The following is a 64838-nucleotide window of genomic DNA, read 5'->3' on the forward strand; positions in this document are numbered from 1 at the left end:
GGCTTTTCGTTCGTTATTGTTGCGCACTATCATTTCAGTCTGATCGAGATGTGACGACTGCAGGGAGAGAGAGAGATGCGGTGCGCTGTGGCCACGGCACTCGCACTTTCGCCCGCCCAGGGGGTGTTTTTCCGTGGGAATTTTGGCCCACTTGAGGTGCAACAATAACTTTTTATGCCATTGTCCCACATTTGACATGTCTGCCTATAATGCCTGCTCCCACTGATAAATGCGTCTTGATAACAACAACACAACATAATGCTTGAGCAGATTTTTCTTGACTGTAAAAATCTAATAAAAGGATTTTTTTGTCACAAATGAACTTCTCGTTTTTTTCCATTGTTTTTTTTTTTTAAATTGCTGTGAAATTTGATGGCTTCGAAATATGCCAATTTAAGCTTTTGATGCAGAAAACCATCACAAATGCATATTTATTTTTATTTTTGAGATAAATCAATTCAATCATTTCCGGTAAATATAAATCTCTGAATGTTTGAAGAAAAAAAAAAATAAAAACAATTCGAAAAATGACATTAAAGCGAGAAGTCTCTTAGATAAAATTGAGTGATTTTTTTATTCTTATATAATAAAAATTTTATAATTCAATTTTTATACTCAGCAGACACTTATCTAATTTCTTAAAATAATGATTATTAATAAATTTTCTGCCCTAAAAAATTAAAAAAAAAAATTGAGGCCTGTAACATTTCCTTATTAACAAAAGTCATCTAACAATAAATCTATCCGAGTAGAATAAAAATCAATACATACAGTAACATCGTTTAAAATTTATCAAGAAAAAAGAAAATATTGAAAACATTTTATGCGCGCTACTGAATTTTGTTAAAATATAGTGTATGTATGCAGCACGCATTACAACTAAATTGAACAGGCTGCAGGATTTAATACAAAAATAAATGGATAAAAATTTTATTCCAAGAATAGTTTTGAATTTTAATAAAAATAAATTAAATTAGAAAACAAGTGAAAGTTAAATTAATTTAGAAATTCTTCTCAATGACAGTTGTGGTCCAATTTTTGTATCGCACTGATTTCGATTTTCTTCTCCCATTAAAGTAATAAAAATCATTTAACTGATATCTCGCTTGCGTGTGAGTGATAGACATGTGACTGACAGTTCATAGGCTTTAATGCGTTTTAATATGCCATAAAAAGTTAAATAACACCCGTTTTTAATGCAACGTGCTGATGTCACCAACTTAGTGGCGCGGCGCGTTACTTTGAAAGGGTTCATTACGAGCGCAGGCCCTTGAAAATCGTGCAACGAGATGGAAAGAGTCGGAAACGAAGAAAAGAGCCAGACTGGTCTACATTCTGAATTAAGCCATCGCTCTTTCAATTGGTGTTTCTCTCATTTCAACCCTCGCCTCGTTCTCCTAATCCATTTAACCAAATCACGCGTCGAATGGAAATTTTATTACACACATAATCAAATGCATACATATGTCTCTGTGTGGCCGCAAAGGATGGTGGCGCGTCCATGCATCTGTCTGCGAGAAATGTTATATCATCATTATTGTGACCACTTTTAAAAATTAGAAATCCCTTTGTGCGCCAAGATGAAACTGAATTATACACAGTTATGAGGGTCAGTTTTTCACGCGCTTATTGAATTAACCGACTCGCTCAGTTTATCCCCCTTTTTTGATAAAATGCATTTAAATACAAAGAATTTTCTCATTTTTCTTAATGTGTTGTTCGCTTCCTCACATCGCCCTTAAAAGAAGTTTTTATTTTAATGTAACAGAAATAAGCCTTTTTATTGCCAAATATTTTTATTTTCTCCCAGCCTACAAAATTAAGAATTTATTTATAATGAAGTCAAAATATTTCAAAATCTGTCTGTAGAGTACAGCCAATTTCACATTTTCTGTGAATTATATATAATTCATCCCCTGCTTTTTCTGCCAAGTTGGTTATCTTTCCTTTGGAAAAGCAAACACCGACCCGCATGATACCTCGCCGAGGTAGATAAACACATTCAGAGCTCTAGTTCGGAGCATCGAGAAGAGCTCTCTCGCAATCAAATAATGCGTAACCGCGTATTATCCGTGTATTGTCCTCGAAATTGTGAATTGAAACGTGCAATGGGAAAAAAACATATCGCTAATCATAATAATAATTTTTTTATTGTGACTATATATGTTTATAAATTTTCAAAGTATAAACAATTAATTCCCTCTGTTTGGCCAAATTTTAGCGAAATAATTTATTATAATTTATTTTGAAAAAGTGTAACAACCTGGTAGCAATTATAAAAAATAAAATAAGATAATAAAATTTTGAAGAAAAGGAAAAAGCAGCAAAAATTTGAATTTCATTCATTTAGTAAAAAGCTCTAAAACGTTCCTATTATGTAAGTTGTTTCTGTGATCATAAACTTGTCTTTAATTAAATCACACTAATACCACAGTCATATTAGTGAAATAATTACATTTTGCAAAAAGATGCTAATCAGATGCTAATTTTAACATGGATTCTAGGATCCCTTTGGTACACAAAAGCAATCTAAAAATTATAAAATCAGCAAAAGTTTCCTAAAATTTGCTGTCAAACACATTAAAAAGAATTAGGGCAAAATGCAAGAATGAAAAAAGAGTGTGGAAATGAGTAGGAAATTGCAAATTGCGAGGAATTAAATAAATAAAATTAATTTAATTTCATAAATTAATAAGCTATATACAAAATTTCAAAAGGAACTTATTATGATGTGTTGGAAAAGCAGTACAAATGCAAATAATAAAATGAATAAAATAAAATAAAATTTGGTGACGTTAATATGATTGCCTGTAGCTCGAACACAGCACGTTTTTCTATTTTATTGCCGCAAATTTCTGCCAACGCAGTCGCCATCTGTTGGCCCGCGTTGAAAGTAGCAAAAACAGTCGCCCGAAGTTTGTTTTGTTTTCTCTTCGGCAAACTCCTCAGACTGGCAGTGGCTTTCAAATTAATTCAAATTTGGAAGATTGGAAATCTGCAAGTAAATTTTAACGTTTCGTAGGTCGATCCAAAGCTCGACTTCAGCACCTAGTTTCATAAATAGTGACTGAATTAAATTAAAAATTCAAGATGTTGATCAAAGTGAAGGTGAGTCATGAACATGAATTAAAAATCAAACTGATTCTCTCTGGACTATTCTGACACCGGCTTTCGTTCTCTTTTTCAGACCCTGACCGGCAAAGAGGTTTGTTCAACGATCATTGTGTTGTGTCCTGATTACTTAAGTTTGTTTCTTTAAAATAGATCGAAATTGATATTGAACCGACAGACAAGGTTGAAAGAATCAAGGAGAGAGTGGAAGAAAAAGAGGGCATTCCTCCTCAGCAGCAACGACTCATCTTCTCTGGCAAACAAATGTAAAATTCTGATAATTTATTCTCTTCTTTGCAATATTATTGTGAGAATTTACATGAATATATTATCAAACTTCGCCAAAAATTAATTTTTTAACAATTTAAATTTTTCCTCCCACAAATTATGCAAATATTTTTAATTTTAAATTTGATGCTTTAAGTTTTTATTTAAAAATAGAAGATGGATTACATTATATTATTAAGAATTTTATTTGTTATCTCTTTTGAATTTTCAGCCATCAAAAATTGCAGTTAATTAAAAGAATTGAACAATTTCACTCTCTTTTTCCCCACAGGAATGACGAGAAGACTGCTCAGGATTACAAAGTGCAAGGCGGGTCAGTCCTTCACTTGGTCTTGGCTTTGCGCGGAGGACACTTTTGAAGCCATGCCTAATTCCAACTATAATCCACTGTGTCTGCTTTCTCGTTCTCAAATGTAAGCTGCTGATGAGTATTGATTGTAAGGAGATTGGTTGATTTAAATTATTAACTGGTTAATAATTGGTCGATTACAAAAAGATAAAACCAAGACTTAACAATCTTGGTCAAGTCGAAATGATTTTGCAAATAAAATTTGCTTAAAATAACAACAGAATTTTAATCATCCTTCCCAACGAAAAGCTTATCCACGTACATGGTTTCATTTATTTAAAAATTAGCAATGCAATAGTGCAGAAAATGAAACAGTTTAACGTTTGATATGCTTAAATTTTTTCTCAATAATTTATTCTTGTACAAACATTCACACACTGCACATATACATTATTTTTGAAGTTTCAACAACTATTTAAGAAAGTAAAACAACAACTCAAGACGTGATTGATTGATCTGGAAGGGCAACAAAGGTCAACAGCCACTGAATGCTATCCGACAACATTATGTTCTCAGATAAGCCAATGACGAAACACCAAAATGTCCAATTTGGCAGATTACTCAGTCCACCAAGAGATCAGTTCTCCAGTGTTTTGTCACTGATGTCCCGAGCTGGTTTGCTCACTAGTAGCCCCTCAGACCGTTGTACACGTTGTTGTTGGAACTTTGGTTTAATATTTTCTTTATTGCTGTGATAAATTAAAAAATTAGAAAAGGTTCACACAAAAAACTTTCAATTTTTACCTTCTTTGTCTTCTGTGCTCAGTTCTGTCTTGGGGAACTCGACATCAAAGGTGATGAAAAGAGTGCCGTGGAGGTTATTGTTTTCGTAGTTGGGCATCCCCTCGCCCTTCTTCCTGATTCTCGCACCAGGCCAAGTTACTTTGTCTCTGCTCACGGTGACTTTGTGCCCATCCAAGTGCTCAATGTCCAAACTAAACCCGACCAGCGCGTCCTAAATTTACAGAAAAAATTATTTCGTCAATTTAATGAAATAAAAAAATTACTTGTAAGGAGAGAGTAATGTTGGTGTACAGGTCGTCACCTCTCCGCTCAAACTTTGCATGAGGCGTGGTTTTTATTCTCAAAATCAAGTCTCCCGGTTCGCCATCGAGGTGTGGTTCACCCTCGGCTACGAACTTTTGTTCTTGGCCGTCAGTCATACCGGGCTCGACTTCAACTTCTAATATCCTCTCTTCATTTACTAATCTGCAGATAACAATAAAAATTACTTTCCAATTAAATATATTTCATAGACGAAACGCACTTGACATTCGGACATTCGTCGCAGACTTGCTGCTGCGTCATTTGGAATCGTCCTGGTCCTAAATGTCTGGTCACCATTTCTTGGCGACAGTTGCACTTTCGCGTGCCTTGAGCAGGCTTGATTACATGTTTATTCCTCGTAATCTGCAAGGCAAGATGTTTAATAAAATTTTATAATTGTGACGATGCAAAAAATTTACCTCAACAAAGTTTCCCGAGTACAATTCTTCAAGGGAGACCCACAGGTCCATGACTAAGTTGGCACCTCGCGGAATCTCATTGTGCTCACTGTGGCCTCCTCCGAAGTGGAAGCCGAAATCCCCGAAAAAGCTGGCAAACGGGTCCTGGTTTCCGCCCATCATCCCTGCAAAAATTGAAAATTCATTAAAGGGTTATAATTGTATCTTCGAGCACTAGTTTAATTTTCATCCACTTGATTAAAAAATGATTAGATCATCAGCAATGACGTGTCCATAACAGAAATAAGGATACTAACCATCCTTTTTGAGGCAATCTTCGCCACATCTGTCATAAAGTTCTCGCTTCTCTTTGTCTGAAAGAACCTCGTAAGCTGCTCCGAGATCCGCGAACTTTTGGTTCGCGTCAGGGTCGTCCTTGTTGTGATCAGGATGCAGTTCTTTGGCCTGCTTTCTGTACGCCTTCTTGATCTGATTTGTGTTGGCACTTCGGCTGACTCCCAGAATTGAATAAAAGTCGCGGCTGAAAATTTCAAAAAATTTATTACTTAATTTCACAAGCACAAGTTCGACTCTTGCAATGATAAGGCTACATTAAGGGCTGATAAAATCCAAAAACATCGAAAGGGAAATTAAATAAGGGTTCGGTGAACTTGCACTTTCGGATTGGATTTTGTAAATAAAACTCACCCCGCGAGGACGGTGACCAAGCTAAATATCACATTCAGACTAATTACGCTCCAAAGCCACATTTCTTCTGCTCGTTTTGTCGTTCACCTTGTCATCAGAAACCTCTTGAAAACTTGAAAACGGTGCTCTTCACTCGATCTGTGGAGCAGAATACACGGGACGTCAAGACAGCATAACAATTTGCCGAGTACCACGCCGATGTGGTGCCCTCCGATTGGCCCACGTTGCGATACGGGCGCCTGTCATTACGCTTTGAACACTTTAGGCGCGAAATCCACGAGATAATATCAATATACTGTTTTAATTGATTTAATTGTCCCAATTGTTGAAGGGATTAAAAATTCAACCGACACATTTTGCTCTATGTAAATCAAAATTTAAAAATTAAAGACTTATTTTTAAAAATCTTTTCTGGGAGAGATTAGAAACACAAATCTCTTTTTTTTAAGCGCATTTTATATGAAAATGTTTATGTATTATTAACCTTTCATTTTATTACTTTACTTGATAATTTAAATTAATATTGCTTAGTGATTTTATTTAAAATATACTAATAAGATAATTATTTAAAAGTTAGTGAAATTTTATAATTATAAATAAACCCCGATAATTAATTTTTAGTTTGTATCATATTATCTAAATTAAATTTAATTTTAAGAAATCCGTATCCAGTTTTGATATTATCCGATTTTACCTCTCAATCATTTGATCAAATTTGTGGTTTACTGTCTATACTTTGAGCTTTGAGTATATTTTAATAAAAAAATAATCAAATACAATTTGCTTAACTACAAAGAGAGAAATTTAAATACAAAAAATTGTAATGAAATATGATCAGAATTTAAAAAGAAATGACTCGAACCGACTGGAATTAATTAGAAGCGATCGAGCTCCGGCGTTGCCCTGCCAGATGGCGGCCGCATATCCTTTTCGCGCAGCCGGTGCCTCTGCTCTCCACTAAAGAGTTTGTTCACCAGCCGGCAACGAAATCCCACCTGACCCTGCGTTCCCCCTTCCCTGACGTCTGCTCTCAGGTATGACTCGCCTACTCGCGCCGGCCAGCGGCTGCAGCGTCAGTGTTGTCGACGCACAGCGGAATAGCAATGAAGCAGTGCTGTTTGTAGGGCTGCTCACCGGAGAGGAAAATTACATTCCTAGCTGTGCTGTGGTTCAACCCTTGGTAAAGGAAGAAACACCAACAGGTGAGTCGCACCTCGTTTAGGAAATATTCCGGAGGGCCGAGAACTGTGTGGCAATATTTTTAAATATTCCGAAACCGTCGAGACAATTCTCGATTGAGTAACGTCCCTTTGGTGCTGATGTCTCCTTTTATGGTCGCCTCTCTCAGGAGTCGCACAATCACACAATACACACGCAGCGTTCAGCAAACATTCATTATTCATAGTCAGACCGGCGTCATAGTCATCGGGTGATTGCACTAAATTGTTTTGAATTGGTCTCGACCATCGCACACTTACATGGAGGACAAAAGTATATTTATTTTCTCATTTCTAACAATTCTAACGTTAATTTGATGATGATATTGGGTTACAAAGCAAAAAAACGTTCTTTTCATCAAATGCCTTTCTGAGGTACAAATTACGGTAGTTTTAATCTAGCTCTTTTGTTTTGTAATTTGACCAGTGCTGCAGCCGCAGCAAAAGACCGTTGTTCTTTTCTTAGTTAATCGAGTTAAACGGTGCCATAGAAATAGCTAAACCACAAATTCTCTGTATAATTGAGTTTGTTAAAAAAAAAAGATAAAATTAACAATATTAAATTAAGAAATTTATCCTTTAAAATTTAAAAACTGAGATTAATCATTTTGCAAAATAAAATAAAAACAGTGCAATTTTTCGTGAAATTTCAATTTTAATTATTAATTGATATTAATTATGCAATGGAAGGCATTATTTAAAATAAAAAAATTCTCAAATTTCTTTTTAAATATTTATCAGAATAGTCACTTGAATAGTAAAAAAAATATGACTTATCACATTTGACTCCATAACTAATAAGCATGAAATTTATAAGATAATATTAAACATTAGCGTGGAGAGAATCATACCCCAAAAATTTAACGCGCTCCTTCTGATGACCCTGACACACCTCTTTCGAGATAAAACGTTGTGGTCGTCGACCTTTGCCGCCGCCGAGATTTATTTCTACCTCACCTTTAATCCCACTTCAACTTCATAGTCCTTTGGGTATTTAAATTTAGCTGTTAAAACCACGGCTAATAAAAAACGAAGGAGTGCAGGCCACTTCCTGCCCTGCGTCTATAAAGGGTTAATTCGATTTTCGTGTTTTTTCTTCCTTGGTGCACTCAGTGGTGCAGCAGACCGTAGCTTAAAACAAGACTGAAAAGTTTTATTTGGCGTAGGTAGCGTTACGTTCTGCCTCAAATTTTTAAGTAAATAATTGTTGTAGCAGAAGAATTCAGTTGAAAGAAAATATCAAATGAAAAAATAAATACAAGATCTATTCAAATAAGCAACTTTTTACAGTTTTCTTTTCTTCTTCTTGAAATTACCTCTTGCTTAATAAATGCAATAAATGCTTTTATTTCAATAATCAATTAATATCCAACTGTTCATATTAGAAATCAGAACGTAACTAAAAATTAAAACAAATCTTACTTTGAATCAATTTTCCTAATTAAAGATGTACAGCACCAATTGATGCATAATTAATCTGCCCAAAAATATAATGTTTTTTTATATTCTTCAAGATGTTTTCTCCTTAGAGAGAATTTTACCTTCTTTTATTGTTAAGTACAAATAATCACAACGAAAGTCTCAAAGATTCATTATCAGAATAACCTTTCTCATTATATTCTAATGAGACACCTCAACAATGAAGAGCTTTGTGCGTGGTAAAATATTCCTCTCTTTGATGGCCCCCCTGGTACAATTCATATCATATTAGAATGCACAGAATATCAGAGCAGCCGGGCGTGATTATCTGCTTTCTAAGTACGATATCTTCTCTAGCGTGAATTCTTAATTATATGTATATGGCAGTGGCGCCTTTGCGAAAAAAATTTCATGCCACCCGCGGTGTTTTCCACAAACTTTTTTCATTCGCGCCATATCGGTGATCGTTTTGATTTGCTTCGATTGGCATTTCTCATGCGCTTGGGAAATAGAAAATAATTTCTCAAGAGCCTCAAACTATTGAAAAGAGAAAAATATTACCTGAAGTAACGAATTAGCTGTTTTTAGTTATTTAATTTAAAATTAAATAAACACTGAAATTGCTTTACAAAGTTAAATTTAAATCGTCAATTATTTTTAACATCATATTGAACACAAAGCATGCTTTGTGCCCTAATTGCGCACGTAACAAGCGCAAAGTTTACTTGGTGGGGCACGTTCAGGATGTCCGTGTTTTCACTCTTTGAATATTATTATTGTAAACTCTGTCGAGTATTTCCGTGTAAGCTCACCGTGTGCACGTACAATGACAAAATTCTGTCGCAGGCAGTGACTCCAGCACAATTTCACTAAATTTCCGCCCCGTTTTTCCCATGCAACTCTCTATTTTGCAATCAACAGAACCAATTTTAAATAAACGCTGCATCCTGATCAGCTGATCAATTTAAAACTTTTGATTTAACGTAAAAATTAAGAGCTAATTTTTTTTACATTTTTCCACTCCATTTCATTAACGTTTAACACAAGCCACGTGATTTTTTTTGTATAATTACAGTTGTCGGCCGGAGCATAACACCCAATTTGCACATTTTCAAGGTGTTGATTTTGACAGCCGTTGATTTTGTTGTTCTCCTCTTTGTGCTCATCTCATTAAGTATCCACTACTTACAAACTGAACCGAATGTGAACCAGACTTGAAACAATTTAACAGTGCATTTCAGCCTGACGTTCGCACACATTTCATTCACTGGAAAGCTCCAAACGGCAGGCAAAGTACAAAGGAGAGAAATGCTGAGATTTTATCTCCGACTTTGTTGCGAAAATTTCAACGTCTCAAATTATCCAAATCTTGAAGAAAAATGTGTCAAAGAATGAAAGTGAACTAATTTAACTAATTGCTTAGACTTAAATTTGTATATAAATGAAATTTCTTAAATATTTAATTAAAAATTTGTTTCAAGAATTTCGGAATCTTTTTTCTAGAAAAAATTTAATCTAAATTTCAACATATTAATACAAAATTATGAAATTTGGCAAATAATAGTAATATTTTATCTATTATTTAATATTTTTTTAAAAAGTCAATAATTTTCTTGGTGCTAATTTGAAGGAAAAGCTCAGAGTAAACTAAAAAGGCGTCGTTTGAATTTAATGAAATTTGAACAGCTGCTATAAATTGACAGCGTCGTTAGGATGGCCCAAAAGTAGAATGTGCAGTGTATATGCACGCGGCGGAATTAATAGAGGAGAAAGTTCTCTATGAGGTTAAACGCGTGACACGCACACGAAAATATCTCTTCGGTGCGGCTTCTACCAGCTTCTACGACATCCTCAACGCAGAGGCACACCTGAATGCATTCGGGGCCACTAATGTGCTAGAACTTGAAATGATGCAATTCTCTGCATCAAAGGTCTGTCCTGCCAGACATTAAATAAAGTTTCTGGCCTTGCGTGCCGTGGGAATTCGTGGCTTGTGAGAATTCGCCTTTTGTCTGTTTATCGCACCTTTTCATTATGTAGAATAATTTGGTGATTGTATAAATAACTCATTATACAGTGAACAAGGTGTGCTTGAAGTAATTTACCGGCAGAAACAAATTTAGTTTCACGCAGAAGTTGCGTTGCAAACTGAATGGAAATATTAATAAAGCTTTGATAATATTATGCTATGGAAAAATAATTAAAGCAAGTAACAAAAGAATAAAAAATAATATCAATCACTGTTGGTCGAGCAATGTAAGAACAATTTTTTTTAAATTTTTCGCAATCAAGACATGATTTACGCTGAGATATGAATTAACACAGTGAATTTCCTTGTTAAATTGTTTGAGAATTTTTAGTGTTTTGCATTTCTTATTAATTCTGCAGTAAAGCTACGGTTTAAGATTTAAATAGGAGCAGAAATTACAGTAAACTTCTCATAAAATTAATCAAGGAAACGCCACAATTTAAATTAAATAGCCCTGGTCATGTTCTTTTTTTATCAGCTGAAGTGTGAGAATATTTTTTTCAGTTTTTTCAATTAATTTGTTTAAATTTAATTTCTAATATTTTAATTTCATGCATTGTTTATTACTTTGTTCTAGATCAAAATGCGGCAACAAGCGAGAGCAGCAATTTTTGTTAGTGTCGCAGTGACTGTTTTTTCATCTGCCTTGGCACAAGGGTAAGTTTTTTTTATCAATTCTCAAAGGTTATACTAAATTTCTAACCTTTTTGTTATTTAAAAAGGACAAGAAAGGTTTCGTAAATCCTCAAAAATGATTTTTTTTTAACCGCGCAAATTTCGCGTTCTGTTGATTCTGTATGTCTGGAAATTAAACGCGCATAAAACAAGATAAACAAATGTGATATAACTGCTTCCGGTGGAATCGTATCTATTAGCAAAAATCTCTTTTCATGCAAATAATGCACAAAGCGGAAACTCCCAAAGGTGTCATTACCCTGAATGGATCAGTGACGATTTAGTCAACACCTGTTCAAAGAATAGGAAGATGCTGACCGTTCGGCAAAAAAATCCGATGGAAAACTTAAACATCTCTTTCCGCAACCTGACGGAGCAAAAGAAGTTAGTCTTGTGTAATTGTACCGTAACGATATTTTTTCACTTGCGCGACTTTTATTTATTTCAAGTTGAAGAACAGCGGGGAACCAGTTTTCAGTCGCAGACAATACTCTCATTTTACTTATTTGAGCGTCATAAAATGCAAGGGATTCAAAAATTTATCTTAAATCTTATTGCAAGAAGAACAAGTAAGTCAGGTGGGTGCCGCGGCGGCTGATCGTTAATATTTCACTCGTGTGTGTGGGTTCGCTGCTTTTGAGATGAACGTGTTAAGCCGCCTTGATCTTGAGTGCCAATTTTTGCCTGGTAACGCTGCTACAAAAACTATTGCGTCGCAAAAGAAAACGGATAATTGTTACACAAATTTGAAAAAAAAAATAGTTTAAGATAATTTTATAACATTATTACCAGTAAAAAGTATGGATCTTTTAAAACCTTGAATTAATTCTTCTAAAAATGAATTTTTTTTTCTTTCAAACTCTTAGATTTCCGCGTCATGACGTTTATGCATATCAATTAAAAGCGAAATGTAGTTTGCTCATTCCAATCGTAGTGTTGCTCATTTGCTTGCCAAGGGTATGAGCAGGAGCCGACCTTGTTGCGCCCTACGCACCCAAGAGAGGCGCTCCGAGATGAGCGCCCACTTTACGCCTCTGAATCAGTTTTTGTACCTTCGCGAACAGTGACGTCAGAATTTCAGCCGCGATGACAAATTTGAATAAAGCTGTGCTCTCTCCGACGGTTGGAAAGCACGCGGAAAAGTTGAGTCATTGATTCAAGAAGCTGAAAGAGCAGAGCTGGCATAAGTAGCGTGTTCTCAATTTGAGTGAAAAATTAAATAATACATTTGGCACGTGCATGGACATGTAATATATATTATTAGAAAAAGTTAAAAGGGTAGAATAATTTTTAATATAAATTAAATTATGAAAATATATTTAAAAAAAAAATCAATTTCTTGAAAGTAAATTTTCCAGATTTTCCAATGAAAATTATTTACAAATAAGAAAATTTGTGATAATTGTAATACTTCTCCAGCAATAAGTTTTCAATTGAAGGAATTATTATTTAATGTGCTTGCAGGAATATTTAATGCGTAGTCAAAACTCGTAATTAATATTCAACAGAGCAAACGCTCTAACTATCGCTTGTAAAAAACATGAAGCGTCGTTAGTATGCTGAACGCATTTTTTTCACTTTTATCTCCGTTCCCTTCATTAAAACACGCACTGCGTGTAGTCGCCAACCGGCGACTGATAGTAATTTTTTTATACCATCACCGTGCATGTTTAAAATTGTCAAGTCCAGCAGTGAAAAATTTTGAATTTTGCAATTCTCATGACAGCACAGAGAAGATGAATGTAACCATTGTTGCGGCGAACAATGAGGATAATTAAAAACGCACCACCTCCCTGCAAATGCGATGAAATTTTCTCACGGGAGATGAAGCAGCCTTGGCCAGAGCCACGGTCATTTTTCTGTGTATTTTTTTCTTGCAAAAATTAAATAAATATTTCCTAATTTAAATTCCCTTTTCATATATTTTTTTCAAAAAGAAAGATTTATCTATGAAATAAATTAAATGGTTCGCAGATTCTACACAGTTATCGCACCAAAGGTTCTCAGGCCAAACAGTGAATATCACGTTTCCGTGTCCACTCACGGCGTAGATCGCACAACTCAAGTGTGGGTGGAAGTTGGAGGTCGACAAGACAGCGGAGGGAAGTTTTCGGCGTCGCAGAGCATTTCCGTTGAGCCCAGAACTACCAGAATTCTCAGAATAGACGTAATTTTTCCTAATTAATAAATAATCGAACACTTTGTTTAATTTTATTTTATGCCAAGGTTGGAGATGTTGGTCCTGGAAATTACAACGTCACTGTGCGGGGAAGTGGCGGTCTCGACTTCCAAAACAGCACCGAACTGGATTATGTGCACAAAAGCTACACCGTGCTAATCCAGACAGACAAGGCGATTTACAAACCAGGGGACACGATCCAGTTCCGGTGCCTGGCACTCAACAAACACCTCAAGCCCACCGTCACCGCCGCCCTGGACGTTTTCCTCACTGTGAGTCACTTTAATTTAAATTAAAACTCCAAACTTTAATTTCGTGTTTTTTTTCATCAGGATGGCAAAGGTAACCGCGTAAAGCAGTGGTCTCGCGTTTTGCCAACAAGGGGCGTCTTTTCTGCCGAGCTTCCGCTTTCCAAAAATCCAGTTTTGGGAGATTGGAATATTACGGTCAGCGTTTTGGACCAATCGTTCCACAAAAGCATCCAGGTTGCAGAATACGTCCTGCCTAAGTTCGAGGTCTCCATTTCGACGCCTTCTTACACAACCTTCAAAGATTCGCGCATTTCTGCCACAATCACTGCCAAGTACGTGAAATTAACTATTAAACATAAAATTTTAAATTAAAAATTTTTTAATTAAAATAGATACACCTATGGCACACCTGTCAAAGGTGAAGCCACGGTCACCATGTACCCGACGATTTTCTCAGGAATCATCCAACCGATTTTCCAAAACCCGGTACGGAAAGTTGTTGCCATTGACGGAAAGGCCAATGTTGAGTTTGACATTGTGAAAGAATTGGGGTAGAAAATATTAAAACAATTTTTATCCTTGAAAATTAATTAAAATTTATCTTTCAGTCTAAAGGATGACTTTGAAAGGCCTGTACAAATTGAAGTGACGGTGCAGGAAGCACTGACTGGTCGCCGACAAAACTCCTCGACCTCAATCCCACTGCACAAAAACAAGTACAAAATGGAGCTGGTCAAAACCTCTGAATATTATAAGCCTGGGCTTAAATTTACTGCTTTTGTAAGAATAAATAAATTAATTAATCCTCTAAACTTAATTTTTTTTAACAGATTAAATTGTCTACCCACGATGGGGCACCAATTACCGACTCAAAAAATCCAGTCAAGGTGCGTTGGGGATATGGATATGACCACGATACATACACCTCAGAAAATCACTACCTGACCAGTGATGGCCTAGTGGAGCTTACGTTCTACCCTCCTCTGGTGTCAAACGTCTCTACTCTGGGACTGGAGGTGATATTTGTTAAAATTATAATGAACAATTTTGATTTACATGTAAATTTGTTATTTGTAAAAAGGCTCAATATTTGGACCTCAGTGAGTGGTTCTCCTCCATAACTGCCGCTGTCTCTCCAAGCAACACCTTCCTGCAAGCTTCTGTCAGATCTGAAAATTCAGAGGTGAGTGGGAAAAAAGTAGTTCTTTAGTTCGCCCTGATCGAAAATCATACCAGTGCGTCTGTGTAGTTCGCGATCTATGCAACGGGTGGAGCTCGCATGCTGTGCGGCACTGCCTATATCTTTCAGAGCCAGGGGTTTAAGTAGGGCGCATCACATTGAACAAAACGTTTTTTACTCACCAAGAGTAAATAAGCCCATTTGTTTAAAGTTATATTAAACTTCATTTTATGTCATGGAATTTTATTAAATGTTACTCTACATGGTAGTTAATATATTAAAAATTTATTGAAATATTAAAATTAAAACTTGCAAAATGTTGGATCAAATTATATTAATAAAACTTGAAAATCCCTAATTAGTAATAATCAAAACTGAGTGAAATTAATAATATTCATTCTAGAACTACAAATTTGTGCTAATAAATTATAAGCTTAACTTTAAAACGCAGTTACAAAATGTTAATTATTTTTTATCTTATATCACTTCACAGATAAAGTTTTAATATAACATTCCACAGGTTGGCAATGACGTTGAAGTGTACATTAATTGCACAGAGGCAATTACTTCATTCAATTATGAAGTTTTGGGCCGAGGAGATGTGCTAACAGCAGGTACGGTGCAAGTGCCTGCCGGTCAGCACGACCAGCGATTCAGATTTGTGGCCACACAGGCCATGACGCCGAGAGCACATCTCGTCGTTTACTACGTGAGACCTGAAAACGGCGAAATCATTGCTGACGCCGTTGATTTTTCTGTCTCCGGGATGTTGCAAAATTTCGTGAGTGATTTAAATTCGCCATTTTTAAATTTGTAATGGGAAATAATTAATTTTAACAAATCAGATCGACTTGGAAGTAAACCCAATGGACACTCAGCCCGGAGGAAATGTCGACGTGACAATCAGAACAAAACCCAATTCCTACGTTGGTCTTCTTGGTGTTGATCAAAGCGTTCTTTTACTGAGAAAGGGAAATGACCTGACAATGGTATGAATTTATTTTAAATAAAAAACGTTTGGGAAAACATTTTAATTAAATTTAGCACGACGTGGAAAATGAACTTCTGTCCTACGACTCTGCTCCAAGAGAGCCCTCGAACCCTCTTTGGTCACCTTTCGTGAGAGATGTTAAGCGCAGGAGGAAAAGGTCTCTTTACTGGTGGCCTGGATCTGCGGACGCCGGCGAAGTTTTCGAAAAATCGGGAGCTGTGATTTTGACCAATGGTTACGTCCACGAGCATTTGCCCTTAGGTAAGAAATAACAAAAATTAATAAAAATCCAGCTTCACTAAAATTCATTAAAAAAATGCTTTGGTGTTGGTTTTGTGTGCGCTAATTTAATCTCAGTGACCGAGTTAATTGAAATTAATTAGGCACGATAACATACCGACTTGAGACTTTGATGGTTTTTTGTTTAGTTTATTATCGTAACCTGGACCAAGATATAATGTTCGACGAAGAGGACCACGAAAACAAGGAGGACTTGCAAGGTGTGGGAAACGACGTCGTCGACGGCGCAAAACAGAAGCCTCCGAGGGTCAGGAAACATTTCCCAGAAACTTGGCTGTGGGAGTTGGTAGATGCAGGGTAATTACCGACGCAGACTGGCTCAAAATTAAACCACTGTAATATCTGACTCGCTCTTTACCATCTCATGTTTGCGTTTTAACCTAATTCACTAGCATTATTTTTGTTTTTGTACATGTACAAAACGGCAGAATGTCCTGCAAATTCCCACTCATATTCGAATAACTTTCAACCTGGCTTACAAAATGTAGTAGAAATAGATTAATTCAAAAATAACTCAAACATTTGGCCAAATATATAAATAAAGCAGCCGTTTTTGGTACTCTTCAAATAGGAATTCCGCCTGGAGGCGTCGTGACGAGGCTGCCCAGTGGCAAAAATTACCCAGGAACCTTTCCAACGAGACCGCCCTTGGCAGGGCCTTACGCCTTTTCTCGCATTCCTAAGCCAGTGTTCACCAATCCGCGAATTCACCTTCCTCACGAGCCGCAACCCGTCTGGCTCTTTGAGGACATGTTCACAGGGTATTTTATTTGAAATGCTTAAATTCACGTTTGAGGCGCGTCAAATATTTCAAGTGGTTTAATTTTTATTGCCCTGGTTTTTTTCTTCTTTAATTTAGGCAAAACTTGATTGTAAAATTTTTATAGCCCTGACGGTCGCACGTCTTTGAAGAGAAAGGCGCCCGACACAATCACTTCGTGGGTGCTCTCCGCCTTTTCAGTGGATTCGCTTTACGGACTGGGACTTACCCACTCGCCGAGCAAGGTTAGAAATTATTGATAAATTCCCGCAACGAGATAATTATGTAAATTTGATTTTTTTTTCATATGTATGCAGATACGAATTTTCCGCCCGTTCTTTGTTTCTCTTGATCTTCCCTACAATGTGAAGCGCGGAGAAGTTTTTGCCATTCCTGTGGTCGTCTTCAATTACATGGAACGCGACGTGTCTGTGGAGGTCAGCCTGGAGAACTCTGATGGCCAGTTTGAGGTGCCTGACATGTCCAATGACATCGACGCACCAAAAAGTAAATAAATCAAACTTATAAATTTTGCCATACAAATTTTAGTTTCATCTTGGAAATACTAAAATAAAATTTCAAACTTTATTTTTTAGCTTTTGACGCATCTCAACTTACAAGGAAAATCGTGGTCAAGGCAAACAGTGCCGCAAACACCGCTTTCATGGTGACCACAAAAAAACTGGGTCTTGTCGACGTCACGGTTAAGGCCGAAAGTGCGCTGGCCGGTGACGCTGTGAAGAGACAACTTTTGGTTAAGGCGGAGGGTGAGACCCAGTATGTCAACGACGCCGTTTTTGTTGACCTCAGAGACAAAGACAACTTTGAGACAAATCTGACTCTGAGGTTCCCCAAAAATTTCGTCGAAGGTTCCGAGCGAGTCGAAGTCTCCACTGTTGGTAGGTTGAATTTAATAAAATTAAAGGTTCAAAATTTTAAATCGTTTATTCAAAAAATTTTAGGAGATTTACTGGGACCGAGTATCCCTAATCTTGCAAATTTGATAAGAATTCCATTTGGCTGTGGAGAGCAAAATATGTTGAATTTCGTTCCAAATATTGTTGTGCTTGACTACTTGAAGGTATTTTTTTTTTTTTAAGTTTTTGGACATATTTCCAGAGCAAATTTTATTATTTTTTTAGAATACAAATCAACTCACAACAGCCGTCGAAAACAAGGCGCGGAAATTCCTTGAAATGGGCTACCAACAAGAGTTAACTTACAGACATGATGACGGTTCGTTCAGTGCTTTTGGAAACGTCGACCCCAGCGGTAGCACATGGTAATAATTAACTTTTTGATCAACTTAAAACATATATTGTATTTAATTAATTGCCTAGGTTGACCGCTTTTGTTGCAAAATCGTTCCGCGCCGCCTCTCCGTACATTACGATTGACCCTGGCATGGTCCAACAAGCGCTCCAGTGGCTTCAGGGCGTCCAAGCCACCAACGGCAGTTTCCCTGAAGTGGGCAAAGTGCACCACCATGATATGCAGGGTGGCTCGGCCAGTGGCCTCGCCCTCACTGCTTACACCCTGATCACCTTCCTTCAGGACAAAGTATGACTTTTATAATAATTTTCTATTTTTAAAAGTGTTTGAATTCCAGTCAAAATTCAATCAGTAGGAAAAAAATCTTTTTAATTATATATTTTTTAGAATTGAACTTTAAATTAATTTTTTCGTCGTTTTTCCTGAACTTTAATATATTTTCAATTTGAATTTTTAAGGAGTCTGCTGGACTGTACAGAAATGTAATCAACAAGGCCACCGACTACATTGGACGCAACTTGGATGGCAGACTGGACGACCCGTACGCAATTGCACTTTCAGCCTACGCCCTTCAGCTGGCAGGTCATCCCTTGAAAGAAACTGCGTTCAATCTTTTGGAAAGCAAGGCGCAAAATAAGGACGAGACAAAGTGGTGGAGCAAGCCCGTCCCTGAAAACGACAAGAAAAATCCCTGGAGGCAGTACAGGACGGACCCTATTGCGGTGGAAATGACCTCGTACGCCCTGATGACCTATCTGGAAAGAGGCCTTGTCAAGGACAGTCTGCCCATCTTGAAATGGCTGATTTCGCAGAGAAATAGCCAAGGCGGTTTTGAATCGACTCAGGTATTTTATTTTTCAATTTAAATAATAATTATAGGGGATTAATTGTTAAACTTGTAAATTTTAGGATACCGTTGTTGCTTTGGCTGCGCTTGCTCAATTGGCGGAACAGATTTCCGTGAGCTCGTCAGGTCAGCGAGTGGAAGTGACTTTCGAATACGAAGGCAAAAATAGCCCCAAGTCGCTTGTTGTGAACTCTAACAGCGCCATGATTCTTCAAAAGGAAGAGGTATTTTTGCAGCCAAAAAAATATAAATTTTCTTTATATTTTAATTTTTTAGCTACCACAAACTGTTCGGGACCTGAAAATCAGAGCACAAGGCAAGGGTTTTGCTATTGTGCAAGTGTCATACAGTTACAATGTTGAAGTGACCGCGCCTTGGCCACTTTTCCATTTGGACCCACAACTTACCAGGGACTCGACTCCGGAGCATCTGCAGTTGTCTGTTTGCTCAGGGTAAAATTTATATAATTTTCATAATTATTGCAAATTTGTAAAATATAAAATTTCAGATTTACTGGGCTTGGAAATATTAGCAGTAACATGGCTGTTATGGAAGTTTCGTTGCCTTCAGGATACACCGCTGACCCCGATTCGTTGCCCAGTCTTCGGTCGGCGCCGTTTGTTCAGCGAGTGGAAACGCAAGATGGAGATACAAAAGTTGTCTTGTACTTTGACAAGGTATGCTTTTTAATAATTTTCATTCTTTCCAATTTATATTTTGAATTTAATTTGTTTTTCAAGATGGGAAGAGAGGAATTGTGCCCTACTGTGAAAGCCTTCCGGACGCACAGAGTGGCCAGACAAAGAGCAGTGCCAGTTACCATTTACGACTATTACGACTCTTGTAAGTAAATTTTAGCTAAATTGTTTATTTTTCATTTAATTATACATTAAATTATTTAATATAGATGCCCAAGGGCTTAGCCAAAGGCATTTTTTAAATTTTATAAGAAAATATAAGTGATTCTTTAGCTTAAATTTTTTTAATTTTTTCGATGCGAGTTTTTATTTTGCCACTTATAACAAGACGTTCCCCCATGAAGAAAAGCACGAATAACGAGCCATCCAACCAAAAATTGAAAATAAATTTTATTTAAGTCCATAAGTAAACTCCGGGGGCAGGTGATGCGCTGAGTGTGAATAATATTTTAATTATATATATTTTTTTATGCTATCTTTACAACTCTTATTTAATAACTTTATAATGAACCAATTAATGCAATTTGCAAAACTATACATTTAATTTTTTTTTTATAATATTTTAGCGCGAAGAGCTCGTCAGTTTTACATGCCGCGAGTGCAAACAATGTGTGACATATGCGAGGGTGACGTGGGCTGTGAGGCCTGTGGACGCGGCTCAGCAGGCAGTCGTCGCAACGGGGCCGATTTTTCAGCGGCCTCCGCTGCAGAGGTTTCCGTGGCCACTCTGACTATGGTTGCCACCGCCTTGTGGTTGGCGAGTTTTTAGAACAAATGAGGAGAGTGCCAAAGATTGTGATTGAGAGACCGACATGAAATTTGTTTGTGTGCATCGAATGAGATTTAAATGTGAAAATTATGTTCAATAGAATTTTTGGGCTGCGTCATTTAAGTATTTTTTGTGGCATCTCTCTTTTAATTAAAACTAATTGAAATATTAATTTCTTACTCCTCCTGCTATACGGGAATTGTGTAAAAATAATTTTTAATATCTTTAAAACTCAGCGAAAAAATGTTCCATAAAAACTTTTGTATAAAATAAACTCATAAAAAATTTCAAATAAATATTATAAAATGTTAACTTCAAAAAGGCGCATTTTTATTTTGATATTCTTGACATAGTGAATATTAATCAAAAGAAAGCCTATTTTTGGCCTCTCGTTATTTCCTGCTTTTTACTCGGCAGAGCAAATACTTTTTCTGTCTGACGCAAAATTTCCTGCCAAGCAAACTGAATGTCAGAAGATTCTGTGAATCTACTGCAAATCGCAAATCTTATCATCTCTTTTCCGTCAAGCTGCGCTCCAACCACGTAAATTTTCTTGCCGCTTTGCAAATTAGCCATCAGCTTTTTGGTGTTTTCGTTCGGACCCTAAAATTATTTAATTATTAAATCAAAATTATTTATAACTTCTCAATCCACCTTCAATCGGAAAGTAACGAGTCCCATGTGAGCAGGGGTGAAAATCTCAAATCGATCATCACTTTTTAAAAGCTGCTCAAAGTCGATCGCCAACTGGCATTGCTGTCGGATGAATTCTTGCAATTTTCTCACTCCATAAATGCGCAAGACAAACCACAACTTCAAAGCGCGGAATCTCCTTCCAAGAGGAATTTGCCAGTTCTGCATAATTTCCTCTTATAAAAACAAACTCATTTTAAAAGAAAAGAAAAAAAACACGCACCCTGTAATCGGGCATTCCTGAATCTTGTTTGGTGTGCGCCAAATAGGCCCTGTCAACGCTCATGGCCGAGACCAACTCGCGCGAGTCCTTGACCCTGAAAATAATTTACAGCTAATTTAATCAAGCTAGAGTGTTTTTTTTTCAAACCATAATGCTGAACAATCAAAGTTAACGAGCATCCACTTGTGTGGGTTGAAGTTGAACGAGTCTGTGTTTTCGATTCCTTTGCAAATGTATCTGTACTCTGGGCAAATCAAAGCGGCACCTGAGCAAACAAGAGAGTCAGTTTTAGGCGCGGACACCGCGCGCTTCACATAAGGAATGCTGTTTGCGTATTCACTTGTACAACGAGTTAGTTTAAAATCAACACTTTCAGCGGGTAAATATTATTGACCTGAGTAAGCTGCGTCTACGTGATGCCAGACACCAAACTCTTTGCAGACAGTGGAAATTTCCTCTAGAGGATCGTTGGCGCAGGTCGGCGTAGTGCCCAAAGTTGAAATGACCTTTCAATTGTTTTTTTTTTTTTATCAAAAGCGAGGTAATTTAATTTTTTTAAATTTAATTACGATGCAGGGGATGAGACCGTTTTTCACGTCAGTTTCAATGGCCTCTCTGAGAGCTTGACCTTTCATTTGGAACTTTTCGTCGCACGGAACCAGACGCATCGGGACAGCGCCCAAAATTCCAGCCTTTTCCACCGAACTGTTAGATTGGTCTATAAAAATAACAACAACAATTTTATAGCAATGGAAATTTTTTTGAAGGTGATGAATTTTGTTTTCATGTGTACGAGTCACGTAAAAATAAAAATGAATTAATTTTAATATGAATTTACTCGATGTGTACGCGATTAGCTTGGCCTTGGTCATTCTCAACGCTTCCTCGGAGAGATTTGGGTTTTTCTCTTGCAGGCGCTGCACATATCTCTCGCGCGCCACCAACAAACACAACAAAGTTGCTTCACTTGCCGAACCCTGGAGGCAAATTAAAGCACAAATATAGAAAAGGACAAAATTTTTGTACAAATTTATAATGTACTACTTGGAATAAGCCACGAAATTGTTTTTTATTAATTTTTGTTAAATCATTTTATTAATTAACCTGGATAACACCACCGCCGTGGCCAGGAGAGCACGAAAGAAACTCTGGAGGCAGTCCGACCATCTTGCCCAACCAGTCAAGGGTGATGACCTCAAGTTCGGTGCTCGCCGGCGAGGACATCTAGATAAGGATTGATAACCAAATTTTAAATTCATTGATATATCATCGTGCATGATGCAAAAAAATCAACCATCAAAGGGCAAAAAGGCTGATTTTTATTTGTTTATTCTGCAATAATTCTCTTATCTCCAGCATCAAGTGGATTCAAATCTTATGAAGATTTGCTTTACATTAAAAAAAAAATAGAAATCAATTATAATTTTAATTACTAATTACCCAGGTGAAGCCGATCGTACCTAGACCAGCACTCAGGAGCTCGCCAACGATACCAGGGTAGCTGTTGGCGGTTGGGTAAAAAGCGTGGAAGTGTGGCGAATGCCAATGTGTTAGCTGAAATTCAGTCAATTCTGTGAGTTTATTTTTATTTATTGAAAAACAACTATTTAAACAAAAATTGCTCATATTTAAAAGACACCACAATTTATTTATTATTACTTTTTTAATAAGAAAATTGTTTAAAAATCATTGATGTTACAAAAAACAAATACAAATTTTTAACTTTTATATCTGATATTTTCCTTGCGAGTGATAAGAACTGAATGTCAAGGTGTTTTAATAAAAAAAGCATCATATATCAGATGAAGCTTTGATTAATTAGCTGATAAAAAAGTTATATGTTTTTCAAGCTCCGCTATCTTTGCATGAGATGAGTTGCGAGAATATGTTTGCGGTGCACCGCATTTAGGCTTGTAAGATGGATAGGTGTTAACCAATCCATTAGCAGAAGCGATTGTTTACTCACCCCAGGCATGATTGCTCTGTCCATATCCTTTAGCACATCTTGCCAGCGCTCGGGCTCCTCGGGCGCCTCTTCAGGGAGCAATTTGCGCATATAACCCGGCTCCACATTTGGCAAAACTTGGCTAAATTACAGTGATTTAAAAAACTTTATTCCCAAAATTTAAAAAGATATTTATCTGGTCAAAGTTTATCTTACAAGATTAATATTTTCCATGTAAACATAAAATTTGAGAAATATAAAAAAGCGTGAAAATTATTTTATTACTTCAAAATGAAAATAAAATTAAATTACAAAATATATAAAAAATAACTTTTTAAAATTATTACAAAGTATTGTACGGATTAACTCTTCTTCATAAAATTTAATTCTGATTTTTTTTTTCAAAAGTACATATTAGAAATAATTTTAATAATGTTTTTTTTTTTTAATAAATTCCTAAAATAATTTAAAAACTCATAATCCACTTATTATTATTTTCCAAACCATTTGAAACGTTTAAAGCTTTTTTTCTCCACTCACCGATCTCTGATATTCTCCAGATAGTCCGCTAGATAATCAACGGCCGCTTTGCCGAATTCACGAAAACTCTCCACGTCCATTATTCCATAAGCTTTTGTTGACGAATTAATAAGAGAATCGATGACCGGTGTGCCACCCAGGCCAACTAACTGGTTGAGAAAGTGGTGTCGTCGCGTCAGACAAATCCATCAGTCCCCACCGCCGTCCCTCCCACAAAACATCAGTGTTTGCCCGACGCCGTTATCAATATTTTTAGCATTCGTATTCACCGCAATTTTCGTTATCTCTCTCGCAAAAATGTCATTTCTGATCAAAATTTTCTACTGAATGACGAAAGATCGCATTACATTGGATGCAGAGGTTGCACCCTGTGAAGTGCTCTTTATATTTATTTTGCAAAATATGAAATTCGAACCAGCGAGGGCGGAAAATGAAATTCTGCCGATGTCGTTCATACGCAGCGTTTACATTTTATAGCATTATTTTGGTTTTTAATTCTGGTGTACAGAGAGAGGAAGCCATCGAGGGCGGTTTCCATGGCGACGGCGCTGCTCCCCCCTCACCCCGAATTAATCTGAGGACCTGGGGCGCCATCAACATCTTTTCCCTGCAATATATTCGCGTGTGCCGTCTCCTTTTGCTTCATCTCTGCTCAACCCAATGAGAGAGAAGAAAAACTGATGAAGGCAAGGAAATAGCGACGAGAGAGAGAGAGCCTTGCATCCGAACGGAGCCTCTCTCTTGACTCGCAGGCAAATGTTTGCCCGTTTATTATTTCCTCCGGCTGTCTTCGTGGCAGTCCGCTTCTTCTTCTTCTTCTTCTTTCGAGAGGCTCGATGTGCTTCAAACTTTCTTAAATTAGATTACAGTGGTTCGAGCTTGCTGCAAAAGTTTTTCTTCTCCGAGAGGAAAAACGGGGGATTTGCATGCTATGGATCTTTCGAAAAGTTGGTTGTATCAGCGGAGAAAAGTTTTGAATTTCAATGCTTCTGGAAAGTAGCACAACAATTTCAGTTATTCTTTCCTTTAATTAAAAAAGTTTATTTTCAACATTACGTAAACACATCTGTGAAGCAGCGGTAAAAAATAAATATAAGTTAAGGTCAATATTTAAACAACTATGCAACTTGCACGACTCTCTTGGTTAGCTGGTTGCATAAAGAGCCATTGCTTGGCCACAACGTTGTATTGAATTATTAAGAATAAAGATAATTATGTGGATTAATTTTGTCTCAACTGAAACAAATAAAAGTTAAAATTTATATCTTTAAAATTCATTTAAGATGAATATGTAAACAAGATCAATAAACTTCAATTAAGATATTTAAATTTGCATACAATAATAAACAAAATAATAATGAAATTATAAAAAGATCCGCTCTTAAGCTAGTGAAAAAGTAACAGACAAATATAATTCAAAGGCAATGCGCCCTTCGAAAAATTGCTATTCACTTCTGGCTAGGAAAGTTTTATACAGTTTTTTTTTAAATCATTTTATTTTTCACAGTTAAAATGTTGATAGGTGCAGCATTATATTAACTTCAAATTTTGTAGACTAATGCAAGTATTCATCATACGCCTCCAAAACACAATTTATCTTTAAATAAGCGAAAATCTGATTTAAATTAACCGCAATGATTAATTAATTAGCAAACTGAATTTCTTGCAAAATCGAGCATTAATAAAAGACATCAGTTGAAATTTATTTAGGAGGAAAATCAAGTTCTTTGATAGTGAAATTTTCTCAACTTATCAAATTTCTCAAAGGCTCTTCTCTCCCTGCCGCCAAAATAAACATATAATATTTCCCAGGCATATCGCGCCTTCTCATTAAATATAACGCTCATTGAATGAATCATTAATTAATTACGCGTCTCTCAAATGTGAAACTCGGAGGAGCTGAAATTTAATTTCTCGCGCAACCAACGCGAAAAACGGGGGCGTAAAAATTTATCGTCGAGGGGGTGCGGGCGGGAGGTGCTAATTGAGTTATGCGCTGAGTTATATGGATAAGGCTCTCGCGGCGCGCGCGGCCGAGCCGAGTTGATTCAACACATTTACAAACTCGCGCAGCAAGAGTCAATTATTCCCCAGGAGGCGCGTTTATTGAATTATTTCCAGCGGTCGCTTTTTGTATAGCAGAGCTAGAGGGCTGCATATAATTTTATTTTGAGCACAATCTGGTCAGATGAAAAACAAATACTAGAATAAATAATAAAAACTGCACTTTATTGGCGCATTAAAAAAGCGAATGATTCCTCAATACATTCGTAAACTTTATTTAAAAAAAAATGTAAACTAAATTTACACAATTCTATCTCCTTAATTCAAATTAAATCCGTAACTTCTGTGTCTGTTACTTTAATTCTCTTTATTTATAAAATTTAAATTTATAATTTTGGAACTCCAGCATTTTGTACATTTAAAATGATTTAAAAGAGAAACACAATTAAAAAAACTGCAGAAATAAATAGCTCCAAGCGAAATCAAATTATATGTCATCGTCATTATTCTAAAATAAAAATAATAGCTACAAATAATTGGAATGATTTTGAGAAAAAAAATCTCATTTTTTTAATTTTTAATTATAAAAACATCCCTTATTTTTATTAAAAGTTTGATGATCTCGAAAGATTTAGCAGCAGGTCAGCTGTATTTTTTCTTTTAAAATTTCCCGCAGCCCACGTCCACGAAAAAAGATCTTTCGCTTCCTTGAAGCTCTGCGAGGGTGAAAAATCGGGCGGGGGTTGAAGCGCCGGCCGGCGCCTGCGCCCCTGTCCCTGCCTCCGCATCCCCTGGAGACTGGGAGGAGCGGGAGGCCGGGGGGGTTACGCGCGGCATGATGGATTAACTTCGGGGACGACAGCACCACCAACCACCCCGTGGATGAGCGCGGGGTGGTTCGGCGGACGGAATTGACACAACACACCCTCGCCAATGTGTTTGCTTCCTTTTTGCCTGCGCTTTTACTATGCACATAATAATACATCATCGGCGCACTAAACACACACAAAAAAGTGAACGATGGTTTTTTTATGCGCGTAGAGAAAAAAAGAGAAAAATAATATTATAATTTAATAAATTACAGTGTATCTTAGAAACACACCCTAAAAAAGTTTAGTCCAAACGATTAAAAAAGGCAAAAAAATTTATACTTGCAATTTTCACAAGTTATAAAAATTGAATGAAATTATTTAAGATTTAATAAGTTTTTATTGTCAAAACAAAAATTTATATGCAAATAAGTCACAAAATGCACATTTTTATAGTTTTCTTTTTTTTTTGTAAATAATGTTTAATATTGAATAAAATTTTAAAATTTGTACAATGACATTGAAACGGTGAGCAGCATCAATTTGCGTAAATTATTAGAGTTCACATTAATTGCGATTAGGTTGACATGGCGCTATATTTTTCTAGAACGGGGAACACACAAAAGCGTGAATTATTCGCGAGCGCGTTTCAGCAAAGAGGGAATAATAAATTCCGCTGCAGCTTTTATGGCTCTCTCTGTTTTATTCTCTTTTTGCCATGCCAGGCCAGCTCTCCGCCCTGTGTGTATGGTATACACAGCAACAAAGATAATATTTCATTTTTATCTGCGCGCACCACCGCCAACAGGCCGCCCGCTTCCCTTTCAGACCTAAATTTTAATAAAATTTACCGCACGCCCACCGCGCGCTCGCGGAAAAAGAAACGTGTACGCGAGTCAAATATTTACCAAACTTCTGCACAAGTTTTTTTTTATGCCTCAAAGTTTTTGGAATAAGAGAGAAAATATAATAATAATAATAATAATGCGGGGGCGAGAAACGCGCGCGAGACATTAATAATTCTGGCGATAATTCAGATTCATTGCAATGCATAAAGGGGTGGGTCTGGCGATATGTATTATGTGTGCGCCGCTGTGATGGGGATGAAAACCTAACAGCAGGTTTCAGAATTAGTGCCGCACATGTCGTCCTCTGCATTGTAGTCGGAGCCATTAATCACAGCCAGTGCCATTTGAATGGAAAGAGAGTTTGTGCGGAAAGCGCACTGAGCCGCCGTGTTTGTATTGAGGAATGAGGCAGGACTATTTTTATATTCAAAAGCAGGCGATTTTCAATGCGTTTCCAAATAGCGAAAAGGAAAAAAATTGGAAGCCTTTTCTAGCACTCAGTTGATCAACAAGTCAAACATTTACATTAATGATGCAGATTTTAACTTGCAAATTATTCATAAATCCTTTGGTTGCCTCTAAAACTTGAAATAAAGGTTGCATAAAAAGCAAATTATGATCTGGTATTTAGAAAATTTTTTATACGAGTAATTTTTTTTTTTAATTTTCAAAACTAATATTATCAAATTTCGTGCTCCACGTTTGAACACATTTATTTAGCGATCATTTTTGAATCAAGAATAAATACAATCACGTTAAATTAGAAGCAGATTGTAAAAATTAAAGATCCATTTAGCAGATAGATTCATATAATAATTTTTCTCATAATGTAAATTCAATTTCTTTATTTTTATTTAATTCAGTAACATTTTGATGCAGCAGATCTATTAAGTACTATATAATGATTTGAAAACATGTCATTAAAATATAATGTTGTGCATTTATTTTATTTTATTAAATTAATCTTTTATCCAAAGCTATATTTACTTAATTTTATTTTATAAATAAAATTTATAAATAAATTTAATTTTTAATTATTAAAATAAATAAAGCAAGTAAAGTGAATAGATAAATCAAGGCATTGAATGCTTATTTAATAAAATATTACTCCTGAACTGCTCCTGAAGTACATTTATAGAAGTGAAACTGTGTAAATAGAATAATTAATCATAGTGTTTGAGTTTATATTTAATATAGTTGCAAATTGTGTTCAATATAATCATATCAGTTACATCAAATTTGTAAAAAAATCTTTCCCAGATTTTTATATATACTATGAAATATTCCCCTCTCATTAATTAATTTTCTGCATATCAATAATCCCAGCTGAGCTGTCTACAGGATGTATTATCGTAGTTCACCGCACAAGAGTAGGTCAGGGGTCAGGCGTGGAAAATGAAATTCATCAATGGGCCGCCGGCAAAATAAATATAAATTCACCATGTCTTGCGGGCGGATGTTGAAATAATAATCAAGAGTGCCCGGAGCGCGTGTAGACAAAAACAAATCCTGGCAGGGGGTTGTTTGATATCAAAACTCATTCATATCCATTTAAAGCCGAGGGGGTGATTTAAAGAACACCTGCTGTACCAGCGAGCGCTGATGATGATGAGGGCCGTATAATCATAACCGCCCTTGACTCTGCGCCTTCCAATGCGTGCACTTTGCCGGGCAAAACGCACAACTGTCCGTCTGGCTCGGCCAAACAGAGAGAAAAAGAGACGAAGCCCCCAAGATGAGTAATTCTAATTTCGAAAACAGCGGGGGTGCCTTTTGCGTTAGTCAATTGAAATGCTGGCTTCTGCATAATATATTGAAGATAAACTGATAGAGAACCACAATTCACCAAGTCATCACTGTTTGAATGAATCTTTTGATTAGACCCGAGGTCTCGAATTTTTTAAGGTCTACGTGAAAGGACTAAAAAAATTCGAGACCTTGGGTCTAATCAAAAGACGAAATTTTTTTACAAAATATTCATCTATTGTTTCATTTAATCATTTAGACGAATTTTTTTTACAAAATATTCCTCTATTGATCAGACCCAAGGTCCCGAATTTTTTAAGGTCTATGTGAAAGGACTAAAAAAATTCGAGACCTTGGGTCTAATCAATAGACGCAATTTTTTTACAAAATATTCATCTATTAATTCATTTAATCATTTAGACGAAATTTTTTTACAAAATATTCCTCTAATGATCAGACCCAAGGTCTCGAATTTTTTAAGGTCTACGTGGAAGGACTAAAAAAATTCGAGACCTTGGGTCTAATCAATAGACGCAATTTTTTTACAAAATATTCATCTATTAATTCATTTAATCATTTAGACGAAATTTTTTTACAAAATATTCCTCTATTGATCAGACCCAAGGTCTCGAATTTTTTAAGGTCTACGTGGAAGGAATAAAAAAATTCAAAACCTTGGGTCTAATCAATAGACCAAATTTTTTTACAAAATATTGATCTATTGTTTCATTTAATCATTTAGACGAACTTTTTTTACAAAATATTCCTCTAATGATCAGACCCAAGGTCTCGAATTTTTTAAGGTCTACGTGGAAGGACTAAAAAAATTCGAGACCTTGGGTCTAATCAATAGACGCAATTTTTTTACAAAATATTCATCTATTAATTCATTTAATCATTTAGACGAAATTTTTTTACAAAATATTCCTCTATTGATCAGACCCAAGGTCTCGAATTTTTTAAGGTCTACGTGAAAGGATTAAAAAAATTTGAGACCTTGGGTCTAATCAATAGACCAAATTTTTTTACAAAATATTCATCTATTAATTCATTTAATCATTTAGACGAAATTTTTTTACAAAATATTCCTCTAATGATCAGACCCAAGGTCTCGAATTTTTTAAGGTCTACGTGAAAGGACTAAAAAAATTCGAGACCTTGGGTCTAATCAATAGACCAAATTTTTTTACAAAATATTCATCTATTAATTCATTTAATCATTTAGACGAAATTTTTTTACAAAATATTCCTCTAATGATCAGACCCAAGGTCTCGAATTTTTTAAGGTCTACGTGGAAGGATTAAAAAAATTCGAGACCTTGGGTCTAATCAATAGACCAAATTTTTTTACAAAATATTCATCTATTAATTCATTTAATCATTTAGACGCAATTTTTTTTACAAAATATTCCTCTATTGATCAGACCCAAGGTCTCGAATTTTTTAAGGTCTACGTGGAAGGACTAAAAAAATTCGAGACCTTGGGTCTAATCAATAGACCAAATTTTTTTACAAAATATTCATCTATTAATTCATTTAATCATTTAGACGCAATTTTTTTACAAAATATTCATCTATTAATTCATTTAATCATTTAGACGAATTTTTTTTACAAAATATTCCTCTATTGATCAGACCCAAGGTCTCGAATTTTTTAAGGTCTACGTGGAAGGACTTAAAAAATTCGAGACCTTGGGTCTAATCAATAGACCAAATTTTTTTACAAAATATTCATCTATTAATTCATTTAATCATTTAGACGAATTTTTTTTACAAAATATTCCTCTATTGATCAGACCCAAGGTCTCGAATTTTTTAAGGTCTACGTGGAAGGATTAAAAAAATTCGAGACCTTGGGTCTAATCAATAGACCAAATTTTTTTACAAAATATTCATCTATTAATTCATTTAATCATTTAGACGAATTTTTTTTACAAAATATTCCTTTATTGATCAGACCCAAGGTCTCGAATTTTTTAAGGTCTACGTGGAAGGATTAAAAAAATTCGAGACCTTGGGTCTAATCAATAGACCAGATTTTTTTACAAAATATTCATCTATTAATTTATTTAATCATTTAGACGAAATGTTTTTACAAAATATTCCTCTATTGATCAGACCCAAGGTCTCGAATTTTTTAAGGTCTACGTGGAAGGATTAAAAAAATTCGAGACCTTGGGTCTAATCAATAGACCAAATTTTTTTACAAAATATTCATCTATTAATTCATTTAATCATTTAGACGCAATTTTTTTACAAAATATTCATCTATTAATTCATTTAATCATTTAGACGAATTTTTTTTACAAAATATTCCTCTATTGATCAGACCCGAGGTCTCGAATTTTTTAAGGTCTACGTGAAAGGACTAAAAAAATTCGAGACCTTGGGTCTAATCAAAAGACGAAATTTTTTTACAAAATATTCATCTATTGTTTCATTTAATCATTTAGACGAATTTTTTTTACAAAATATTCCTCTATTGATCAGACCCAAGGTCCCGAATTTTTTAAGGTCTATGTGAAAGGACTAAAAAAATTCGAGACCTTGGGTCTAATCAATAGACGCAATTTTTTTACAAAATATTCATCTATTAATTCATTTAATCATTTAGACGAAATTTTTTTACAAAATATTCCTCTAATGATCAGACCCAAGGTCTCGAATTTTTTAAGGTCTACGTGGAAGGACTAAAAAAATTCGAGACCTTGGGTCTAATCAATAGACGCAATTTTTTTACAAAATATTCATCTATTAATTCATTTAATCATTTAGACGAAATTTTTTTACAAAATATTCCTCTATTGATCAGACCCAAGGTCTCGAATTTTTTAAGGTCTACGTGGAAGGAATAAAAAAATTCAAAACCTTGGGTCTAATCAATAGACCAAATTTTTTTACAAAATATTGATCTATTGTTTCATTTAATCATTTAGACGAACTTTTTTTACAAAATATTCCTCTAATGATCAGACCCAAGGTCTCGAATTTTTTAAGGTCTACGTGGAAGGACTAAAAAAATTCGAGACCTTGGGTCTAATCAATAGACGCAATTTTTTTACAAAATATTCATCTATTAATTCATTTAATCATTTAGACGAAATTTTTTTACAAAATATTCCTCTATTGATCAGACCCAAGGTCTCGAATTTTTTAAGGTCTACGTGAAAGGATTAAAAAAATTTGAGACCTTGGGTCTAATCAATAGACCAAATTTTTTTACAAAATATTCATCTATTAATTCATTTAATCATTTAGACGAAATTTTTTTACAAAATATTCCTCTAATGATCAGACCCAAGGTCTCGAATTTTTTAAGGTCTACGTGAAAGGACTAAAAAAATTCGAGACCTTGGGTCTAATCAATAGACCAAATTTTTTTACAAAATATTCATCTATTAATTCATTTAATCATTTAGACGAAATTTTTTTACAAAATATTCCTCTAATGATCAGACCCAAGGTCTCGAATTTTTTAAGGTCTACGTGGAAGGATTAAAAAAATTCGAGACCTTGGGTCTAATCAATAGACCAAATTTTTTTACAAAATATTCATCTATTAATTCATTTAATCATTTAGACGCAATTTTTTTTACAAAATATTCCTCTATTGATCAGACCCAAGGTCTCGAATTTTTTAAGGTCTACGTGGAAGGACTAAAAAAATTCGAGACCTTGGGTCTAATCAATAGACCAAATTTTTTTACAAAATATTCATCTATTAATTCATTTAATCATTTAGACGCAATTTTTTTACAAAATATTCATCTATTAATTCATTTAATCATTTAGACGAATTTTTTTTACAAAATATTCCTCTATTGATCAGACCCAAGGTCTCGAATTTTTTAAGGTCTACGTGGAAGGACTTAAAAAATTCGAGACCTTGGGTCTAATCAATAGACCAAATTTTTTTACAAAATATTCATCTATTAATTCATTTAATCATTTAGACGAATTTTTTTTACAAAATATTCCTCTATTGATCAGACCCAAGGTCTCGAATTTTTTAAGGTCTACGTGGAAGGATTAAAAAAATTCGAGACCTTGGGTCTAATCAATAGACCAAATTTTTTTACAAAATATTCATCTATTAATTCATTTAATCATTTAGACGAATTTTTTTTACAAAATATTCCTTTATTGATCAGACCCAAGGTCTCGAATTTTTTAAGGTCTACGTGGAAGGATTAAAAAAATTCGAGACCTTGGGTCTAATCAATAGACCAGATTTTTTTACAAAATATTCATCTATTAATTTATTTAATCATTTAGACGAAATGTTTTTACAAAATATTCCTCTATTGATCAGACCCAAGGTCTCGAATTTTTTAAGGTCTACGTGGAAGGATTAAAAAAATTCGAGACCTTGGGTCTAATCAATAGACCAAATTTTTTTACAAAATATTCATCTATTAATTCATTTAATCATTTAGACGCAATTTTTTTACAAAATATTCATCTATTAATTCATTTAATCATTTAGACGAATTTTTTTTACAAAATATTCCTCTATTGATCAGACCCAAGGTCTCGAATTTTTTAAGGTCTACGTGGAAGGATTAAAAAAATTCGAGACCTTGGGTCTAATCAATAGACCAAATTTTTTTACAAAATTTTCATCTATTAATTCATTTAATCATTTAGACGCAATTTTTTTACAAAATATTCATCTATTGATCAGACCCAAGGACTCGAATTTTTTAAGGTCAACGTGAAAGGATTAAAAAAATTCGAGACCTTGGGTCTAATCAATAGACCAATTTTTTTTACAAAATATTCATCTATTAATTCATTTAATCATTTAGACGAAATTTTTTTACAAAATATTCCTCTATTGATCAGACCCAAGGTTTCGAATTTTTTAAGGTCTACGTGAAAGGATTAAAAAAATTCAAGACCTTGGGTCTAATCAATAGACCAATTATTTTTACAAAATATTCATCTATTAATTCATTTAATCATTTAGACGATTTTTTTTACAAAATATTCCTCTATTGATCAGACCCAAGGTCTTGAATTTTTTAAGGTCTACGTGGAAGGATTAAAAAAATTCGAGACCTTGGGTCTAATCAATAGACCAAATTTTTTTACAAAATATTCATCTATTAATTCATTTAATCATTTAGACGAAATTTTTTTACAAAATATTCCTCTATTGATCAGACCCAACGTCTCGAATTTCTTAAGGTCTTCATGAATGGATTAGAAAATTTATTTAAAAAAATTTTAAATTAGTAAAATACTGTCAAATGAAAAGATGAGTTGGGGACGTACTAGAGAGATACAAATTTGTTGGGTAAAAATCTTATAGATTTCTGATATTATTTAATGTTTTATATTAAAATTTAAAAACAAGTTAAAAGTTCACCTTAAGTGAGTTTAAATACAAAACGTACTTTTTTTATTATATAGAAACAAAAAGCTATATTCAAAGAATCCAGTTTCTAGAAATATTCATGTAAAAATAATGTAATTTTTAGATCTGACCCTGATATTCTCCTCTGTTTAATATAATTTTTCTCTGAAAATTCTTATTTTGACCAATTTCTCCATTACAAATGGTGTAGTAAAAAAAGAATCAAAGCAAATAGAATCCAGATATTGAGGGTGCAAGTAATCATGAGAGGATTTATGAATAAAAAATAAGTAATTTCGAAGGTTTTCGGCAAAGCCTGCTCAGCCTCGGTTTGACTTTTTAATCAAGAGAGCAAATAGACGACTGCTGCTTGGAAATTATATTATTGCGTGTTTATCTTCGAGTCAAGCTGCTCTCAGCTCTCATAGCTCCTTAATGCAATTTTATGGCCTTGCTTCTCCTCCGTCTGCTGCCCTTATACATTCATTTAACCCGTGGTATGGGTGCGTGAAAAAATCCAAGGCAAATATTTGATGGGACGGCAGCGCAGCAAGGCAATCACCTTGATTAACATCCTTTGCTGAATTATTAATTTCCAATGTCTTGGGATATAAGAAAGTGTTTGATCTGCGTTTTCAAAAGGGTAAAGTATATTTTTGCTTTTAAATCCACCATAATTTTATTGCGAGTTGCGACTTTCTAAGCATTTAATTTTTTCTCTCAGTTTTCATTTTATATTTTGTCAATTTCGCGAGGTGTTGCTTCATCGCCTCGCCAGCAGAAAAGGACTATTTTCATAATTCATAACACATTGGCTGCTGCCATCGACAAGAGTGTGACACATGTCAAAAAAGACAAAGAGCGACCTGCCAAATAGCCGCATCTGATGACTGATGACAAAATGCACGACAGTACTTTGTATTTGTTTATTTTGTTTGCTTGTTTGTTTGCTCGTGAACATACATGAGCTCGCGTTGCGAAACAGAGGCACACAAAAAATGAGCTGGCGTTCGTTATTGATCTATTTTTCGGCAAGAGAATAAAATATATTTTTTGTATAATGTTGTGAGTAAAAAGAGAGTGCCCAAGGCAAGAGCAATTTGCAGTAGAAAAACGATGAAACTTGAAATTATAAAAATTTGATTTCAATATTTGAAATATTCACTAGACATAGAGCAATGTCTTCAAGAGCTTGTGGAAAAGAAAAAAATTAATTAAATTTATTTGCGGAGTGTATTATTTATTAATATTGATTTTCTTCGGTGATTCAAACAGAGAATATTCATAATTGTTTGTTAAATTATGCGAATATATTTGTGGTTTCTAATGATTTTAGCAGAAACGTTTACTGTAAAACGGCTACAGTTTTCAGTTTTCATTGTCGCAGTTTGTAACCGAAATTCATAAAAGCAAATATTAACGAAGTACGAAAAACCAGAATATAAATCAAAATTAGCATTTCTCATTGTCAGTGATTTGAATTATGAGATTTTTCCTTGATGGGTTTTGCGAGTTGTTTATTGTTCAAGAAAAACGAATCAACCCTCGATGGAGAAATTCTACTATGAAATTAGCAATCCTCAATAAAATATAATTATGAAGTAAACATTTCAAATTTTTTACATAAAAAAATTATTTCTTGTTCAAACCTCTTCAAGGAAATAACTTTTTTTCCTCTATAAGTTTGCTGCAAACAGAAATGTTTCCACTTTTATCACCATTATAATTTATTTATTTGCTTATTTCTATTAATGTTTATTATTCATAAATAAAAATCGTTCTTTATTCATGGAAATTCCGCAATATTTTCCACGCAAACAATAAGTTTGTGTCTCTGAGAGTCGAGCGCGCGCGAATATCAAAGGCAGCAGCATTAATGTCCTCCTGTGAAGAGCGTCGGCAATATATTCCCAGGGCAACACTCGACGATAAAAGCAAAACATATTATCGACGGAGGAGTTGCAACTTGACATAAACCAGCGGCAGAGCGAGGCCAACAGGGACGCTCTCGATGCATTTATATTTATTTTCTGAGCGTTTAGCCGCGCGATCATGCTGCGAGGGGGTGACTCTCCCTCGCCATCCAGAGGGTGGCAATTAAATTAATGCACCCATTCGGCTCTCTATAATAACTGCGGAGTCACTGCTAGTGCATGCGTATGCGTGTGTGTCCCTTTCAAGCCGCATCCGAGGTAATTTCATTACCACCCTCCCGAATCGCGCGCAGATTCTCGTCTCTATCTCGTTCCGACGCGACTCGCCGACCAACTTTTTTCCCGGCTCACCCAATTATCCACTTAACGGCTTGATTACTTGCCTCCTTATTCCATCCGTTACTTCCGCGCCACTGTCAAAACGTCGAATAGCAAATTAAAAACCTGTATTTTTTTTTAAATTACACAAATCAAATATTTGGCAGAGCAATTTGCTGTTTGACGTTGATTTTGAAACTTAGGTCTATGAAGACCGGTAATTTTTTTAGGTCTGCCTCGTCTCAGAAGTGTCAAAAATATGACGCTATTTAGGCGACGCAGACCTTAAAAAAATTAAGTAATAAAATTTAATTTTGAAAATTAACTTCAAACAGCAACTTCCCATAGTTTGTGTGTTTGTTGTTAAAAAAAAATGTTGATGTGTTCAAAAATTGTTTTCCTCTTTTGTTTAATCAATTTAATATAATCGAATCAGTACGAATCAGGCACGAATTATTTATTTAGAAAGTAATTGCCTGATGATTAAGAAATTGTGCAACTAAACAAAATTTCATCGATAAGAAAAGTCTATTTTCCTGTGAACCATTTTTTTTCTCTCATAAACTTTCTTGAGATGCTTCTTTTTTTTTGCTGATTTAGAACAATTTAGAATAAATCTTTTTCTTGGCATTCCCAAAAGTATTTAATCAAGTTTTTTTTTGCAATATTTCATGTCTTTCGAACAGTTTTAGTCGATGGCCGCATTGCACGCAGAAAAGTGACGCTCGCTTTTTTAGCGCAGCGCAATATTCGCGTCCGTGATACGATGATACAGTCGCACGATAAATTGTGCGCCCCAACATTGGTCTCGCTCGCTCGCTATGGCACTCCCCGGAGAGACGGCATTATTTTATAAACGCGAACACATACATACATATGGAGTACTACATAGACTGCATGTATTCTCCGGCAGAGAGCTCGATGATCCCCAAGGCCTCATTTGTTCCATGCTCGGCATTAGCGCTACATCGACTCTTCCTTGCATGCATCCATCCTCTATATTGTAGTTGCTCGGGCACATATGCGCGGAGTAGAGTAGAACTGTACATAAGCACATATACATAGGAAGAGAGGCACAATATTCAAGCCCAGACTATCCAGCACAACACAAAAGAAAGAGAACAAAATTGACAGATGCAAAAGGAAAAAGTTATCAGCAACTCCTGACTGACTAAATTATTTTAAAGAAGTAAAGCACAGAATAAAAACAGAGAATTGAAATAGGTTAAAATTTTATATTTATAATCGAAGTTTGGGATAATTTTAGTTGGAGGTTGAGGGTGATTAAAACTAACTTTTAAAATTTAAAATTTATTGAAGTAAATAATGGAAATTGAAATTTAAGCAAATTTGTGTTCTAAAATCATAAAAAGAAACCTTCAAATAAAATGATACCGTTTTAATTTCCCTTTGTTTAACATCTGCAGAAGGTGAATTTCGGTTTCTTTTCCAATTTGGCTCATTTAAGCCATGCAAGGTTGCCGAGAATGAAAAATTCAACCTCATTTCCTTCAAAGTTATATGCGAAGTGTCAGGTGGGGATTTCGGGAGAGCTCGAAAGGAAAGGAGCGGCAACAAATTACATTTTCCTTGTGGAGATCCGCTGGAAAAAGACGGCGCAATTTAAGATGAAAGAAGACCCAGTGTGTGTTTCTTTGAGGCTAGACAAGATATAGAAAAAAAAGGCCACGGAGGGAAACACACGCACTGCGGAATTTGCGAACAAACGCGGAGAGAGTGCAGAGGGAGCAGAGAGATTGTTTGTTGATTAAAAAACGCATTATGCTTTTCCGTGGCAGGGTCTTGCGAATTCCTTATTCTCTGTTTCGCTCTCATCACCGAGGATGTTGTGTGTGTGTCTCTTTTTCTTCCTTTTCTCATTCACAAAGGGAGCAGATAGATGAGGTCGACTCTCTCGTCTTTTTATTTGCATGTAAAGCAGCATGTACAGGCATTTGCTCGCTCGACGGTGGGTTTCTTTGAAAGGAGAAAAAAAAACACGGAGAGAAGAAAATTAAAATAGAGAGAGACTCGTCTTGGCAAACGCAGAGGCGCAGAAAAAGAAGGAGAAGATTGCATAAAAAGGCAAAGGAAGAGAGAGAGAGAGACGCGAACACTCAGCTTTCATCACTGCCTAAATTTATTTAATTTGCAGCCAGAGCCCCGGGCCAACAACAAGTTGAGGGCTCACGTTAAAAGGAAACATTCATTATAAGAAAAATTAAATTTGTGCAATTTTTCTTTAAATTTACATCTTTCTTTAAAACAAAAATTGACTTTATTAAATTTAAATAATAAAAAGTGCATATTAAAAATATTTATCGATGTTTTTAAATAATTTTTATCTATTTTTGCTTAATTTATCTTTAAATATTAATTTTCTTCACTTTAGACTTTTGCCATTCATTAGATATTTGTTTTTGACAGATTATTTATTTATTTATTTAACATTTTCAGGTAAGGTTGCCACGATTTAACCCTTTTCATTTTACGTAATTACAAATAGACAATGCATTGAATTAAATTGAAATAATTTAAAACTATTCATTTATTAATTAAAATATTTTATACATATTTTGGCACATTTTCATGCATTTAATCTGCCAGTGCTTTTTGGCGTGTTGTTCGGTGCTTGTGGTGTCATGTCATTATTATTATTATTATTTGGTGGCGCGCTTTGGCTTTGGAGGCACATGTGTGTCGTGAGAGAGCAGGTTGGCCGCTCGGCGTGGCGCACCCCTTGTGGTGCACTCACGTTGATTAAAAGTGTGCGCTAAGTGCTGCACTATGGCTCCGACCTTGAATCTCGAACCAATCCACACCTTCGTCTTTAATGCCACCATCATCGACCCCTTAATGGATGCGCGTTCTTTGTGCCTTTGAATGCTGCGAAGAAAAAGAGCGCAGAGCCCTGCGGCGTGAAAAATTGACCGAGCTTGCGCACACATGTGACCTGATAGCAATTCGAACGTTACTGTCGTCCTGAAAAAAATTATTTGTCCCGGAATTTGGAGAGGGGAGGCGAGAATTACTTCCACACAGAGAAGGCGATATCTTGTCATGACTACAATAAATTATCAGTAGAAAGCTATTTTTTTTTTTGACAACATTAATTTTAACAATAAAAAGATGCAGGTTTAAAAAGGGTTTTTGTATTTATTTAATTTTTACTAATTTTTTTTATTGAATATTTAAATAATTCAAAATTTTAGATTTTTTCCCCTCGAACCGAAATAAACTAAAAAGAAATATTATTTTAAAATTTAAAACAAACAGTATCAATATTGAAGCAAATGAATTTGCAGTTAATATAAAAGAATAATTTGGATACGACTATTGTTAGCTTAGTTCATGCTTATTGTTAATTCTAAATTATTTTTGTATAGCCATAATAATAAAGGAACAAAAACAAATTTTCTTTTTCAACAATCTAGTAATTGATTGGCGAGTTGTTTAAAAACAGTCACAAAAAATTAGTTATCAGCCTGGAAGACTTAACATTAAATAAAAATTTCGAGTTTTCGGCTTAATTTTTAACAAATTATCAAACAGTTATTTAGCCACAAAATCTCTCGATCATACTGAAGATTAGCGTGTTTCCGTCACAACCTAAATATAGGCGTGTGACTGCCATGAGCATGCATACCAAATATAAAATCATTAGTCAGTCAAAATAAATTCGAATTTCGCAGAATAATTGCGATAAAATTAGCAATATAGAAAATTAGAAATATACCAATGACAATTTTTATTATAAATAAAACTCTAATTTCTAAAAATATCAATGAAAATAATCATAGCAATAGTTACTAATTTGTTTTTTTTTTTTCTTATCTGGGATATAAATATTACACAATTTTCATACTTTTAAAGGAATCGGTTGTTTCAAAATCGAATAAAGACAAACAGAAAATTGTGGCGCATTTTTTTTTTTGCCTCCAACTTTAATTGTACATTTTAAGACATTAAATATAAAATCGCGACCCGCTCCACGGCTAGACTATCCGCCTTGCGGCCGGGTCGAGCGGGTGGCATAACTTTTGACGAGCCGCGCGCCGGTTTGGCCTGAAAGAGAGAGAGATATGCTCGGTGGGGCCATCTGTTTTAATCATCGCGTCGACTCGCCGTAAATTTCAATTATGCACTAAAGCGTTATTATTCGTGTAGGAACATGCGTCGTCGTCGTCTCGTGATGAAATTCGCCAGCGTACGGACGGAGGCAGCGCAAAAATGCATTCGCATTTCCGAGGCAGTCATTGTGTTTTACGAGCGGCGCACGAAGCGCAGTAAAATATAATGCCGTCATGAGTCGGGCCAGGGAATTTAATCAACACCTCGCGAGCGCCGTGTTTCTGATTTCCATCCCCACCAAACGGGGTGGTTCTTGGCGGCGCGGGGTTGCTGCCCAGGCGCACACCCCTCGCAGGCTCCCATATCACGCGCCGCTGCCGCTACCAAGCTTCAATCGTGCTCCGAACCGTTCCAGCTGCTCGTGCCGCTGTTCGCAAATCCTCCGCCAACGTGCGCGTCCCAAAACAAAACTCGCAAACTCATCTGAAACTTGATTTCGGCTCGGAATCGATTTTTCTCCAAAAAAATTTGCTGATTTTTGTTTCGTTTCCGAATCGTGGCCTGGCACCGAAATCAAAACGTCCGTTTCCCTGGGACTCGCGCGAGAGGACGGTCTGTCCGACCGCCACGCGAGAGGTCGCGATTTCTGGACGCCCGGACACCCAGACACTGCCACCATCACGCTTCCCCCGCAAGACGTGGTGTACGCCATGTCGGCGGCAGTGGGACAGTTCCTGCTGCACCACCCGCCTCCGCCGCCCATGCCGGGCCCGCTGCTGCCCCCGCTGGGGCCCGAGCCGCCCCCTGCGCACATGATGCACCTCAAGACGTTGCCCGAAGACTCCTTAAGGCCGCCCACGCCCGGACACAGCCAGGAAGTTCTACTCGCGCTCCTCGCTAGGAACAAAAATCTAGAAGGTAGGAATGGAAATTTATCTTCTGGATGGGAAAGAATATTGACTGAAAACTGGTGATAATTCATATTTTTTACTTTTGTTATTGAGTGAAAATTTGAAGTATTTTGCATTTTGCTGATTTAAAACCAAATTAAGGACTCCGTACTGACATTTTCAAATCAAGTGTTAAAACAGAGGTGGTTATAATTTCTAAATATTATTCTTAACAATTGCCAAAAATCGTTCCTGTTGTTGAAAAGACGTGTTTTGATTGCATTAATTTATTCTCCATTCAATAAGAAGTGCTGCTTAAGCATTTATAACTTTGTAGTTAGTCCTCAAATTTCAAATTTGCAAAATTTTCTACTACTTCCTACCTTATTCTTTTTAAATTTCATTCTGCAAGTTTCATCACGTGCATTTTCAAAATAAATTACTAACGAAACCTGAATATCCAAATTATTCCACAAAAATTGGATAAAAATTCAAGTAAATAAAAATTTGGCCTTCCTTTAATCCCAATCAGAAAAGAATTTAAAAATTTGAATAATTTCATCTTTTTCATAAAATGATAAAATAGAGTGTCGGAGAGAAATGGGAAATCGGTGTAATTAATTGTAAGCCGGCAAAGCTGTTGAGTAAGACAGGGTGTGGGTCAGTCATCTGTTGGCTGCGCTCATTAAAATGCTCGGCAGCCAGCAGGACGGGCAGAAACGAGTGAGTTAAGGGACAAAATGGCTGGCTATGCAACCACGCTGGCGCCATTTGTTGTGTTGCGGGTGGAATATCTCCTCCGCTCGATTCGAGCCCCTCGCCCGCCCGCTCGCCGGCTCAGTCAGTTGCTATGGTAGCAAATGGAACCAATATTTTATTTCCTTCATCTGAGCGGCACGACGACAAAAAGAGAGAGAAAAAAAATACTTTGCACTGCGCTGCTGCCGCGGAAATATATAAATGTCGGCTCGGTCGGGGAAAAAGAGCGGACGAGCAAAAACGGTTTATTATACAGCGAGCGGGTATAAATTGATAGATCTGCTCTCGGTGCTGCACAAAAAATAACGAGGGCGCACGCAGCACACGCGGAAAGGAGAAAAAGTGCTGGATTGAACAACATTTTTTGCAATTATTTATAATGTTGGCTGAGATAATAACAGAAAAGCTTTTGCAGAATTGAAAAAATCTTTTTAATAAACGAACCGTATTTTTCTAGCTTTTGTTAGATTAACAATTTGATAAGAAAAAAAAACTAATTAAAGGGAAAGCTTCCACGTGGTTTCATGAAGACGGAAAATTAAATCAAGTTAAAAAAATGTGGCAATCTTAAAAATTATAGCTACTAGATAAATGACTAATGATGAGTACGCTTTAATTTTTTTAAATTGTACATTCCAAAATTCCACTCTCATTTGAAATAGAAAATAAGTTATTTTGCTTTTTGCTTTAAATTAATTTGGTGCATTTTCAAAATTAATTCAACGATTACTAAAATGAAGATTTCACAGTTTTAAGCCGTTTTCATTTCAACGGCAAAAAGCTGAGCTTTGGTGTGTTCAATCAAGTTCTAAATAATAAACAATTAAGTAATAAAGTCTCTAGTAGACAAAATCCAGAAATGAAAAGAAATCATTTGCACTAAAATTTCATTAAATACATTGCAAATGTGAAAATGTCCTCAAAATAGTAAATTAACACTTTCTTGATTTTCAACCCTTCCGAGGGGACGAACGGGTTCAGGTGATGTGCGACTTGGTGGTGTCGAGAGCGTAATTTATTGCCATTGGAAGTGGCGCTGCTACAAATTGGAATGTTAATCTTTAATGAGGGTCCATAAATTAGGCGGTGTCGGTGACAACGCACGGCCAGCTGAATACAAATTCCAATTTGGCGACGAACATGTTTTCGCCCTGCGTGGAAGCGGAGCGCAGGGATGCACACCACCCCCTTTCGCACACAATTGTTATTTGCTGCAAACTCTGCGACATCGGCAATTTGGCTCACACCTCGCACCAAACACGAGGATCAACTGCACGCTAAAGCCTAAAGCTTAACTTATAAACCTTAAAGTGCTGCAGCTTTATTCCAATTGAAAAAAAGTTGCCCATTACGCCAAAAGATATTATTTTAATTTAGATAAAAAAAGTTCAAACATCAGTGCTGACTTTTTATGAAAAACTGAAGAAAATGGCATTTCCTATTAAAAAAGGCGATTCCATTTTTATATTTCCAAATAATTTTTCCAAAATAAATATTTATAAAAAAATAAAAATAAAATGTTTTAATCAGTTACCAAAATTTTGGATATAACCTCAACAATTTTATTATTCTAAAAATCTCTTATTCATTTAAGTCGAATTTACGCTTCAAATTTTTTACCTCTTTTAAAACCGTTTCAAAAATAAAAACAAATAAATATATTAATTATATGGCAATTTAATATTGTGTATCAATTTATACTGACCAATTTACATTAGAGTGGTGGTCTGGGCAGACAACTGGCGTGTGTGTGTATGTGTGCTTGTGATTAAATTTAATGAACCTTTGATGAAGTTTAAAATGAAACACAAATTTACATTGGCTCATCAAAGCGGAATGACGAGACGATCAACAAACAATATTGGGAGCGCGCGGCAGTGTGGAGAGGCGGATAATTGAAGGATTACTGAAAAAGAGTTTAGTCGCCGCCGGGGGTGGGTGGCCGACCGACCGCGTCCGTAGGGGAGGCGCATGCAAAGATATACACAAGCGCAACAATCGCGTACTGTGATTATTTTCCCACAGACACCCGACACCGGCGGCGCGTGCACAAAACAAGCGCGGCCTGCACTAAAAAAGCCAACCACTCATCTTTCCCACATCACTCTGGAGCTGCAACACGCGCGTAATAATCATTTTTTTTTTACGTCAAACATCAGATTACACGCAGGATTATTTTCAGCACGATAAGTGGACCCTTGTTATCTTTGGGGATTTTATGGAGTTTTGAAATCAAAGAGAACAATTTGCATTTTGTAAGTTAATAGCTTAAGCCTCAGCTAAACCTTTCCCACTTGATGTTGGTGCTAATTTTTTGAAGTTATACTTTATGGTACAGTTCATTTCTGTTAATAAATCTGCCTGAAAATTGTTAATTATGAAAGGAAAAACATTTTACTAGGCTTTTTTTTTTTAAAAAGGAATTTTTAAAACTGTTTTAGAGTTTCAAAAATAACATTAATAATGTGGAATTCTGAACCTGAGCGATGAAGGCCATTAGTTAGAAAAATAATTGAAATGCCTAAATTTCATTAATTTATAAGAAAAATCGGTTTTCTCTGGAAAAAATAAAATAAAATGTATGTTTAAAGAAATTAAAACAATTAAAAAAAATATAAAAACGATGAACGATTTTGTTCATTATAATTGTCAGCTGTAGCTTTTTCCGACGAGTAACTTAGCCACCTACCTCTTGTGGACTGAGAAGGAATAGAATATAGATTACTGTGATTTAGCCAGAAAAGTCTTTGGGTTCATTGCCCTGGAAATTTCTGCCAAAATCACAGTGTGAAGCTGTTGACTGACTCCTTTGCTTAATTAATTTCTGCAATTTTTGTTTATTAAATTAAATTCTCCCTATTTTATTTTTAATTTTTAAAATTCCTCCCACTTAGTTTTAGTCGGACACAAGAAACCCTAGATTTTAAAGTACCAGCCGACCGCAGGTCGCCTTTGGGGTCAGTTGTACTTTATTTTTTCATTTTTCTTTGCAACGAGGTTCGCCCGGTTTCAATTTTTCATGAGAAGGGGTAGGTTTGTGATTTGGGCCGAGCGAGGAGGTTTTTCATATCAACTCCAGTTGACTCTTTGGAAAAATTAACTATCTTACAGTGTCAATTAAATATTTGGAAAATATTTTGAATGACAAAATTTCACTATGTACTAATTGTTTTTAAAGGTTAATAAGAATTTAATTTTTGCATGACAAGTAGTGTGTTTTATTGTAAGAAACAAAATTTAACAAAACACATTTTTTCCTCCATTTAAATTTTTGTTGGATCACAATCCTGACTCATCTGAATAAAAAAATCTCTGATTATGAAATCATATGCATCATTTAAACTATTTTCCAATTAAATTTTTCTGCACATTAAATGATTAGTTAAACCAGAACAACCCTCTCTTTCTTTCTTTACAAATCTCTTAAATAAATGTTATTTATATTTGTCATGTAATAATAGAAACTATAAATTAATTTATAATTATTGTCTAAAATTATATATAATTACCTTTTTGTAATGCATTTTTCTTATCAAAGATTAAAAAGCATTAAAAGCATGGATTAAAAGCGTGCACAGATCTTAAAATCAGAGCCCCACCGGTTGCATAAATTATTCAGACGCGCAAAGTTTAACTGTGGCAATCTGATGGCGGAGTCATTATCACGGGGCGCTTTGCTGCCGGCTGCTTAAATCTCTCCAGCACACCTGCGTCCTCCGCAGGGCTGTGAAACAAAGGCGCAGGGGACGAAATGGATTTTCAGCCCTTATGCTAACAAGTAAGGGCGACCGAAAATTAATGCTCTTTTTACGTCACACGGCACTTTCAACAGGCTGCCCGTTTTTTTTTTACTTTTAATGAAGGGAGTGCGGTAGGATTTTGCATTTTTATAAATATTCGCTTGAAAGTTTCAATATTTGTGTAAAAAGCGAAGAAAATTCAAGCCTCTGAAAGTGGAGCAGGTGATTTTTTGACACGGAGAGATATTATCTGCGCAGACAAATTGAGATAAATTGACCATTTAAAGGGAGACTTATCAGCCATCCCATCTGAGTGAGGAAATTGCAAGTCAAACACAAACAGCTGGAAGTTGCTCTGGACTGTCGACGATCGGTCGATTATGCTGCTTACAAATTAGAATTCATCTGCCCCTAAATGCTTACAACATTGACTACTTTTAAACTATAGTTGATGAAAATACACATTATTGATGGCGATTGAAAGGAAAAAATTAAATTTAATAATTATCTTCAGTTAAAAATAGTAATTTTCCAAACATACTTCAATTTATCTACTTTCCAATCCTTTTTAATTTTCTTTTTAACTCTACAAAGAGTTGAAATAGGTTAATAATTCAGTGAATTTAGTAAAAAATGGTATCAATTTATTGTTATTTAATTTTTTTCCATTTTGACAGTTTTTCAAAAATCCTGCAAAGAAGAATCAAATTTAAAACCGCAAATTAAATTCAATTTGTAACGAACAATAATTATTACTACTATTAACAAGAAGAATTATGGCAAATCATGGCAAATACATCGATTTTTGAAAACAGAAATTACAAGTTTCAATGCCTCTGCTTTAAATAAATAATTTACTTCCCACGTGTCTATGTTTATAGTTTCCTCTCAACCCCTTTTGTGGAAGATTCGCATTATGTAATTGAAGCAAAATATAGCTTTCCGCCCCATTGAAGCGCGTGTTTTGTGTTTTGACTTTCCGTGGGCGGAACGAACGCGCGCATTCAAATAATCATAATTACATAGGGCAGTGTCTCGTCATTAAAAGCGTATTTCCTCGTCGGCACGAGCGCGATGGGCGGTTTATTTATCGCACAAAAGATGCTGCTTTTCAGCAAAACGCCACCCCCGGTCTGCATTTAGAGGCGCGCACGTGTTGACACGTTGTTGTGATTGTAGCGATGAAATCGAAAGTCGGGCGGAAATTTGCCCGTCATCGAAATTAAAATGTCCTGCTGCGAGAGTCTTTGTTGCTCGCAGGGTCACTTAGAGGGCGTGAGTCCCCATCACGCTCTGCTGGCTTTTCCAGGTGTGAAAATCAGACGTGCTTGAGAGCGTTTGACAAAAAATTTCGTTCGCTTGTAAAAATAAAGACAACATTTTAATATCTTTAGATTTAAAAATATCAAATTCAAATCAGAATTTATAATGCAAATTAAAAATTATTTCCATTTTCTATTAAGAATTCGTAATTGTGTACCATATCATCGTCCTTTCCTACATTCATCAAAGAAGTTTCTATGGAGCAATTATTTCAGTAAAAATAAATGAATAAAAATTATTTTAATTTTTAATTGGAGCAACTGAATAAACCACTTAATATTACGGCACAATTGCTCAGTTGTTTTGCTTCGCTCTTATAAATTGAAATTCACTTTATTTTATAAAAACTGAGAAAATTGGAGAATTGTTGCTCATACCACATTAAAATCTAGAGAAAAAGCTTTAAAATTAAATGAAACAAGAGCCTGAACACTTAATTTTACGGCACAATTGCTCAGTTTTTTGCTCCGCTCGTATTTAGCACCAAACATGGTATTATTGAAATCTTGAGATCTCAGTCAAAGTATAGCTCGTACCACATTAAAATCTAGAGAAAAAGCTTTAAAATTAAATGAAACAAGAGCCTGAACACTTAATTTTACGACACAATTGCTCAGTTTTTTGCTCCGCTCGTATTTAGCGCCAAACATGGTATTATTGAAATCTTGAGATCTCAGTCAAAGTATAGCTCGCACCACATTAAAATCTAGAGAAAAAGCTTTAAAATTAAATGAAACAAGAGCCTGAACACTTAATTTTAGGGCACAATTGCTCAGTCTTTTGCTCCGCTCGTATTTAGCGCCAAACATGGTATTATTGAAATCTTGAGATCTCAGTCAAAGTATAGCTCGTACCACATTAAAATCTAGAGAAAAAGCTTTAAAATTAAATGAAACAAGAGCCTGACACTTAATTTTACGGCACAATTGCTCAGTTTTTTGCTCCGCTCGTATTTAGCGCCAAACATGGTATTATTGAAATCTTGAGATCTCAGTCAAAGTATAGCTCGTACCACATTAAAATCTAGAGAAAAAGCTTTAAAATTAAATGAAACAAGAGCCTGAACACTTAATATTACGGCACAATTGCTCAGTTGTTTTGCTTCGCTCTTATAAATTGAAATTCACTTTATTTTATAAAAACTGAGAAAATTGGAGAATTGTTGCTCATACCACATTAAAATCTAGAGAAAAAGCTTTAAAATTAAATGAAACAAGAGCCTGAACACTTAATTTTACGGCACAATTGCTCAGTTTTTTGCTCCGCTCGTATTTAGCGCCAAACATGGTATTATTGAAATCTTGAGATCTCATTCAAAGTATAGCTCGTACCACATTAAAATCTAGAGAAAAAGCTTTAAAATTAAATGAAACAAGAGCCTGAACACTTAATTTTACGGCACAATTGCTCAGTTTTTTGCTCCGCTCGTATTTAGCGCCAAACATGGTATTATTGAAATCTTGAGATCTCATTCAAAGTATAGCTCGTACCACATTAAAATCTAGAGAAAAAGCTTTAAAATTAAATGAAACAAGAGCCTGAACACTTAATTTTACGGCACAATTGCTCAGTTTTTTGCTCCGCTCGTATTTAGCGCCAAACATGGTATTATTGAAATCTTGAGATCTCAGTCAAAGTATAGCTCGTACCACATTGAAATCTAGAGAAAATGCTTTAAAATTAAATGAAACAAGAGCCTGAACACTTAATTTTATGGCACAATTGCTCAGTTTTTTGCTCCGCTCGTATTTAGCGCCAAACATGGTATTATTGAAATCTTGAGATCTCAGTCAAAGTATAGCTCGTACCACATTAAAATCTAGAGAAAAAGCTTTAAAATTAAATGAAACAAGAGCCTGAACACTTAATTTTACGGCACAATTGCTCAGTTTTTTGCTCCGCTCGTATTTAGCGCCAAACATGGTATTTTTGAAATCTTGAGATCTCAGTCAAAGTATAGCTCGTACCACATTAAAATCTAGAGAAAAAGCTTTAAAATTAAATGAAACAAGAGCCTGAACACTTAATTTTACGGCACAATTGCTCAGTTTTTTGCTCCGCTCGAATTTGGCGCCAAACATGGTATTATTGAAATCTTGAGATCACATTCAAAGTATAGCTCGTACCACATTAAAATCTAGAGAAAAAGCTTTAAAATTAAATGAAACAAGAGCCTGAACACTTAATTTTACGGCACAATTGCTCAGTTTTTTGCTCCGCTCGTATTTAGCACCAAACATGGTATTATTGAAATCTTGAGATCTCAGTCAAAGTATAGCTCGTACCACATTAAAATCTAGAGAAAAAGCTTTAAAATTAAATGAAACAAGAGCCTGAACACTTAATTTTACGACACAATTGCTCAGTTTTTTGCTCCGCTCGTATTTAGCGCCAAACATGGTATTATTGAAATCTTGAGATCTCAGTCAAAGTATAGCTCGCACCACATTAAAATCTAGAGAAAAAGCTTTAAAATTAAATGAAACAAGAGCCTGAACACTTAATTTTAGGGCACAATTGCTCAGTCTTTTGCTCCGCTCGTATTTAGCGCCAAACATGGTATTATTGAAATCTTGAGATCTCAGTCAAAGTATAGCTCGTACCACATTAAAATCTAGAGAAAAAGCTTTAAAATTAAATGAAACAAGAGCCTGACACTTAATTTTACGGCACAATTGCTCAGTTTTTTGCTCCGCTCGTATTTAGCGCCAAACATGGTATTATTGAAATCTTGAGATCTCAGTCAAAGTATAGCTCGTACCACATTAAAATCTAGAGAAAAAGCTTTAAAATTAAATGAAACAAGAGCCTGAACACTTAATATTACGGCACAATTGCTCAGTTGTTTTGCTTCGCTCTTATAAATTGAAATTCACTTTATTTTATAAAAACTGAGAAAATTGGAGAATTGTTGCTCATACCACATTAAAATCTAGAGAAAAAGCTTTAAAATTAAATGAAACAAGAGCCTGAACACTTAATTTTACGGCACAATTGCTCAGTTTTTTGCTCCGCTCGTATTTAGCGCCAAACATGGTATTATTGAAATCTTGAGATCTCATTCAAAGTATAGCTCGTACCACATTAAAATCTAGAGAAAAAGCTTTAAAATTAAATGAAACAAGAGCCTGAACACTTAATTTTACGGCACAATTGCTCAGTTTTTTGCTCCGCTCGTATTTAGCGCCAAACATGGTATTATTGAAATCTTGAGATCTCATTCAAAGTATAGCTCGTACCACATTAAAATCTAGAGAAAAAGCTTTAAAATTAAATGAAACAAGAGCCTGAACACTTAATTTTACGGCACAATTGCTCAGTTTTTTGCTCCGCTCGTATTTAGCGCCAAACATGGTATTATTGAAATCTTGAGATCTCAGTCAAAGTATAGCTCGTACCACATTGAAATCTAGAGAAAATGCTTTAAAATTAAATGAAACAAGAGCCTGAACACTTAATTTTATGGCACAATTGCTCAGTTTTTTGCTCCGCTAGTATTTAGCGCCAAACATGGTATTATTGAAATCTTGAGATCTCAGTCAAAGTATAGCTCGTACCACATTAAAATCTAGAGAAAAAGCTTTAAAATTAAATGAAACAAGAGCCTGAACACTTAATTTTACGGCACAATTGCTCAGTTTTTTGCTCCGCTCGTATTTAGCGCCAAACATGGTATTATTGAAATCTTGAGATCTCAGTCAAAGTATAGCTCGTACCACATTGAAATCTAGAGAAAATGCTTTAAAATTAAATGAAACAAGAGCCTGAACACTTAATTTTACGGCACAATTGCTCAGTTTTTTGCTCCGCTCGTATTTAGCGCCAAACATGGAATTATTGAAATCTTGAGATCTCAGTCAAAGTATAGCTCGTACCACATTGAAATCTAGAGAAAAAGCTTTAAAATTAAATGAAACAAGAGCCTGAACACTTAATTTTACGGCACAATTGCTCAGTTTTTTGCTCCGCTCGTATTTAGCGCCAAACATGGTATTATTGAAATCTTGAGATCTCATTCAAAGTATAGCTCGTACCACATTAAAATCTAGAGAAAAAGCTTTAAAATTAAATGAAACAAGAGCCTGAACACTTAATTTTACGGCACAATTGCTCAGTTTTTTGCTCCGCTCGTATTTAGCGCCAAACATGGTATTATTGAAATCTTGAGATCTCAGTCAAAGTATAGCTCGTACCACATTGAAATCTAGAGAAAATGCTTTAAAATTAAATGAAACAAGAGCCTGAACACTTAATTTTATGGCACAATTGCTCAGTTTTTTGCTCCGCTAGTATTTAGCGCCAAACATGGTATTATTGAAATCTTGAGATCTCAGTCAAAGTATAGCTCGTACCACATTAAAATCTAGAGAAAAAGCTTTAAAATTAAATGAAACAAGAGCCTGAACACTTAATTTTACGGCACAATTGCTCAGTTTTTTGCTCCGCTCGTATTTAGCGCCAAACATGGTATTATTGAAATCTTGAGATCTCAGTCAAAGTATAGCTCGTACCACATTAAAATCTAGAGAAAAAGCTTTAAAATTAAATGAAACAAGAGCCTGAACACTTAATTTTACGGCACAATTGCTCAGTTTTTTGCTCCGCTCGAATTTGGCGCCAAACATGGTATTATTGAAATCTTGAGATCACATTCAAAGTATAGCTCGTACCACATTAAAATCTAGAGAAAAAGCTTTAAAATTAAATGAAACAAGAGCCTGAACACTTAATTTTACGGCACAATTGCTCAGTTTTTTGCTCCGCTCGTATTTAGCGCCAAACATGGTATTATTGAAATCTTGAGATCTCATTCAAAGTATAGCTCGTACCACATTAAAATCTAGAGAAAAAGCTTTAAAATTAAATGAAACAAGAGCCTGAACACTTAATTTTACGGCACAATTGCTCAGTTTTTTGCTCCGCTCGTATTTAGCGCCAAACATGGTATTATTGAAATCTTGAGATCTCAGTCAAAGTATAGCTCGTACCACATTGAAATCTAGAGAAAATGCTTTAAAATTAAATGAAACAAGAGCCTGAACACTTAATTTTATGGCACAATTGCTCAGTTTTTTGCTCCGCTAGTATTTAGCGCAAAACATGGTATTATTGAAATCTTGAGATCTCAGTCAAAGTATAGCTCGTACCACATTAAAATCTAGAGAAAAAGCTTTAAAATTAAATGAAACAAGAGCCTGAACACTTAATTTTACGGCACAATTGCTCAGTTTTTTGCTCCGCTCGTATTTAGCGCCAAACATGGTATTATTGAAATCTTGAGATCTCAGTCAAAGTATAGCTCGTACCACATTGAAATCTAGAGAAAATGCTTTAAAATTAAATGAAACAAGAGCCTGAACACTTAATTTTACGGCACAATTGCTCAGTTTTTTGCTCCGCTCGTATTTAGCGCCAAACATGGTATTATTGAAATCTTGAGATCTCAGTCAAAGTATAGCTCGTACCACATTAAAATCTAGAGAAAAAGCTTTAAAATTAAATGAAACAAGAGCCTGAACACTTAATTTTACGGCACAATTGCTCAGTTTTTTGCTCCGCTCGAATTTGGCGCCAAACATGGTATTATTGAAATCTTGAGATCACATTCAAAGTATAGCTCGTACCACATTAAAATCTAGAGAAAAAGCTTTAAAATTAAATGAAACAAGAGCCTGAACACTTAATTTTACGGCACAATTGCTCAGTTTTTTGCTCCGCTCGTATTTAGCACCAAACATGGTATTATTGAAATCTTGAGATCTCAGTCAAAGTATAGCTCGTACCACATTAAAATCTAGAGAAAAAGCTTTAAAATTAAATGAAACAAGAGCCTGAACACTTAATTTTACGACACAATTGCTCAGTTTTTTGCTCCGCTCGTATTTAGCGCCAAACATGGTATTATTGAAATCTTGAGATCTCAGTCAAAGTATAGCTCGCACCACATTAAAATCTAGAGAAAAAGCTTTAAAATTAAATGAAACAAGAGCCTGAACACTTAATTTTAGGGCACAATTGCTCAGTCTTTTGCTCCGCTCGTATTTAGCGCCAAACATGGTATTATTGAAATCTTGAGATCTCAGTCAAAGTATAGCTCGTACCACATTAAAATCTAGAGAAAAAGCTTTAAAATTAAATGAAACAAGAGCCTGACACTTAATTTTACGGCACAATTGCTCAGTTTTTTGCTCCGCTCGTATTTAGCGCCAAACATGGTATTATTGAAATCTTGAGATCTCAGTCAAAGTATAGCTCGTACCACATTAAAATCTAGAGAAAAAGCTTAAAAATTAAATGAAACAAGAGCCTGAACACTTAATATTACGGCACAATTGCTCAGTTGTTTTGCTTCGCTCTTATAAATTGAAATTCACTTTATTTTATAAAAACTGAGAAAATTGGAGAATTGTTGCTCATACCACATTAAAATCTAGAGAAAAAGCTTTAAAATTAAATGAAACAAGAGCCTGAACACTTAATTTTACGGCACAATTGCTCAGTTTTTTGCTCCGCTCGTATTTAGCGCCAAACATGGTATTATTGAAATCTTGAGATCTCATTCAAAGTATAGCTCGTACCACATTAAAATCTAGAGAAAAAGCTTTAAAATTAAATGAAACAAGAGCCTGAACACTTAATTTTACGGCACAATTGCTCAGTTTTTTGCTCCGCTCGTATTTAGCGCCAAACATGGTATTATTGTAATCTTGAGATCTCAGTCAAAGTATAGCTCGTACCACATTGAAATCTAGAGAAAATGCTTTAAAATTAAATGAAACAAGAGCCTGAACACTTAATTTTATGGCACAATTGCTCAGTTTTTTGCTCCGCTCGTATTTAGCGCCAAACATGGTATTATTGAAATCTTGAGATCTCAGTCAAAGTATAGCTCGTACCACATTAAAATCTAGAGAAAAAGCTTTAAAATTAAATGAAACAAGAGCCTGAACACTTAATTTTACGGCACAATTGCTCAGTTTTTTGCTCCGCTCGTATTTAGCGCCAAACATGGTATTTTTGAAATCTTGAGATCTCAGTCAAAGTATAGCTCGTACCACATTAAAATCTAGAGAAAAAGCTTTAAAATTAAATGAAACAAGAGCCTGAACACTTAATTTTACGGCACAATTGCTCAGTTTTTTGCTCCGCTCGAATTTGGCGCCAAACATGGTATTATTGAAATCTTGAGATCACATTCAAAGTATAGCTCGTACCACATTAAAATCTAGAGAAAAAGCTTTAAAATTAAATGAAACAAGAGCCTGAACACTTAATTTTACGGCACAATTGCTCAGTTTTTTGCTCCGCTCGTATTTAGCACCAAACATGGTATTATTGAAATCTTGAGATCTCAGTCAAAGTATAGCTCGTACCACATTAAAATCTAGAGAAAAAGCTTTAAAATTAAATGAAACAAGAGCCTGAACACTTAATTTTACGACACAATTGCTCAGTTTTTTGCTCCGCTCGTATTTAGCGCCAAACATGGTATTATTGAAATCTTGAGATCTCAGTCAAAGTATAGCTCGCACCACATTAAAATCTAGAGAAAAAGCTTTAAAATTAAATGAAACAAGAGCCTGAACACTTAATTTTAGGGCACAATTGCTCAGTCTTTTGCTCCGCTCGTATTTAGCGCCAAACATGGTATTATTGAAATCTTGAGATCTCAGTCAAAGTATAGCTCGTACCACATTAAAATCTAGAGAAAAAGCTTTAAAATTAAATGAAACAAGAGCCTGACACTTAATTTTACGGCACAATTGCTCAGTTTTTTGCTCCGCTCGTATTTAGCGCCAAACATGGTATTATTGAAATCTTGAGATCTCAGTCAAAGTATAGCTCGTACCACATTAAAATCTAGAGAAAAAGCTTTAAAATTAAATGAAACAAGAGCCTGAACACTTAATATTACGGCACAATTGCTCAGTTGTTTTGCTTCGCTCTTATGAATTGAAATTCACTTTATTTTATAAAAACTGAGAAAATTGGAGAATTGTTGCTCATACCACATTAAAATCTAGAGAAAAAGCTTTAAAATTAAATGAAACAAGAGCCTGAACACTTAATTTTACGGCACAATTGCTCAGTTTTTTGCTCCGCTCGTATTTAGCGCCAAACATGATATTATTGAAATCTTGAGATCTCATTCAAAGTATAGCTCGTACCACATTAAAATCTAGAGAAAAAGCTTTAAAATTAAATGAAACAAGAGCCTGAACACTTAATTTTACGGCACAATTGCCTCAGTTTTTTGCTCCGCTCGTATTTAGCGCCAAACATGGTATTATTGAAATCTTGAGATGTCAGTCAAAGTATAGCTCGTACCACATTGAAATCTAGAGAAAATGCTTTAAAATAAATGAAACAAGAGCCTGAACACTTAATTTTATGGCACAATTGCTCAGTTTTTTGCTCCGCTCGTATTTAGCGCCAAACATGGTATTATTGAAATCTTGAGATCTCAGTCAAAGTATAGCTCGTACCACATTAAAATCTAGAGAAAAAGCTTTAAAATTAAATGAAACAAGAGCCTGAACACTTAATTTTACGGCACAATTGCTCAGTTTTTTGCTCCGCTCGTATTTAGCGCCAAACATGGTATTATTGAAATCTTGAGATCTCAGTCAAAGTATAGCTCGTACCACATTGAAATCTAGAGAAAATGCTTTAAAATTAAATGAAACAAGAGCCTGAACACTTAATTTTACGGCACAATTGCTCAGTTTTTTGCTCCGCTCGTATTTAGCGCCAAACATGGTATTATTGAAATCTTGAGATCTCAGTCAAAGTATAGCTCGTACCACATTAAAATCTAGAGAAAAAGCTTTAAAATTAAATGTAACAAGAGCCTGAACACTTAATTTTACGGCACAATTGCTCAGTTTTTTGCTCCGCTCGTATTTAGCGCCAAACATGGTATTTTTGAAATCTTGAGATCTCAGTCAAAGTATAGCTCGTACCACATTAAAATCTAGAGAAAAAGCTTTAAAATTAAATGAAACAAGAGCCTGAACACTTAATTTTACGGCACAATTGCTCAGTTTTTTGCTCCGCTCGAATTTGGCGCCAAACATGGTATTATTGAAATCTTGAGATCACATTCAAAGTATAGCTCGTACCACATTAAAATCTAGAGAAAAAGCTTTAAAATTAAATGAAACAAGAGCCTGAACACTTAATTTTACGGCACAATTGCTCAGTTTTTTGCTCCGCTCGTATTTAGCGCCAAACATGGTATTATTGAAATCTTGAGATCTCAGTCAAAGTATAGCTCGTACCACATTAAAATCTAGAGAAAAAGCTTTAAAATTAAATGAAACAAGAGCCTGAACACTTAATTTTACGGCACAATTGCTCAGTTTTTTGCTCCGCTCGTATTTAGCGCCAAACATGGTATTATTGAAATCTTGAGATCTCAGTCAAAGTATAGCTCGTACCACATTAAAATCTAGAGAAAAAGCTTTAAAATTAAATGAAACAAGAGCCTGAACACTTAATTTTACGGCACAATTGCTCAGTTTTTTGTTCCGCTCGTATTTAGCGCCAAACATGGTATTATTGAAATCTTGAGATCTCAGTCAAAGTATAGCTCGTACCACACTAAAATCTAGAGAAAAAGCTTTAAAATTAAATGAAACAAGAGCCTGAACACTTAATTTTACGGCACAATTGCTCAGTTTTTTGCTCCGCTCGTATTTAGCGCCAAACATGGTATTTTTGAAATCTTGAGATCTCAGTCAAAGTATAGCTCGTACCACATTAAAATCTAGAGAAAAAGCTTTAAAATTAATGAAACAAGAGCCTGAACACTTAATTTTACGGCACAATTGCTCAGTTTTTTGCTCCGCTCGTATTAAGCGCCAAACATGGTAATATTGAAATCTTGAGATCTCAGTCAAAGTATAGCTCGTACCACATTAAAATCTAGAGAAAAAGCTTTAAAATTAATGAAACAAGAGCCTGAACACTTAGTTTTACGGCACAATTGCTCAGTTTTTTGCTCCGCTCGTATTTAGCGCCAACATGGTATTATTGAAATCTTGAGATCTCAGTCAAAGTATAGCTCGTACCACATTAAAATCTAGAGAAAAAGCTTTAAAATTAAATGAAACAAGAGCCTGAACACTTAATTTTACGGCACAATTGCTCAGTTTTTGCTCCGCCCGTATTTAGCGCCAAACATGGTATTTTTGAAATCTTGAGATCTCAGTCAAAGTATAGCTCGTACCACATTAAAATCTAGAGAAAAAGCTTTAAAATTAAATGAAACAAGAGCCTGAACACTTAATTTTACGGCACAATTGCTCAGTTTTTTGCTCCGCTCGTATTTAGCGCCAAACATGGTATTATTGAAATCTTGAGATCTCAGTCAAAGTATAGCTCGTACCACATTAAAATCTAGAGAAAAAGCTTTAAAATTAAATGAAACAAGAGCCTGAACACTATAATTTTACGGCACAATTGCTCAGTTTTTGCTCCGCTCGTATTTAGCGCCAAACATGGTATTATTGAAATCTTGAGATCTCAGTCAAAGTATAGCTCGTACCACATTAAAATCTAGAGAAAAAGCTTTAAAATTAAATGAAACAAGAGCCTGAACACTTAATTTTACGGCACAATTGCTCAGTTTTTTGCTCCGCTCGAATTTGGCGCCAAACATGGTATTATTGAAATCTTGAGATCACATTCAAAGTATAGCTCGTACCACATTAAAATCTAGAGAAAAAGCTTTAAAATTAAATGAAACAAGAGCCTGAACACTTAATTTTACGGCACAATTGCTCAGTTTTTTGCTCCGCTCGTATTTAGCGCCAAATATGGTATTATTGAAATCTTGAGATCTCAGTCAAAGTATAGCTCGTACCACATTAAAATCTAGAGAAAAAGCTTTAAAATTAAATGAAACAAGAGCCTGAACACTTAATTTTACGGCACAATTGCTCAGTTTTTTGCTCCGCTCGTATTTAGCGCCAAACATGGTATTATTGAAATCTTGAGATCTCAGTCAAAGTATAGCTCGTACCACATTAAAATCTAGAGAAAAAGCTTTAAAATTAAATGAAACAAGAGCCTGAACACTTAATTTTACGGCACAATTGCTCAGTTTTTTGTTCCGCTCGTATTTAGCGCCAAACATGGTATTATTGAAATCTTGAGATCTCAGTCAAAGTATAGCTCGTACCACACTAAAATCTAGAGAAAAAGCTTAAAATTAAATGAAACAAGAGCCTGAACACTTAATTTTACGGCACATTGCTCAGTTTTTTGCTCCGCTCGTATTTAGCGCCAAACATGGATTTTTGAAATCTTGAGATCTCAGTCAAAGTATAGCTCGTACCACATTAAATCTAGAGAAAAAGCTTTAAAATTAAATGAAACAAGAGCCTGAACACTTAATTTTACGGCACAATTGCTCAGTTTTTTTGCTCCGCTCGTATTTAGCGCCAAACATGGTAATATTGAAATCTTGAGATCTCAGTCAAAGTATAGCTCGTACCACATTAAAATCTAGAGAAAAAGCTTTAAAATTAAATGAAACAAGAGCCTGAACACTTAGTTTTACGGCACAATTGCTCAGTTTTTTGCTCCGCTCGTATTTAGCGCCAAACATAATATTATTGAAATCTTGAGATCTCAGTCAAAGTATAGCTCGTACCACATTAAAATCTAGAGAAAAAGCTTTAAAATTAAATGAAACAAGAGCCTGAACACTTAATTTTAACGCACAATTGCTCAGTTTTTTGCTCCGCCCGTATTTAGCGCCAAACATGGTATTTTTGAAATCTTGAGATCTCAGTCAAAGTATAGCTCGTACCACAATTAAAATCTAGAGAAAAAGCTTTAAAATTAAATGAAACAAGAGCCTGAACACTTAATTTACGGCACAATTGCTCAGTTTTTTGCTCCGCTCGTATTTAGCGCCAAACATGGTATTATTGAAATCTTGAGATCTCAGTCAAAGTATAGCTCGTACCACATTAAAATCTAGAGAAAAAGCTTTAAAATTAAATGAAACAAGAGCCTGAACACTATATTTTACGGCACAATTGCTCAGTTTTTTTGCTCCGCTCGTATTTAGCGCCAAACATGGTATTATTGAAATCTTGAGATCTCAGTCCAAGTATAGCTCGTACCACATTAAAATCTAGAGAAAAAGCTTTAAAATTAAATGAAACAAGAGCCTGAACACTTAATTTTTACGGCACAATTGCTCAGTTTTTTGCTCCGCTCGTATTTAGCGCCAAACATGGTATTATTGAAATCTTGAGATCTCAGTCAAAGTATAGCTCGTACCACATTAAAATCTAGAGAAAAAAGCGTTAAAATTAAATTAAACAAGAGCCTGAACACTTAATTTTACGGCACAATTGCTCAGTTTTTTGCTCCGCTCGTATTTAGCGCCAAACATGGTATTATTGAAATCTTGAGATCTCAGTCAAAGTATAGCTCGTACCACATTAAAATCTAGAGAAAAAGCTTAAAAATAAATGAAACAAGAGCTTGAACACTTAATTTTACGGCACAATTGCTCAGTTTTTTGCTCCGCTCGTATTTAGCACCAAACATGGTATTATTGAAATCTTGAGATCTCAGTCAAAGTATAGCTCGTACCACACTAAAATCTAGAGAAAAAGCTTTAAATTAAATGAAACAAGAGCCTGAACACTTAATTTTACGGCACAATTGCTCAGTTTTTTGCTCCGCTCATATTTAGCGCCAACATGGTATTATTGAAATCTTGAGATCTCAGTCAAAGTATAGCTCGTACCACATTAAAATCTAGAGAAAAAGCTTTAAAATTAAATGAAACAAGAGCCTGAACACTTAATTTTACGGCACAATTGCTCAGTTTTTTGCTCCGCTCGTATTTAGCGCCAAACATGGTATTATTGAAATCTTGAGATCTCAGTCAAAGTATAGCTCCTACCACATCTAAAATCTAGAGAAAAAGCTTTAAAATCAAATGAAACAAGAGCCTGAACACTTAATTTTACGGCACAATTGCTCAGTTTTTTGCTCCGCTCGTATTTAGCGCCAAACATGGTATTATTGAAATCTTGAGATCTCAGTCAAAGTATACCTCGTACCACATTAAAATCTAGAGAAAAAGCTTTAAAATTAAATGAAACAAGAGCCTGAACACTTAATTTTACGGCACAATTGCTCAGTTTTTTGCTCCGCTCGTATTTAGCGCCAAACATGGTATTATTGAAATCTTGAGATCTCAGTCAAAGTATAGCTCGTACCACAGTAAAATCTAGAGAAAAAGCTTAAAATTAAATGAAACAAGAGCCTGAACACTTAATTTTACGGCACAATTGCTCAGTTTTTTCTCCGCTCGTATTTAGCGCCAAACATGGTATTATTGAAATCTTGAGATCTCAGTCAAAGTATAGCTCGTACCACATTAAAATCTAGAGAAAAAGCGTTAAAATTAAATTAAACAATAGCCTGAACACTTAATTTTACGGCACAATTGCTCAGTTTTTTGCTCCGCTCGTATTTAGCGCCAAACATGGTATTATTGAAATCTTGAGATCTCAGTCAAAGTATAGCTCGTACCACATTAAAATCTAGAGAAAAAGCTTTAAATTAAATGAAACAAGAGCTGAACACTTAATTTTACGGCACAATTGCTCAGTTTTTTGCTCCGCTCGTATTTAGCGCCAAACATGGTATTTTTGAAAATCTTGAGATCTCAGTCAAAGTATAGCTCGTACCACATTAAAATCTAGAGAAAAAGCTTTAAATTAAATGAAACAAGAGCCTGAACACTTAATTTTACGGCACAATTGCTCAGTTTTTGCTCCGCTCGTATTTAGCGCCAAACATGGTATTATTGAAATCTTGAGATCTCAGTCAAAGTATAGCTCGTACCACATTAAAATCTAGAGAAAAAGCTTTAAAATTAAATGAAACAAGAGCCTGAACACATTAATTTTACGGCACAATTGCTCAGATTTTTTTGCTCCGCTCGTATTTAGCGCCAAACATGGTATTTTGAAATCTTGAGATCTCAGTCAAAGTATAGCTCGTACCACATTAAAATCTAGAGAAAAAGCTTTAAAATTAAATGAAACAAGAGCCTGAACACTTAATTTTACGGCACAATTGCTCAGTTTTTTGCTCCGCTCGTATTTAGCGCCAAACATGGTATTATTGAAATCTTGAGATCTCAGTCAAAGTATTAGCTCGTACCACATTAAAATCTAGAGAAAAAGCTTTAAAATTAAATGAAACAAGAGCCTGAACACTTAATTTTACGGCACAATTGCTCAGTTTTTTGCTCCGCTCGTATTTAGCGCCAAACATGGTATTATTGTAATCTTGAGATCTCAGTCAAAGTATAGCCTCGTACCACATTAAAATCTAGAGAAAAAGCTTTAAAATAAATGAAACAAGAGCTTGAACACTTAATATTACGGCACAATTGCTCAGTTTTTTGCTCCGCTCGTATTTAGCGCCAAACATGGTATTATTGAAATCTTGAGATCTCAGTCAAAGTATAGCTCGTACCACACTAAAATCTAGAGAAAAAGCTTTTAAATTAAATGAAACAAGACCCTGAACACTTAATTTTACGGCACAATTGCTCAGTTTTTTGCTCCGCTCGTATTTAGCGCCAAACATTGGTATTATTGAAATCTTGAGATCTCAGTCAAAGTATAGCTCGTACCACATTAAAATCTAGAGAAAAAGCTTTAAAATTAAATGAAACAAGAGCCTGAACACTTAATTTTACGGCACAATTTGGCCATTGCAGTTTTTTGCTCCGCTCGTATTAGCGCCAACATGGTATTTTTGAAATCTTGAGATCTCAGTCAAAGTATAGCTCGTACCACATTAAAATCTAGAGAAAAAGCTTTAAAATTAAATGAAACAAGAGCCTGAACACTTAATTTTACGGCACAATTGCTCAGTTTTTTGCTCCGCTCGTATTAAGCGCCAACATGGTATTATTGAAATCTTGAGATCTCAGTCAAAGTATAGCTTGTACCACATTAAAATCTAGAGAAAAAGCTTTAAAATTAAATGAAACAAGAGCCTGAACACTTAATTTTACGGCACAATTGCTCAGTTTTTTGCTCCGCTCGTATTTAGCGCCAAACATGGTAATTATTGAAATCTTGAGATCTCAGTCAAAGTATAGCTCTCGTACCACATTAAAATCTAGAGAAAAAGCTTTAAAATCAATGAAACAAGAGCCTGAACACTTAATTTTACGGCACAATTGCTCAGTTTTTTGCTCCGCTCGTATTTAGCGCCAAACATGGTATTAATGAAATCTTGAGATCTCAGTCAAAGTATACCTCGTACCACATTAAAATCTAGAGAAAAAGCTTTAAAATTAAATGAAACAAGAGCCTGAACACTTAATTTTACGGCACAATTGCTCAGTTTTTTGCTCCGCTCGTATTTAGCGCCAAACATGGTATTATTGAAATCTTGAGATCTCAGTCAAAGTATAGCTCGTTACCACATTAAAATCTAGAGAAAAAGCTTTAAAATTAAATGAAACAAGAGCCTGAACACTTAATTTTACGGGCACAATTGCTCAGTTTTTTGCTCCGCTCGTATTTAGCGCCAAACATGGTATTATTGAAATCTTGAGATCTCAGTCAAGAGTATAGCTCGTACCACATTAAAATCTAGAGAAAAAGCGTTAAAATTAAATTAAACAATAGCCTGAACACTTAATTTTACGGCACAATTGCTCAGTTTTTTGCTCCGCTCGTATTTAGCGCCAAACATGGTATTATTGAAATCTTGAGATCTCAGTCAAAGTATAGCTCGTACCACATTAAAATCTAGAGAAAAAGCTTTAAAATTAAATGAAACAAGAGCCTGAACACTTAATTTTACGGCACAATTGCTCAGTTTTTTGCTCCGCTCGTATTTAGCGCCAAACATGGTATTTATTGAAATCTTGAGATCTCAGTCAAAGTATAGCTCGTACCACATTAAAAATCTAGAGAAAAAGCTTTAAAATTAAATGAAACAAGAGCCTTGAACACTTAATTTTACGGCACAATTGCTCAGTTTTTTGCTCCGCTCGTATTTTAGCGCCAAACATGGTATTATTGAAATCTTGAGATCTCAGTCAAAGTATAGCTCGTACCACATTAAAATCTAGAGAAAAAGCTTTAAAATTAAATGAAACAAGAGCCTGAACACTTATTTTACGGCACAATTGCTCAGTTTTTTGCTCCGCTCGTATTTAGCGCCAAACATGGTATTATTGAAATCTTGAGATCTCAGTCAAAGTATAGCTCGTACCACATTAAAATCTAGAGAAAAAGCTTTAAAATTAAATGAAACAAGAGCCTGAACACTTAATTTTACGGCACAATTGCTCAGTTTTTGCTCCGCTCGTATTTAGCGCCAAACATGGTATTATTGAAATCTTGAGATCTCAGTCAAAGTATAGCTCGTACCACATTAAAATCTAGAGAAAAAGCTTTAAATAAAGAACAAGAGCCTGAACACTTAATTTTACGGCACAATTGCTCAGTTTTTGCTCCGCTCGTATTTAGCGCCAAACATGGTATTATTGAAATCTTGAGATCTCAGTCAAAGTATAGCTCGTACCACATTAAAATCTTAGAGAAAAAGCTTTAAAATTAAATGAAACAAGAGCCTGAACACTTAATATTACGGCACAATTGCTCAGTTTTTTGCTCCGCTCGTATTTAGCGCCAAACATGGTATTAGTTGAAATCTGAGATCTCAGTCAAAGTATAGCTCGTACCTACAATTAAAATCTAGAGAAAAAGCTTTAAATTAAAATGAAACAAGAGCCCTGAACACTTAATTTTACGGCACAATTGCTCAGTTTTTTGCTCCGCTCGTATTTAGCGCAAACATGGGTATTTATTGAAATCTTGAGATCTCAGTCAAAGTATAGCTCGTACCACATTGAAATCTAGAGAAAAATGCTTTAAAATTAAATGAAACAAGAGCCTGAACACTTAATTTACGGCACAATGGCTTGCTGAGATTTTTGCTCCGCTCGTATTTAGCGCCAAACATGGTATTAGTTGAAATCTTGAGATCTCAGTCAAAGTATAGCTCGTTACCACATTAATATCTATGAGAAAAAGCTTTTAAAATTAAATGTACAAGAGCCTGAACACTTTATTTTAC

At 35.2% G+C, this 64838-nt stretch overlaps 4 protein-coding genes across 5 annotated transcripts; 2 read left to right on the forward strand and 2 right to left on the reverse strand.

Moving 5' to 3' along the window:
* Positions 1–2903: 2903 nt before the first annotated feature.
* On the forward strand, positions 2904–3960 carry LOC132195246 (NEDD8). Its single transcript, XM_059617114.1, has 4 exons — positions 2904–3108; positions 3188–3205; positions 3265–3377; positions 3671–3960. The coding sequence occupies exons 1-4, from the start codon at positions 3091–3093 to the stop codon at positions 3756–3758; spliced, it is 237 nt and encodes a 78-aa protein (XP_059473097.1). The 5' UTR covers positions 2904–3090; the 3' UTR covers positions 3759–3960.
* Positions 3961–4076: 116 nt separating this feature from the next.
* On the reverse strand, positions 4077–6089 carry LOC132195219 (dnaJ homolog shv). The gene is made up of 7 exons (XM_059617064.1): positions 5902–6089; positions 5511–5734; positions 5215–5378; positions 5016–5158; positions 4756–4957; positions 4493–4703; positions 4077–4437 (listed from the first exon to the last, which is right to left on the reverse strand). Exons 1-7 carry the CDS (start codon positions 5961–5963, stop codon positions 4373–4375), a joined length of 1071 nt encoding a protein of 356 aa, XP_059473047.1. The 5' UTR covers positions 5964–6089; the 3' UTR covers positions 4077–4372.
* Positions 6090–6930: 841 nt separating this feature from the next.
* LOC132195199 (CD109 antigen-like) lies at positions 6931–20798 on the forward strand. Of its 2 annotated transcripts, none has more exons than XM_059617029.1 (25): positions 6931–7103; positions 11144–11223; positions 13216–13408; positions 13468–13692; positions 13753–14003; positions 14064–14222; positions 14280–14451; positions 14502–14687; positions 14753–14854; positions 15372–15632; positions 15697–15840; positions 15896–16103; positions 16714–16903; positions 17030–17147; positions 17220–17409; positions 17499–17801; positions 17865–17983; positions 18045–18184; positions 18243–18462; positions 18633–19019; positions 19084–19245; positions 19298–19473; positions 19530–19698; positions 19762–19864; positions 20286–20798. In XM_059617029.1, exons 2-25 carry the CDS (start codon positions 11150–11152, stop codon positions 20486–20488), a joined length of 4455 nt encoding a protein of 1484 aa, XP_059473012.1. In that variant the 5' UTR covers positions 6931–7103; positions 11144–11149; the 3' UTR covers positions 20489–20798. The 2 variants fall into 2 exon arrangements, with proteins under 2 accessions (XP_059473012.1, XP_059473013.1); XM_059617030.1 differs by lacking the exon at positions 16714–16903 and adding an exon at positions 16271–16439 and having other exon boundaries at positions 6932–7103.
* Positions 20797–24051, reverse strand: LOC132195201 (aromatic-L-amino-acid decarboxylase-like). The gene is made up of 11 exons (XM_059617031.1): positions 23890–24051; positions 23371–23491; positions 22845–22958; positions 22509–22628; positions 22243–22381; positions 21974–22122; positions 21799–21910; positions 21552–21669; positions 21405–21498; positions 21143–21343; positions 20797–21091 (listed from the first exon to the last, which is right to left on the reverse strand). The coding sequence occupies exons 1-11, from the start codon at positions 23967–23969 to the stop codon at positions 20864–20866; spliced, it is 1476 nt and encodes a 491-aa protein (XP_059473014.1). The 5' UTR covers positions 23970–24051; the 3' UTR covers positions 20797–20863.
* Between the last annotated feature and the right edge of the window lie 40787 nt (positions 24052–64838).

This window comes from Neocloeon triangulifer, unplaced genomic scaffold (assembly GCF_031216515.1).
Source record: "Neocloeon triangulifer isolate White Clay Creek 2 clone unplaced genomic scaffold, ASM3121651v1 ptg000009l, whole genome shotgun sequence".
NCBI lineage: Eukaryota > Metazoa > Arthropoda > Insecta > Ephemeroptera > Baetidae > Neocloeon > Neocloeon triangulifer.

What these genes read in the sequence shown, in the direction of transcription:
- LOC132195201 (XM_059617031.1), bottom strand. Translation starts at nt 23,969, where the DNA reads ATGGACGTGGAGAGTTTTCGTGAATTCGGCAAAGCGGCCGTTGATTAT. An exon ending in ACGGCGGTGGTGTTATCCAG is followed by an intron (nt 22,382 to 22,508) that starts GTTAATTAATAA and finishes ATTTGCCTCCAG; the next exon opens with GGTTCGGCAAGTGAAGCAAC. An exon ending in CAGGAATGCCCGATTACAGG is followed by an intron (nt 21,344 to 21,404) that starts GTGCGTGTTTTT and finishes GAAATTATGCAG; the next exon opens with AACTGGCAAATTCCTCTTGG.
- LOC132195199 (XM_059617029.1), top strand. Translation starts at nt 11,150, where the DNA reads ATGCGGCAACAAGCGAGAGCAGCAATTTTTGTTAGTGTCGCAGTGACT. An exon ending in GACATTGTGAAAGAATTGGG is followed by an intron (nt 14,223 to 14,279) that starts GTAGAAAATATT and finishes TTTATCTTTCAG; the next exon opens with TCTAAAGGATGACTTTGAAA. An exon ending in AGTCGAAGTCTCCACTGTTG is followed by an intron (nt 17,802 to 17,864) that starts GTAGGTTGAATT and finishes AAAAAATTTTAG; the next exon opens with GAGATTTACTGGGACCGAGT.
- LOC132195219 (XM_059617064.1), bottom strand. Translation starts at nt 5,963, where the DNA reads ATGTGGCTTTGGAGCGTAATTAGTCTGAATGTGATATTTAGCTTGGTC. An exon ending in GACGAATGTCCGAATGTCAA is followed by an intron (nt 4,958 to 5,015) that starts GTGCGTTTCGTC and finishes TGTTATCTGCAG; the next exon opens with ATTAGTAAATGAAGAGAGGA. An exon ending in ACATTACTCTCTCCTTACAA is followed by an intron (nt 4,704 to 4,755) that starts GTAATTTTTTTA and finishes CTGTAAATTTAG; the next exon opens with GACGCGCTGGTCGGGTTTAG.
- LOC132195246 (XM_059617114.1), top strand. An exon ending in ATCTTCTCTGGCAAACAAAT is followed by an intron (nt 3,378 to 3,670) that starts GTAAAATTCTGA and finishes TTTTCCCCACAG; the next exon opens with GAATGACGAGAAGACTGCTC.